General features: G+C 41.1%; 2 protein-coding genes across 15 annotated transcripts in view; both read left to right on the top strand.

Moving 5' to 3' along the window:
* The first annotated feature begins 5,794 nt into the window (after positions 1 to 5,794).
* Positions 5,795 to 38,744, top strand: LOC102299751 (phospholipid-transporting ATPase IH). Of its 5 annotated transcripts, none has more exons than XM_042228581.1 (31): positions 5,795 to 6,303; positions 14,804 to 14,926; positions 15,166 to 15,255; positions 16,291 to 16,371; positions 17,037 to 17,144; positions 19,132 to 19,260; positions 21,824 to 21,927; positions 22,037 to 22,087; positions 22,188 to 22,252; positions 22,362 to 22,443; positions 22,556 to 22,706; positions 22,809 to 23,006; positions 23,100 to 23,273; positions 23,819 to 23,985; positions 25,638 to 25,709; positions 26,541 to 26,614; positions 26,699 to 26,802; positions 27,497 to 27,678; positions 28,134 to 28,367; positions 28,508 to 28,685; positions 28,775 to 28,877; positions 29,159 to 29,304; positions 29,732 to 29,791; positions 30,718 to 30,845; positions 30,940 to 31,075; positions 31,583 to 31,606; positions 32,446 to 32,511; positions 32,641 to 32,744; positions 32,861 to 33,026; positions 34,798 to 35,016; positions 35,787 to 35,890. In XM_042228581.1, the coding sequence occupies exons 1-30, from the start codon at positions 6,265 to 6,267 to the stop codon at positions 34,981 to 34,983; spliced, it is 3,525 nt and encodes a 1,174-aa protein (XP_042084515.1). In that variant the 5' UTR covers positions 5,795 to 6,264; the 3' UTR covers positions 34,984 to 35,016; positions 35,787 to 35,890. The 5 variants fall into 5 exon arrangements, with proteins under 5 accessions (XP_042084515.1, XP_005942249.1, XP_042084517.1 ...); XM_005942187.3 differs by lacking the exon at positions 34,798 to 35,016 and having other exon boundaries at positions 5,796 to 5,981; positions 6,075 to 6,303; positions 35,787 to 38,744; XM_042228582.1 differs by lacking the exon at positions 34,798 to 35,016 and adding an exon at positions 33,654 to 33,768 and having other exon boundaries at positions 5,797 to 6,303; positions 35,787 to 35,909.
* Positions 38,745 to 43,457: 4,713 nt separating this feature from the next.
* mcf2lb (mcf.2 cell line derived transforming sequence-like b) overlaps positions 43,458 to 65,335 on the top strand; it is a 40,439-nt gene continuing 18,561 nt past the window's right edge. For 2 of the 10 annotated variants that reach the window (XM_042228590.1, XM_042228586.1), the window contains exons 1-3: positions 48,813 to 50,008; positions 63,071 to 63,154; positions 64,258 to 64,372. In XM_042228590.1, the coding sequence (XP_042084524.1) occupies positions 49,852 to 50,008; positions 63,071 to 63,154; positions 64,258 to 64,372 (356 nt within the window). In that variant the 5' untranslated portion in view covers positions 48,813 to 49,851. Of the gene's footprint in view, positions 43,984 to 48,809; positions 50,009 to 50,066; positions 50,562 to 50,602; positions 51,973 to 63,070; positions 63,155 to 64,257; positions 64,373 to 65,335 lie in introns of those variants that run through there. The other 8 variants (XM_042228587.1, XM_042228584.1, XM_005942184.3 and 5 more) reach the window with 8 other exon arrangements.

Here is a 65,335-nt window from a genome sequence, read left to right as displayed (position 1 = left end):
TTTCCATTCACAACCCCCTCTTTCTGCTCTTCATATATCCACGTGTGTGTGTGTGTGTGTGTGTGTGTGTGTGTGTGTGTGTGTGTGTGTGTGTGTGCGCGCGCGAGTGCGCGCGCGCGCAAACTGAATGTGTTTAAGGGGTGAGGAGGGGGGCACCAATTCCGTAGAGAGGACTTGGCAGTGGCTTTTCTCCCTCTCGCTTCATTGCTTCGGTCCTTCCCAAATCCTATTTCACGGTGCCAAGCATCCGTTCCCTGGGATCTCACAGCTCCCATCTCCAGACGCAGGTTTAAGCCCCTCTCTTGGCACCCAGACCGGGCATGGAGAGAAGGCATGTGACGCGCATCAGCACCGCCAGAGACACAAACACACCTATTATTTTGTTTTGCTCAGAGGGGCACTGGCGTCCTGCGGCGCGCACCGTGCGCACTGACACGATCTCAGTGTCGCAAGCCGCATTAACCACATTCATTAACCTCTGACACGAGTCGAGAGGTCACACAGAAACCCGAAAGCTGATTCACTTGTTCATTTACCGACTCACCCGAGCAATCACTCGCACACCAAACACACTCTAAAACTCATTCAGTCAAGTCACAGCACATCAGCCTGATGTTGCTGACACCGTGGAAGCTTCATGAATGAACGAACGGCTGACAAAAGACTATAGACCTAATTGTTACCTTCTGTTAATTTGCTCTCCCATGATACAGGGTTAACTCGTGCTTCAACGGCCCTCCAATTACAGCTAATCAAAGCAATTAATTAGCTACCAAATTACCTGAATCTGCACCAGCAGCGCCGTGGGGCAGATATAAGCGTGTTGCACGTTGAGGCATCTAATGTGCTTTTGCACGGCGACCCCTAGATGGCACCATATACCAGCGTTTCCTGAGTGCTCATGCTGAAGCTCTCCAGCTAACCTTCACCAGCCAATCTATTAAGCTTTTGATTTTCCCAAATAACCATAGTGGATCTGTGGTAAACATTCACTGTCAAAGCTCATAATGCACCGACATAAACTGATCTTAATCCAGTCTTCATTCCCTTATGAATGTCATATTTTGTGTTGAAAACAAATTAGATACTTACAACTGAAGCTTTACAAACACTTTTTATATTTATTTAAACGAATCACAGAATTGCAATCAACATTATAAGTTTAAGGCCTGCATACCTAAAATAATGTATTATTGTTGTTCTAATTAAAATACTTATCCTTGCACCGCTTTTGAGAAGAGACTTATGTCTCAGACAAAGATCCAGCCATTTCTCACAGATTGTTTAATGTCCAGTGTCAGCAAACCAATAGAACAAATTCACATCTACAGCATAATAGTATCCAGTGCTGACAACAGTGCATTGTCAGCTGCTTGTAATGTAACAAGAGCACCAATGATCAAACAACACACATAAAAAAGTTATGTAAAAATGTTTTCTATAAATATTTTAGTAGTTTGGCTACCCTACTGCATGTCAGCATATGGAAACTCGATGACTTACAGTATTTTTTGAATATTTAGCCAGCTATCTTCAGTTAGAAGCACTTATGAAACACCTTTAAACCACAAAGCCTTTAATCACACCCATCTTAGTGTTTTCATAGCATTTATCAACTTTGTAAATGATGCACTACGTGTACAAAAGTACTGGGCCACATTTCTTTATCTTTGAATTCAGGTGTTTGCACTCCCAATGCCACGTGTGTAAAATCAAGCACTTGCATTTAACATTTACAAATATTTGTGAAAAAATCGGTTGCACTAAAGAGCTCACCAAATTTTGGCTTGATTTAGACTTCTTACTGTAATACGATAAAATATTTTCCTTCTTACATACTACACGATCAACTGGAAGCAGTTTTAATGCAAGGTGAATGTAAGGAAACCACAGCAACTCAGTCACAAAGTGGTAGATCACACAAAGTGTGTAAAAGTCGCCTTAATGACTCCAGCACTCCAAACCTCCTATTGCATTAACATCAGCACACAAACAGTGTACTGGGAGCTTCTGGCATGGTTTCAGTGGCTGAGCAGCTCATAGGTGTATAATGTAGGCTGCCAGTAATTTTGTCCATATGTCAATACATAATAACTTTGTTATTATGGCGATTAAAAACACGAAAGTACACAGTGAAACTTTGTAATGAGATCAGACAACAAGAATTCGACCAGAGCTCGTGTACTGGAATAATTAGATCCTCTGTAATTTGAAAACAGTAAACAGTTATCACTTCATGAACTACTGATACTGATACTAGAACCTTCTGCTAGAAGGACTCACAAGATTAGCTGCTATTACAAGACCAACAAATATTTTTACTTTAGCAGAAAAAGATTCCTGGCAAACCTGCTGTAATTCAAATGAATCAATCAACGTGACTATGGATCATATCATCATACTTCATGATTAATTAGTATTAAAACATGATAAAAAGATACTGACATGGCAACTACTGAATGTACTATAGTGTAAAGATTGCTATATGATACAAGCATGCCTTATACTGAGCAATCTGAGCTCTTGAGCCTGTAGGAAAAGTTAATTGTTAAAGAGTTTCTGCCCACAACAGCCTGATGGCAACAGAGAAGTAACCCACTGCCCCATATGCTGCTGTCTTTCACCCACACAGAAGACAGAAGGAAGAAATGAACAATGACCTAGTTCTTCCTCTCAGAGGGAACAGTTACAGCCAGTGAACTATGTGATGATATCAGCAACAACAGCAGAAATATTATCATATGCTGCTAATTTTGGTACATTTTTTGGCCCATTTACTTTAGAAATTAAGGCCAGTTACAAACAAAAACAACAGATCCAGCCAGATGTGCTATTCGGAGAATGATTTTTGGTTTTCATTCATTCCTCCTGTTATAATAAGGGTATAGTGTGTGAACATGAAAACATTGTTTTATCAGTCAGGAATCCCTCTGTTAGCCTTATAGCACACATTACAGTGCATACACTACAGTATTTTATACCTCCCGTGGGGACATTCATAAGCTAGCTTAAACCCTTGTTATCAATGAGGTTTTTGTGGGAAAACAAAGGTGAAAAGAGGCAAGAAGGAATACTTCAATCACATAACAATGGCGTTACACATGCATATAATTGTCACAGCCGATAAAGACAGAAGACTGTGTAATTTGCATGCCGAGGTGGGCTCGTCATCAGCCATTAAGTGCCCTGAGGGATGTAAACAGCCACATTAAACATTAGCAGGTCAGACATGAAAGTGCTGGATCCCTGCATTATTAATAGCGTCACTGCTAATTGAAAGTCATAATTCCACAAATAAAAGCATCTGGGGAAGACATCATGTGTTTCTGCCCTGCTGCCAGATTTATGCCCTCAGATGGATGTGGAGCTAATTTTAGATTTTAGGTTTCTACTTCATCATATTATTTCTGCATACACCTGTAGGTTTGTGTGCTTTAGAGCTGGCTGATTTCTGCTGGGTTGTCTGCAGATTTTGTATTTGTGTGTGTTCTAGTGTACTTCTGATTTATTTGTTATTGAGCTATTAAAAACATGAAGTAAGAACACTGTTCCCTCTGGCACATTTGAGCAATTATTTCTGGAAAGTTAGGTCAGGGTTGCTGACATCCTTTTAGATCACAGGCCACGTGTGGCTCAGACCACCGGCTCGACCAGTAAAACCATTGCATAAACATAACAAGGTTGTTCTCCCATCGAGTCGTTTCCTGATTTATTTTGTTATCGCTGGTCTTTGGGCATTCCTGTGAGTTTTATTTGCTGTTTTTGTTCATTTTCCTTGTGTGATTGTTCAGATCACCCTTGCTAGTGTCGCTTGTGTTTTGTCTGCCACAGCAGTCATCAGCCTCGTCTGTATACCTGCAGTTTTCTTACCTGCTTTCCAGGGTTCCTCTCGTTTGTTCTTGTGTGTGGCCTCTGGACTGATTTGTGGACTTGTTTTGTGTTGTTTGCCTACTCCTCAATTAGATTGTTTGCCCCACTGAATGGTATCCTTCTGGAGGAAAGATTTGGATTCTGGACAACATTTGGGTCTTCTTCCTTCATGACTCATTTTTCTGAAGATTTTCTGTCCATACATATAAACACATCCTCTTGTGAACAGATAAAATAGTAAGTGGTCACAACTCCACTTACAACTCATCCATCTTACCTTTGTGTGGAATGGCTGGTCAATGAGCAATGTCTTACTGTTGTCAATAAGAGGATGGTAAAAGTGACGATACTGGGTGAAATTGAGCTTGTATGACATGATCCATTCGCAAAGAAAAACAGTGAAAAAAAATGCTTCTCTGAAACGTTTAATTTCTGTATCCAGTGTTCAGGACTGGATAATTTCGCAGACCTGGCTTTGCTGTATGTTTGGCACATCTGAATTAAATGGTCTTTTTCTGAACTTAAGCTTAATTGCTGTACTTGAAATAGCTGTAAATCTGAGATAATTGCAGATTCAAATTTTAAAAGCAATAGTCAGCCAACTTTTTCTATGGGCATTGGCTGCTTTTTCATTCATTTTCTGTCTAGTCCTTGTACCTGAGCATTTTCAGATGAATGCTCTACACATAACAGACAACCTAGCAAAGAACCAATTTTAAATGGTATGTTTACGAACTTTGTTACCAGCAGCCTATTGCAAAAACACATAATTGTTCCCATTTTTTGATGAATCTAAAGTTAACATAGTTTGAGAGGCATAAAATACTGCAGCAACAAGGTGATTCCCAAAAAGCTATCATCTGACAACCTGGCATATCTATCGTTTAAAAAAGCTGTGGAATGGAGATATGCTGACAGTGGCAACAGGTCTTATGGAGTGATGTATCCAAATTTTTAATTCAAATCATTGTAAATATGTGCGGAGGAGGTCTGGAGAGGTACAGCTGTGACCATCTACACCCATCTGTAGAACACAGTGGAGGCTCTGTCCTGGTTTGGAGAGGCGTTGCAGCCATTAGTGTTGGGTATCTTGTCAAGCCTGATGGAAAAGTACCACCAGATTTTGATCCACTGTGATATAACATCTGGAAAGTGTATGCTGCCAGTGCAGTAAAAGCATACCCAGACAGACAAATCATACAATGCAACACTATCAGTCACTGATTATGCTCCCCAGAGCCTGCACTTTAACAGTATTGAAGAATTTTGTTCTCTTGACAGAGAACAGAACAAAAGGCAGTGTCCAAAGAAGGGCTTTGAATGTCGTTCATGTCAACTATTCCAGAAGACTACTTTGAGAAATTACAAGAAAGCCTGTCTAAGATTTCAGGCTGTGTTAAAGAATTACGATGGTGATACAAAATACTGACCTTCAAGCTCATTACATTTGTGCAAAATCTGTTATTGCCTTATATACTACATTTCCATTAATGTTTGCACATTTGTGCATGTCAAAAAGTTTGCACAGCACTCTGTAATAAGCACTTGAAATATGCCATAAGTAAATTCCATTTTCCTGCATAACAGTCTACTAATGGAGAGGAGCAGCTGCTTATTTTATATGTACATTTTTACGTGATTGCAGTTTGAATGTATGAATTTTAGTAGAGTATTTTCTAATTTTGATTATGCCTATTTACTTATTTATTTAAGTAAGCATTTCTTTCCACCTGAATGGTCCATCTTTAAAACAGACTGACCTAAAGTTGTCCAGGTCTAACAGGCTTAATCGTGCTGTGATCTCAGGACGTGGGGTTTATGATGTTGGACCTGTGCTCGTTTTCTTCCCTCTCGTGCTTCTGCATGTGGATGTCGCTCGTTCGGTGCAGCATTCAATATAACATCCCGGGAGACGCCAGACATGCCATTGCGCACGCGCAGCGTAGTCATCTGACAGATGAGCGCTTTGGACGTTTCGCAGCACCGCTACATCGAGGGCCACCGCTGGGAACACAGAGCAGGACACAGACTCCACGAGGGACCGTCTCCTGCAAGAATAAAAGAACTCGTCACACGGAGAGCACCCTGCAAGAACACCCGCGGGTTTGGAGGTTTGCAAGCGCTGAAAATTCAGTGTAAAATGTAGCCAGCAGCGCTGGTGAGGGGTCGTTGTAATTTCTCGGGGGCTGCATGGCTCTTCCCAGGGATGCCATGAAAATCAGAGCAGCCGAGTGACTGAGAGACCGCTGCTCCTCGTTATCGCAGACACGCGGCGGCGACGGTGGAGGAGGTGAGCGATGGATCCTCGTGGAAAGATCTACACGAGGTAGCGCTTACGAAGATCCATCCAGGGAGAGCTGAACGTCTCTGTCGCGCAGTGTAGCCGTGTAAAGGATGGATTTCAGCCTGCTCCGGAATATCATCAGCAGATACGTAAGGCCCCCAGTGTGTCTGTCAACACTGTCACACAAGTGTAGCTCGGTGACTGGAAGTGCTCTGATACACGTTTTCATGGCTTTGGTTTTTGCACCTAAAACCGTGTTGCGTGTACATTTGCTCAGAGGGTTTGTGTGAGAGTGATAAATAACTTCCTGCAATAATACACATTTGACTCTAGCTGTTTTATTTTGTTTTGTTTTTTTGGCACAGGCCGGTGGCTGTGGGCTTTGCGATGTTTTTGTGGAGCTGAATGGAGAATGTTCCAGTAGCTACAGATGCAGTGATGACTGGTGAATGTGTAGAATTAAAGAAAAAATGCATGCATGCATACTAAACTTCCTCGTGGCTGGGACTCAAAAGAAGTGAGAGGCCGTGCCTTACACCTCTAGCTTGATAGAAGTTGCTCAGGTTAAGTTAATGAGGTTCTAAGAAAGGCGAGGCCATCAAAGCTTCAACATTTATCTCTAATGAGCAATCAGGTCTGCTTGTGAGCAGGAAATATCCACACAGTAATGATTGCAAGCTGTAATAATATTACTGGTTAGTCTGGTCTCAGTCTCTGTCATCAACAGCCACTGATTATCTATCCGGACATGAGGCAGCTGGTCGGTGGGAGCCTGAATTAGAGGAGAAAAAAAAATGACTATTAGGAACCTGCTTTGACAGGCCCAGTGATGCTCATCAGACTGTGTACCTATAGAGCATTGGTAAATCTGCTACCGTCTGTGGCCCTTTCCCGTGACCTTAAATCTGGCTCAGGTGCAGTGACGTGTATCGAGTTATCTTTCTCATCATTCAAGCCTGTTTCGTACCCCTTGGTGTCTATGTGTGTGCACATGTGCGCGAAGCAGGCCAGCGACAGTGTGCGTGGAGCTTGACTGATGTTTCAGCAGGGCTAATATCAGGGGAAATCAGATCTGGGAGGGAGGTCATCATCATTACGATCCCTCGCTCTTTTTTCCAATTGCATCCTGCAATATTAAATAGACACGCAATTAATCACAAATTAAATCCTCTGCATATTGATTTGCAACTGGAGGGATGGATGATGACTGCCTTGGCACCTATTAGTTGTGTATCACCTTCTATTAACCCTGCCGTATTATAACAGATGCTCGGGTAATGAGGGTGCGTAGTAGAACAAACCTTACATCCTTACATGAGATGAGGACAGGGTCCAAACCTTTTTTATTTAGTCCAGATGGAGCCAAGTACACCCAAGTTGAGGTTGCTGCCCAAATGTAGCCGGCCCTCTAATTATTTATCAGTGTTGTTTAAAAAAAGACTGTGCATGTTCTTTGGCCGTTAGAGGATGCAAATTTGATTTAGCCCACTTTAATCCACAGGGCAGGTTTTTGAGCCATTGCTTTTGCAACTAGTTTCCTTATTTTTACTGTCATCAATTCAGGATTTCTTGCTTGAAGCATTTCTGCTACTCTGCTCTTTGAGCTTCCTGGTTTTTCTGGACAGCATTGCAATGCCATATATGTGTAACCTAGTTTTGTTAGAGATTAAAAAAAAAAATACAAATTTTCATTGTTGTTTCAGGTGTCTTTGTTTCAACAGAGAGTCATTAAAAACTATAAAATCACTGAAACATGTTGGCAGTTGGTCAGTGACGCTACAAAGTATTGTAGATGCCTCAAAACAATATTGCTCATTGCTTTAATAGTTCAGATCTGTTGCATACGCCTTTATAATTAGATGAAAACTCGGAATGCACTGCATTCAGCCATGCTCGTTCACCTCTTCCCTGGCTGAAAAATTGCGGATGAATTGAGCCTGTGCACCATGGCAAACAATATCGGGAAAGAAAACTGTGGTGTCATGAGATTTTGTGGTGCGTGACGTTTAAATGGGACATTTTTGTTGTGTAACAACTTAAGTCTGTTAAAACTTTTTTATTTTTATTTTTTGCGTAAAAGAATGGCTGAGCCCTCATGCATTGAGATATAGAGGCTGATAGGTGCATGAGTGTGCACACAGACTTCTTCTGGTATGTTAGCAGTCGTTGCAGGAAGAGATTTTATTATAATTAAATTTATCTGTAAAAGGACCACCTGTGCTCTGAGTGTGTGTGTTATGTGTGTTCTCGATCTCTGCTCCCCTTCCTCTTCAGCGCCCTTTTCTCATCTGGTAATAATAGAGATGGAGTGATGCCTTAGACTGTTGCAAACTGTGAGAACTGCATGAGGTCATAATCTGTATAAGATAGTGCTTGTGTGTATGGGGCTGGACTTATTAGAAATAGCTGATGCCATGTAATAGCATAATTATGTCCTCCTGCTTTTAACTTCCACAACAGTCTCTCAGGGTCTCAATATTTGAAACCGTATCTGCTTTATTGCTACTGCACTGTGCTGTATATAGCTGTAATTTACCCTTGCCCCCCTGCTATCCTAACCCTCTTCTATCTTATCTCTAAATGTAAACTGTTATTCATGCTGAGACCTCTCACAAAATCAGCAGATAAAAAGAGAAAGGCCAGCGATGTTTCCCTTTTGATTAAAAAGGTGCCAGCAGCACCTTGCGCGCTGAAGGGCTTAAGAAGGGTTTCAAGCAACTTTACAGCCCTTTGAGTCCTGACTGGTGTTGAAAGGCAGAACACAGCCTGCTAGATTACTGTTTGCCACATCACTGCTACAAACAGTTAAGGGCAGTCTATTCCTGTCTGCTGCACCCTTTGGAGACGGGGCACTGGTGGAGCAATGGCAGCTGTAGGTGACAAAAACACACAGGATTTGTGTTTGGGGTTGAGCTTTGCCCGCTGATCTGTGTGCATATCAGAGGAAGCAGTCACACATCTTTTGTGCTGGCAAATAAGACTGATTTTTTTAATTATTATTTTTTTTGATTCTCGCAGCATGACCCGAAGACAACGTTTTCTTTATGACACACCATTTCCAGCCTGTATTATCGTCTCAGTGTTAAACGCAGACAAAATGAGAGGGTTTTTTTTTTTTTGGATGCAGATTAGGGTGGCAGGAGGAAAAGGAGAGAGGAGAGGGAGAGGAGAAGTAGCACAGCTGGATTAAAGACTTATGTAACTGTTGGATCACAGCGAGCTGAAGTGGGAGAGGAAGCTGGGACAACAGCGGAATACAAATGTTGTCATGTTAAAGTAATCAGCTCATATTTATCCTTTGATAATGTTGCCGGTGTTTGTGTTATGAGGTATCCGGTGGCTCTTTAATGCTTTTGAAATACTGTGCGCGGGCTGAAGGGTCACCATTCCCTTTTTTGCTTGTTTGTTTGCGCCTGTATAATTATTTGTCCCAAACACAATTTTTAATGAATGATTAGAATCCCTAAATGCCCATATTGTCCTTAGGAGCCATGTTCTCTCCCTATTTTACCACTTCCTTTTTCATTTCACTTTATACCCCCCAAAAATAAATTTGATAAACAACAGAGTCTAATAAGTCTCATTAAACCAAATTAAAAAACACCAAGAGGATACTGTGGATATTTTCTGGGACACTAATCCAGTCTCATAATCACTTGACTAATGTTGTATCAGAGCATTAAATTGAGGAAAAAATCTTACATGTTCGATCTGCAGCCATTATAATGAAGCCTCTGTGATCTGTCTCTTTGCCTAATGAACCTGCAGACATGCTGTAGAAGTCTCTGCGTACTGTATTGCTGTGGCGATCAGTGACTAATGAGTGTCTTTTTTTTTTTATCAAGATCCTCAGGCTCCTTTTTCTTATCCGTGTTCAGTGCGACAACAGACTTCAAAGCCTCTGTTAATAGGTTATTGCATTTGTTTTAGTGTTACCACCCCAAATTTACACAGAATTACTTGCTTTGCTCATTAGAGTGCAACAGAGTCCATTAGATGGCTAATATCGATGGGTTACAGCAGCAGTAAAATTAAAAGTTGAATCGTGCCAATTAAACTAAAGAAATGCACCAGGTGATGAGAGACAGTTATGCATGGAGTCACTGTAGCATCCACATAATACTCAAAGATAACATTTCTGAGGCTCTGTAGCAATATATATTTTAAAATGAGCTAAAATTGCTTAATAATATGGTCGCTAGCTTCTGTTTTGAATAAAGCTAAACAGCATCACGTCCTGCTCTGGAGTTGTGTACGTTGTCCATTCTATGTTAGCATGAGGAGTTCATTAAGGTAAGGCTTGCTCAGAGGAATTTGATCTGTCGGTTAATGAAGGATCACTGCTAAACATGCTGCGTGCAGCACAGCATGACTCGGCAGTGGAGGAAGTATGAGACATGACCATATAATCAAGCCAGTTAATGGCGTATGTCTTTTATTGCCCCTCTCTAGTAGAAAGGCACCGCATCACAGAGGTGGCATAGATGGCACTGCTGGGGTCGAGTTGGCGTTTTCGTAATGAAAATGTATGCATTCATGGTGCCATTAAGTGCTTATGGAGCAAAGCCTGTGTGAATGGTAGGCACATTATTACACAATGCTAGATCTGGAAATACTCTCATGGCTTTCTAAAGCAGCATTTCGAATTATAAACAAATGGCAAAGCACCTACCTAATAGGAGTGCTTCACACAGTGCAGAAACATAAAAGGGAAAGTTGTAGTGGTGGTTTCTTTAATTTAATTTTTTATTCTTTGCTGTAATAAAGTATATCCTGTCATTGTTGATGATTGATGGTGATGTAAGACCCGTCGCTCTGCTGGTTGGGGTTGTTAATAAAGACAAAGCCTCCATGTCCTGCTACCAGCCACCAAGCCACTTTGTCTGTTGGAGCAGCAGAGTGAAGAGGGAGCTGTGGGACGCGGGTTGATACGGATCAGTGAGGATTAATGATCAGATAACTGCACACCACAATGCAATCTCTCTGCGTCTTCCTCCATCCCTCTCCCACAGTCACGCTGTCATAATGTGACACTCGCTGCCAGGAGATGATGGGAACAAAGGGAGAAAACACTGCAGATAGAAATATGGGGGAGATGGATGGTGAATTCAGAGAGCTGTGGATTTGAAGAATGGTTGAACTAATGTAGAAATAGACAAAGTAAATATTTAGAATGTTTAAGATGTAAGCGAGCAATTTCATTGAAATAGCAATGACCGTTTTCCACATTTGTCCTGATTACAGTGCAAAACTTTAACCTGAACTCCCACTAATGCATAACGAATCTGAGGCTAGATTATTATAATTCCTTATAGTCGTGTTTTCCTGATAGCTTTATGGAAAGTCTCCAGTTGAACCAAAATGCTGCTGCAAGAGCACTAACAGGAAGACAGATCACATTTCTCTCTTACTGACTTCTCTTCGCTGGTTCTTTGTTAAATCCAGAATTGAATTTAAAGTCCTTCTCCTCACATTTAAAGGCCTGAGCGATCAGGGTCAGTCACGTCGTAAAGATTTCATATCACCATATTATCCACAACTGAGCACTTTGTGAGTTACCAAAAGTAGAAGGGGAGCCAGAACCTTCAACTATCAGCCTCCTCTCATGTGTGTTATCAGCTCTCAGTTTAGATTTGGAAGATAACCACCCTCATACATGATTAGACTTCCTTTTCGATCAAACCTATAGTTGGGGCTGGATCAGGTGACCCAGGCTCAGACTTTTATCTACTCCTGTAGTTTGTGTTTTGTCCTGCTTGGTGTCTTTATTGCTGTCAATTAAGGTGAAAAATACATATGGTTTATGCATTTACTTGGCCACTGAAAGGTCACTGGTTCAAAAAGCCAAACTCTGTCAAATCAAATATGTGGAACTACCCCATGTGACAAGGGACCAGCTGAAAGTAGCTTCCTCTTGTCAAATAAAGTGAACCTCCCACCAAAGGCCCTTTCTATAGCAGGAAAAACCTGCAATGCCAAATTAGAAGTATTTGGAATTTGCCCTTTTAGTTGACAGTGCTTTCTATTCTCCAGCCTCCCATTTAGATCCCCGGTTTGTCCTTTGAATGGATCACATCCTTAGCTTGATTTGATGCAAGCACTATAACAAATTGTACAAAGCCGTCCTTGGTCCAATACACTGCTCTTAATATTAAACCATCAAATGTACTGTATGGTCAGAGAGTTTGATTGTAACCAAGTTTTTTTTGTTGTTGTTGTTGTTGTTGTTGTTGTTGTTTTGGTATTAACATGAACATGAAATTCCTTTGCACATCGTGGTTATGTCGGGTATTTATAAGACGTTTAAAGTAAACAACTAAGGCTCAAGGTTAGGTGGCTTAATATTACCAGGACAGCTGTTTGATTTGGTCAGTTCCCTTTACAAAAAAAATAAATAAATGAAAGATTACTCGCACATGCTGCATCATGTCAGTGACAACTGCTTCTATTTTTGCCCTCAGCCCCACCTTCTCTCCCCGTTACTCTCCCCATACATCCTTTTCTTTGTCCTTGTTACCCTTTTTCTTCTGTAGAAATCTGTTGTTGCTGATTTCTTCCTGTTCTCTGCTTTTGCTGCTTTCGGTTTCTGCCTTACTTTGAGTTTCTTTCGGTTTCTTTCCATTTTCAGTGTTCGTCTGGGTCATGCTGCTCCCCCACCCCGTAATAGTTTGGAGGGGTCTCCAGTCGGCTGACACTGTTGGATCTGTGTCTATTTTTATCTCACTGCCAAGCGTCTGATGCCAGGATCTGGGTCTCTTTGCTTTTAAGTTTTGCAGTTAGCTATTTGGGTGTCTCATCTTGCGTTGAATTCACTGTGATGCTGCATTAACCTTCATTTGATCTTAAACTTGTTAAAACTTGTGGATTAAGTTGACAGGAAACACATTTGGGACATGTACGTGCTGTGGACTGAGCACAAATGTATTAGAAGTTGGGGGGGGGGGTTTCTCACTGACAATAATGAGCTACGTCTCTGCCAAAATGTTGAGGACGTTTGAAGCAGTGAAGCGCTACTTCCTCTAAAGTGCTTGTTCCAGAACTTTTCTGCTAATGGTCAACACTTCTGCTTTGAGCTGTGTCAGGTCGGCCGCTTTGCCAAAGTCTACGCTAACGGTGCCCACTCAGGCCAAAACATTAGGACTCGTGTAGACACAAACAGCCAAATCCTGGTCTCGTGATTCTTGTTTTGTCTCGGAGAGCTCTGTTACTGCAGTAGCTTTTAATGTGGGACATCTCTGAGAAAAAATGTGCTGCGGTGAAGTCCCACAGTGCATTCTGTTAAGCCCTGGGGATGGTTTGCATGCACGGGAACTGATGTGTATTTAATTTTTTTAAAGTCAAGCCACTGAATCAGTTGAAAATTGTAAGAGCAACAACATAGCTGTGTTTTGGACCTGTGCAGATGGAAGAGAGCAGAGGGCTGACTGCAGAATATCCTGACTGTTCTGCAGGAAGAAAAAGATAAATGACAAATCCACTCTACCGTGACTCAGAGCCGAACCCACCTACACGCATCACAAACATTAACACATCCTTCAATTTGGCTTGTCTTGTCTGAAAAGTTGTTTGTTAAAAGAAGTCACAGAAGTCGTGTAACACAGTCTTGTTTAACATTCTGTTGCAGTTTTTCATCTAGGACTCTGTTTTTCTTGATTCTAATCAAAAAAATGTATAAATACTGTTTGCAAGTATTTTTTGATTAGTTGTATATTATCTACAATAATGTATACTGGCTGCTCATATACCGGTAAACTATGCTTCCACGCTGTGAAGTCATGTTTTAAGGAGGTGCCGGTAAAATGTTGGTGTTATTCAGCTGCATCGTTTCAATTGATGTAAGCCAGATAATAGCAAGGAGGTCATTAATTGTAATCGGACACTTTGTGATATAACCCAGTAGGGCTGTTCGATATAACGATATATATTGGATGAAGATATAAAAGCATCTATTGTTTCATTTTACGCTATCGTTTGCTTCGTGGTGTTGCAAAATAAACTGTTTACGGCAATATTTTTTTCATTATTTTGATGGTCACTGTAGTGCCTATATTAATTTCTTAAAGTTCTCACTTTCTCTTATATTTAATAGAACCACACTACAGACAGACAAGCGTTTGTTTTTATGTGTTGTCGTTAGCAACAACGACGGTAAAACCACCGTGTCCGCTTGTTCCACATAAACCTTTCACAATAAAGCTCAAGATCCTGTTGAGACTTTTCAAAATAAACTGAATCGCGTAAAAGATGCAGAGTGTTTACGGATGAGAATTAAAAAAGAGCCGCCAGGTGCTAAAAAAAATAGACTTTAGACTCAAACGTTAGAACAGGCTTTTCCCCGCAGCACGCCGTGTAATAAATACTCACAAAGAAAACGGCGCCGTTACAACTTATGTCTAAAAATGTATAGTTTCATGCATCGGTTAAAACACTCAACTCCAGGTACACGAACACTTCACGCAAGTCGAGCTGCCCGAGATTTACAGAATTTATAGAAAATGTTAAATTTTTGTGATTTATATTGTTATCGGACATAGATGTCTTAATATCGGGATATGAGATTTTGGTCATATCGCACAGCCCTATAACCCAGTTTCTTGTCCCTACCTTCTATTGCTATTTATATCTGCATGTTATTTCTTTCTTCTGCAGTGTGTCGGGGAGGAGATCTGGGTGGACAGTCGGACGGTGTATATCGGGCATAAAGAACCCCCTCCAGGAGCTGAGGCGTACATCCCTCAGCGTTATCCCGACAACCGCATTGTGTCCTCCAAGGTGAGCGGTCCGCAGCCCACAAGTCACTGCTATAACACTTTTTATCATTACGCTATGTTAGTTTTATACTCAGGCAACCAAGTAATCCTGTTTTGTAGCTGTGTTTCTTTTATTTTTAAAGGATGCTTTACTTTTTTTTGTCTTTATCATTGTTTTTTGGCACAGGAACTGTTATGATGTTTGCTTTTCTTTTCTTCTAAATGCCTTGATAGTAAGTTTGCTGTTACTCTCTTCCGCAGTACACCTTCTGGAACTTCATTCCCAAGAACCTGTTTGAGCAGTTCAGAAGAATCGCTAACTTTTACTTTTTGGTCATATTTTTGGTTCAGGTGAGATTTCGGCTTTATTAATGACAATTATTTTTCTCTTTAATCTGCCTACTGTGCGAGCACTGCAGGCACTGCATGTTTGTGCACTCTCTGTAGAAGATACTGTATGTTTATGCCAGATTTCTGTCCTTGTAGAATTAGCAAATCATTTTTTTCCAAATTTTTTTGGGGGGGTTGGTTTCTTTCTTTTAAACACAGCTTCACAAGTTCTTTGGAAACAGTAATAGTGTTCTGTGTCACTCTGTGATTTCCACCCTTAATATGGATCTCTGGTTGTTTTAGAATCTGCTGATTTTACATTTGTCTGGAATTGATTCATAATTGCCAGAAGTCACAGTGGTGCTGTCTCATTATGTGGCTGTGTGCACTGTTTAATCATATGAGTGCTGAAAGCTGTTTAGACACTCCCTTATCGTTCACATATTTCAAAATAAGAGCACTCACTCATCTGAGGCTAATGCAAATTTGCAAAGTCAACGTTCTCGAATGGATTGTTGTAGTGCTCTCTCTGTACCTCAGAAGCTTTTCTTCGTCTTCTGAACTGCCACATTGTATCAAATATAGTGGCTGAATAACAATGCAAGGATGGACTAGTGATAATAGTCAGATAGTTAATAGTTCCGGTCTATTAAGGCAATTTCTCTTCCAGCAGTTGCCTTGATAGAGGAGTTTGAAACATGGCCACAGACTGGGTGCATGCATTTATTGATGATGGGGCGTGCTGAGGATGTGTTTGTAATTTATAACATTTTTTAAACTGAAATAATGACATTGCTTGCTGCATTTAATGTGTCTCTGAAACTGTAGGGGTGTATACGCCTAAATATACTGATCATAACTATCCCAGGAGGTTAATCCTAAAGGAAAAGATCAAATTTGATCCCAAGCTTGAAGTTTTAAAAGCTCTTCACTGATGCACATTGAACAGTGCTGTTTACTTGACATCCTATCTTCTATTTGTGGCCACTTCTTCACCCCCAACCCCCCCCCCCCCCCCACTCTACGTCTTCCTCCTCCTGTTTCTTTCCCTTGCAGCTCATCATCGACACCCCCACCAGCCCAGTCACTAGTGGCCTGCCCCTCTTCTTTGTTATCACGGTCACCGCCATCAAACAGGTAGGATGCACACAAATATGCTTATATGTCCAAGAAAAATTGCCCGTGATTATCCTCTATACGCATCAACTGCTGGCCTCAAATACCCACGCACTCTCCGTTCTCCGTTGCTCTATTATCTGTATATACACATTCCACTCCCAGCAAAGGGGCATGCCATTGAATCTGTCTGCTGATGTGAGAAATATGATCATGAATGGTCTCCTCTGTTAATCACTCGAGCTGAGGATCCCGTGACTCTGGGCGATGCATCCTCTCCGTTCCGTCCCAGTACTGAGGGATGGGGTACTATCAGTGATAGATAGAGCTATTCTCGCTCAGGAAGCCAGAGCTTTACTAGGACATAAATCTAAAACATGACACATTGGCTACAAATCCAGGAAACGGGTCACCAAGCTCAGAAAGTGCGATGCTAATTAATTACTATGTATGACTTTGACCTCGTGCTCTCCTCTCTCTTGATCTGGTGCTGGCCCCGATTCTGCTTGTACAACAGTCTATATTCTTTGTTTCCCCACTGCCAACACACACACACACACACACACACACACACACACACACACACACACACACACACATATTTATTTCCTCCTTTTTTTTTCCGCCTCCCCTTACAATCTCGTTTTCTATCCCTTGCTGCAACCCACTTGCTGCATCTCTCTCAGGGCTACGAGGATTGGCTCAGACACAAAGCTGACTGCTCTATAAACGAGTGTCCGGTGGACGTGGTGCAGCAGGGGAAGGTGGTGAGGACACAGAGTCACAAGCTACGGGTAAGAATGGCCTCATTAGAGCAGCATAGCACCTGAGGCCACAAAGCAACACTGCTGTTCTGCTGCATAGCTCACTTTTTTTCCCCTGTAACTGTCGCTCTCACCAGCCCACCCCTTTCTCTTCCTCTCTGCAGTCCTCTCGAACTTTCTTTACTGCTGCTTTTGCTCTCTCTTCACTTTCCCACCAATTAATTTCCCCGAAGCTGTGATAGATTGTCCCCCGGTGTAGCACGCGAGTCCCTCGGAGGACGAAGACGACTGATGTATTTCATGATTTAGGATATTCCTGTCATCATCCTCTGATGTTCTCTTCTGTCATTCTGATGCAACAGTAAATCTCTGTTTGGTGGTGTAATTCAGTTTGCCGTGATTGCAAATGATTTTCATAATTTCACATCCCATCTTTGATCGAACTGGTAGTTTGTTGTTTTTTTTTGTTTTTTTTAATGTTTCCATCTTTTCCATCTCAGCTCACGTAGGATTTCACGTTATTCCAGTATTATCTTCTCAGCCCACTATCCGATTCTGTTCACTTTAATGCACAAATGAACTCTTCTTCTTTTTATAGAGCCATTACACCTTTTTCTGTATGAAAACACACTGGAAATAAGGCTCATTAATTTGCATTTATTAGTGTGGCTTTATTTACAGCAGTGCTGCTCGTGGTACCAAATGCAGGGGCGAATGCCAATATTTCTGTGAAAAATATAAACTAGTGTCACTCAGCTGGCATGCTGCTCTGCAGTAATCTGTCCTGTATCATCCAAGTATGAATGAAAAGATCAGACTGCTTAATACTAGCCCATCACCTAAAATGTAGATGCATAGAATAGAGCCTGACCGATATTATGTGTGTGCTAATATCAGTCTACTGATGAATCTGCATTGGCAGTTATAGCAGCCGATAAATTTTTAATTTATCTGCTAGAAAAAAAGGAAAGAAGAGAGCGGAGAAACACGCTTCAACCGTGTAATGGGTGTTACAACTCTAAAACTTACCTGTTGGTGACACAGGAGTGCCTGTAGGTCACGAGGTAGGCAGGCTGCTCCAGTCTCCATCAGTGAGATGCTGAACCACCAGTTGCTCTCTAAAGCGTTCATCAGAATATAGAAAACACTTAGAAGAAGCATAAAAACAGTGTTTGTATGAATGGGTGAATGTGGCATGTTGTATAAAGTGCTTTGCCTGCTCAAGTAGAAAATCCCTGTATAAGAACCAGTCCTTTTTCCATTACTGTTTATGTGTTTGGACCGCCACATACACAGCAACCAGCTGATCTGAGTAGGGTAGAGCATAAATGAGCAATCGACAACTTGTTGAAACAATAAAATGAGATCATTTTTAAACTGCATTGCGAATTTATTATGGACTCATAAATAACGACACATTCATTCTCGTTTTGAAGCATTGTTTTTTCATAATATGTAATCGGTGCTGGTTACATGTCGTGTCTGCTGCTCTTAAAGTAGAGTTAATGCAGACTATGTGGGAACCTCAGTATATAGTTTGCACAAATCTACCAAGTGAAAGCCCAAATGCACAAATATACTTTTTTTTCTCTTTTCTTTTTTTTTTATGTTTCCTGCCTGGCTTTATCTGTCACTGTCTCTTTCCTGTCTTTCTGCCTCTCTCTAGCTGTCTGTGTCTGTCTTCTGGGATTGTTTTTTCTTTAGTGCTAAGGTTTCTTCCTTCCATAGATCAGAGAGGATTAAAGTGTGAATTGGGAGCAGGAATAATGATGAATACATTAATCATGCAAAATCAGAGAGCGTGTGTCATGTGTATGGTCACCGTGGAGATGGGATTTATCAGAGTTTAAGCTGCTCTGCTCGCATAATCCGTTATGCAATTTCTGATTTTATTTTTTTAATTTTTTTAAAGAGAGATGGTAAAGGATTTCTAACAGGTTTGTCAGTCCCTGTCACTAATTCTGTGTTTATGTATTTATTATTAATGATATCGAAACCACTGTTTGTCCTCTTCCAGGTGGGGGACATCGTTGTGGTGAAGGAAGATGAGACGTTCCCCTGTGACCTCATTCTTCTCTCCTCTAGTCGCTCTGATGGGACCTGCTACGTCACCACCACCAGCTTGGACGGGGAGTCTAGTCACAAGGTGCCACAACTAGTGAAACTGTTTGAATCAGTCTGTTCTCAACTTGTCTTTATATCCATCCATCCATCTTCATCCGCTTTATCCGGGGCCGGGTCGCGGGGGCAGCAGCTTAAGCAGAGAAGCCCAGACCTCCCTCTCCCCAGCCACCTCCTCCAGCTTATCCGGGGGAACACCAAGGCGTTCCCAGGCCAGCCGAGAGATGTAATCTCTCCAGCGTGTCCTGGGTCTGCCCCGGGGCCTCCTCCCAGTGGGACATGCCCGGAACACCAACCCCAGGAGGCGCCCAGGAGGCATCCTTGTCAGATGCCCGAACCACCTCAGCTGGCTCCTTTCGATGTGGAGGAGCAGCGGCTCTACTCTGAGCCCCTCCCTGATGGCCGAATTTCTCACCCTATCTCTAAGGGAGAGGCCAGCCACCCTTCGGAGGAAGCTCATTTCTGCCGCTTGTATCCGCAATCACGTTCTTTCAGTCACTACCCACAGCTCGTGGCCATAGGTGAGGGTAGGGACGTAGATCGACCGGTAAATTGAGAGCTTCACTTTTACACTCAGCTCCCTCTTCACCACGACGGACCGGTGCAGCGTCCGCATCACTGCAGCCGCCGCACCAATCCGTCTGTCGATCTCGCTTCTCCCATCACTCGTGAACAAGACCCCGAGATACTTGAACTCCTCCACTTGGGGCAGGAGCTCATCCCCGACCCGGAGTGGGCACTCCACCCTTTTCCGGCTGATTGTCTTTATATTTCCTGTCAAAAAAGAAGTTTACATAGGTCCTTAAATTAATCAGAGTTAAGGCCTTCTGAAGCACCAAATCACCACAAATATAAGTCTTTTATGAAATCAAACAATGCCTGTCTGCTCACAAAGAACAACAGTTGTTATGTAACAGTGTAGTATTATCCAATGCTATTATTCTCTCCCTAAACTGTTTTAGTCTCCCTAACAAAAAATGAAAGCATCATTGTTTCCAGGCATACGGAGAAAAGATTATTGTATGTATTATGAAAAAAAAATCTCACATCCATGAGTTTGCATTGTCAGGACTATTGATTATTATAATATTGATTAAAAAAAAATGCAGGAAGCTAACGCAACCATGTTCATCATTCTAGTAAATATGTAATCTCAACACTATTCTGCAGTGTTTTACTGTAAACCTATAAACCTTATGGTTTATAATTTGGGAGTTTTTAATTACCTGGAGTATGAAAAGTCTTATGTGTTACAGATTTTAAATTGTGTGAGTATTGCCTGTAATTATTACTAGTTATCTGCTGCAGTGCACTATTTAAGCTGCTTTACCCTGCTCACAGTTGCTGGGCTCGTGCAAGCTGCTTTACAACCCTGCTTTTCGGCTGTTTGACTAAAGGTTAATTTATTACATATTTATTACGCTATTTTCCAGCTCCCTGACTCTGCCAGTATTTAAAAGATTCATTTATTTTAAACTGTGCCAATCATTTGGCTCCCTTCTCTTAACTTAGGGGGAGTTAAACTTTTAACTTTCCTCTGACCCCACAAATGGAAGATTTGAACAACAGGTGGGCGGGCCTGCTATGCTCACAGGCAGAACTGTGTGGCCGAGAGGAACCATATTAAGGATATCTTATCTTTTTGACATCATGAAGATCTAAACGTTTAAAAAAGAAAATGTTGAAGTGTTTGGAGCAGTCCCAAGTCTGAGGTTTTGGCTCACAGGGATAAAATTATGCCCGTGTTTATTATGAACGCCAGTGTAAACGAAGGAAAGACAGAAATGCCATAATGACCTTTCATTGGATGACACTGCCACTGGAACACAGCAGCGAACATTCAGATGAATGAAGTATGATTGTATTAATGATTTATTGTCATTTCATACATTCTGCAAGTAGCGACCATGTAACGATGAATTTAATTGATTCACGTGCCACTTTAGGGTAAAAATCCAGTTGTCTAATGTACATATTTGTTGCTAATAATAGCAACGAATAATAATAGGACAAATATCTTTTTGGTTGGTCTGAAAAACGGAGCAGTTTAAGAAGGCACCCTTAAGGTTTAGCGGGAGTGTGAGGTTTCCATTTATTCTACTTTCTCATGTTTTCTGTCAGTGATTATTCACAAAAGATAATCAGCAGATTTACTCAATAATCAGAACATTAACTGGCTGCAGCCCTGCACTTTTCAGGCAGCATGCACCTACTCATAAATTCATAATGATCGAGGTGACACACTGGCCCACCTGCATAGGTGATCACTGGTGTCACTCACATGATCTTATGCATGGATGATCATATGCATACACAAACACACACACACGTATTACCCACAGTATAGAACAGACTACTGAACTCATCTTCCTCATACATGCCCTCGGGGCAGCCCTCTGATGTGTTCACCATCCCAGCATGCTGTCCCCTGGTGACCCCAAGAGCCCCTGACTCATCTTGCTGCCTTTTTTTTTTCCCCCCTCAGTCATTTAGTGAACCGGCTGAGGCTCTTCTCATTAGCGACTGTGGGTGACATTTTCCTCTTGCTGTCTTCTTCATCCCCCTCTCCGGCACCTTTTCTGTCTCAGACCTATTATGCTATACCAGATACCATGGCCTTTAGAACAGAGCAGGAGGTGGATTTGCTACATGCCACTATTGAATGTGAACAACCGCAGCCTGACCTCTACAAGTGAGTGGGAAGCATGCTCACTGATGTATCTTTATATGCAAACCTGTTACAAGATACGTCCTCGTCACTGTGTGGGTCTTGTTTTGACATCGCACTGACTTCTTTACAGATTTGTGGGACGTATCAATATTTACAAGGACAAAGAAGAGCCTGTGGCGAGGTTTGTGTTCACTGTGTGAGTGTGTTTCAAGGGTTTAATGCCAACGGCCTTCAATTGTTTTCTCTGTAATAACACCAGCATCTTAATTGTATTGTTTCAGACCACTTGGAGCTGAGAATTTGCTCCTTAGAGGAGCCACGCTGAAGAACACACAGCATATTTACGGTATTGATGTGGATTCACTTTGCTTAATGACTCCTGAATGTTTTACAACAGTTGAAGAAATGCTGGTATCATTTCTGCATTTGTAACTCACTGTTGTCTGTGCCTTCAGCTGTTGCAGTCTACACTGGCATGGAGACCAAGATGGCACTTAATTACCAGTCTAAATCTCAGAAGCGCTCTGCTGTGGAAAAGTATGATGAATCTCCCAGCTCATTTCACTGCATGATTGAAAGTCGTTCTTTGAACTGGTTAATTGAAATGCACCCTTCTTTATGCATACTCTCTCTCCTTCTCCTTCTGCAGGTCGATGAATGCCTTCCTCATAGTGTACTTGTGCATCTTGATCAGTAAAGCGGTGATCAACACTGTTCTGAAGTACGCTTGGCAGTGGTCGCCCGATCGGGATGAGCCCTGGTACAACCACAGGACTGAGCACGAGCGTCAGCGCCATGTGGTCCGTTCATAAGTCCTCTACGTTTTTAAAAGTAACCACTTAAACCAAGCGTTTGGTGTCACTTAAAACTTCATAGCTGTTTGTCTCCCTCCCCCGACTCAGGTGATCCGAGCCTTCACAGACTTCCTGGCCTTCATGGTTTTGTTTAATTACATCATCCCCGTGTCCATGTATGTAACGGTGGAGATGCAGAAATTTCTTGGCTCCTATTTCATCAGCTGGGACGAGGAGATGTTTGACGAGGAGCTGGGAGAAGGCGCTCAGGTGAACACCTCGGACCTGAATGAAGAGCTGGGACAGGTACACGCGCACGCCCAGATGCGGACTGTCGGATGCAATCTAAACTCTGTTGAGGCATGCCTCTACTGTACCCTTCTCCTTTCTCCCTCCTAGGTGGAATATGTGTTTACTGATAAGACGGGCACTCTAACTGAGAACAACATGGAGTTTATCGAATGCTGCGTTGATGGGAACGTCTATATCCCACACGCGATCTGCAACGGCCAAATCCTCAGCGCTGCGTCAAGTATAGACATGATTGATTCCTCACCTGGTGGCTACAGGAGAGTAAGTGTGTTTTGCTAAACAAACAAGGGGAAGCTAATCTCAGTTATAAGGCTGGAGGATTTTGATATATCCTATACCCAATACATATAAATTTTAACACTTTCGTTGTATAGTGTATACTTTGTCTTATATTGGGGGTGAAAAAAAAGTCCTCTGGTACACGGAAAAGTGATGAGCATTGCACTTATGGTAGTGGCAACAAAGATTAGTTTAGATTTAATAAAAGAAAACTTGTGTAGTCAGCATGAGCAGCAGTAGCTGCCACAGATGACTAGAGCGCGCGAGAGAGAGGACGAAGGGTGCTCACTGCCAAAAAGTGCTGAAAAGATTTCCTGCTTTATTGCTGGGGGGAGGGGGGGGTTGTTTTTTTTTTTATATATAGCACAGAAATGTCACGCTATCGACTAAACAGAATCGATTGTGTAAAAAACAAAAAGAGGATTCGTTCTTCACTCTTGTTTTAATTATGCTCCTTCTAACTCGGCCTGTTGCCTCCATAAGAAATGATTACGATATGTAGCTGTGCCTTTTGTCTGTCGCTGCAGGAATACGAGGATTTGTTTTTTCGGGCGCTGTGTCTGTGCCACACGGTGCAGGTGAAGGAGGAGGAGACGGTGGATGGCATCAAGAGGGGCATCCACCAGGGCAGGCCCACCTCCTTCTACATCTCTTCCTCACCAGATGAGGTAGCTTTGGTCGAGGGAATGAAAAGGTAAATGCGCTAAAACCACACAAAGTCCCCTAAAATCTTTATAGGTTCAAGTTACATTAAACTTTATTAGTGCGTATTTTATATTTTGGTTGAAAATGTATTTCGGTCAATTACCGTCCAGAACTTTTACTTTTGCCTTCAGGCTGTTCTTCCAACACGGACTCAGCCAGTAAACAGGAATCTGCTGTTTATTTCACAACGGATTAGGGGTTTGGCCGATTCATCAGTTTTATCTAGAAAGGCTTCAGTAAGGGAAACCTGACCTGGAAGTGTCTGTGTGGTAGCCATAACAAGAGCTGGTTAAATTCTCTAAATACTAAAGGGAAAGTGCTTCCTTGGTTCCTTTGTTACCTCCTGTAGCAGAGGATACACAGGATAAAATAAGATATTACAGTTTGTTTTATTTTATAGGCTGTTTGTATTATTTAAAATCTCAACCTTTTAATGAATATGTTGCACCAGTATTTTATTTTTATTTAATCTGGCCTGTATGAAATGACATGGTGAGAACACATTGGTGCATTTTGGAATCCATCCTCTGGATTTTGTAGTTTCAGTATGGCAGACAGTTACTAGTCTAATGTAAGTATAATCAGTCTTTGGAAATTCTCCTTCACACCTTTTTAGTCATCTTTTCTTTCATTACTGTGTTTCACTGAAGTAAAGTAAAGGAGATCAATGTTCTTTTTTTTAAATATTTGACCTTCTTTGTACCGCAAGTACCAAAAACTGCAGTTCCACAAATGACCACTTGAGGCTGTCTCCATGTTAGAGCCCAAATAAACAGTTTAGGTTTTCATGGTGAATTGCCTCCTTCATGATAGCTGCTTAGGTGTGAATGCTTATTAAACTGACCCATTTAATTTGTATTATAATTTAAAGTAATGTGTGACAGGTAGGTGCTGATACAGTCTGCTCGCTGTCCCTTCTGTTAAGTTATGACTCTGAGCTCCTCTAGGTTATGTTTGTGGCAGATTTTGGGACACTTTAATAAAATTGTCTGAAAAATATTATAACTGTGATAACTTCCTGTACAGTTGATTGTAGTAACAGCTTGTTTTCAACGACATATCCTCCTCACCACTTGCAGTGAGTCCACTATGTTGGCAGAGGGAGGGTGCAGGGTCACCCTCTCCAACAAAATGGTCTTGGCTCAATTTTTCCTGAAGTACTATCTGGCAGTGCAAATTGTTGGTCGGTCAAGAACAATTTAAAGCCTTGATGGCACAGAGGATGATGCAGACAGGCTGCTGTGAAGTTTTCAGACTTGTATTATCCTTGATTAACTTGTGCTGTGTTTTACTGTCTGATTACTGTTGAATTACTCAAACTGGACCACCTACAGTGTTTATAATCTTTATACCAAGAAGCACCAAGTCCACGCCAACACAGAGAACCTTTTCATTTTTTTTGTGTGTGCTATTTTAATAGTATAGTGTAGGACACGTCAACCATGCACCATCAGGGAATGCTGCTGTCTTATATAGCTTTCACAGATGTGCTCTGTCTTCGGCGTATGTGTGAGCTCAGGTTACGCAGAAGGCGTCAGAGCACCTTTAGCCTTTCCAAGTGGGGCATAAGCGAGTATTGGTGTACATGGTTGCTTTTTGTTGGGCTTTAATGCATCTTTTTCCTTTCACTCTTGTTGCTAGGCTCGGTTACACATATCTAAGACTGAAGGACAACTACATGGAGATCCTCAACAAAGATGACGAGATTGAAAGGTCGGTGTGCTAAGAGACTGGTGCGGTTACTCCACAGGAGATAAAATGAGATTAATTCACTTGATGGAGTTGCGGTCACACATAAGCCGACATACAACAGCCCTCAGCTTGTGTCTCATGTTCACCCGAGGTTACAAAAAAACTACAACCACCAAAGAGCAGGCAGAGGGTTGCTTTTTACGGAACTACTCAATCGAATCAAAACGTTCCAGCTGATCAGAAAAAACAGAAGCCGAACGAGTTTCCATTAGAGAGTGGTTTTGTGGCAAGTGTTTAATGTTTTGATCCGTGGGATGTGTTTGTGTAACCGCTTTCCCTCGCTATCACTCTCTGCAGTGGCCTGTCAATAGTGAGCTATTTTAAGGAAGCAGGGGAGCTCAGGAAGGGAGGGTGGTGCAGTGGGCAGCGGTGAAGACTTTAGCGGCAATGTGAAAGCAAAAGGTTTTACAGCTTTCTTGCATTTTGTGCTTTTACCCTTTTTAAGGGATCCAAGACCACTCGAGCCAAAAATAGAATTAATTTAAGCCTCGGCCATCAATCTGCATTGTGGTCTGTTTTACAGCTTGCTAATCAGGAAGTTAAAGGATGTAATGAAACTGTAAGAGGGGATAATGTGAGTTGTTTATCTTACAAATTATTGGAAACCTAAATTGAATGGAGGAAAAAAATGCAAAAATGAGTGTGTGCACTTATCAGAACTGTTGAGTGTTGGACAATTTGTAGATGATATGCAGCACTCTGGGGGGGAAAAAGCCACAAACAAATATCTTTGCAAATAAGAAAATTAACAAAACAATAACTGCGTCTTTGCCAATGCCGTCTCTCCATCAGGTTTGAATTGCTCCATGTGCTGAACTTTGACTCTGTCAGGAGGCGAATGAGCGTTATAGTCAAGTCGAGCTCAGGTAAGATATCGTCTAACACGGGGCTGTTTATCGGATGCAGTTCTTGCAGTTGGCTTTACGGATATTTGTTTTGCGTGCTCCCAGGAGACTACCTGCTGTTCTGTAAGGGTGCTGACTCATCCATTTTTCCACGGGTGGTCTCGGGAAAGGTGGAACAAGTTAAAGCCCGGGTGGAACAAAATGCAGTGGTAAGTGGACAGTTTGACCAGCACTGGTTATATAAGGGGATTGATGATACACTGCATCAGGTCAGTTTTAGATATCATTCAGAAATCTTTCATAGCTTCATGCTATAAACTTAAATTTTAATGTTACATTTGAACAAGAGGTTTAAAGAAAATTAATATTTCCTTTAAAAACATGAAAAGAGTACCTCTGTGTGGCATTTTTATTTTTTCATCTTTTAGCATACTGGTTTTTTGTGTGTGTGTTTTTTGTTGTTGTTGTTGTTGTTTTTTTACTGCCCTTCTTTGACGCCTTGCACCTTAATGAGTCTTACTTTTAGCTAAAGCAGTCCACTGTTCCAGCCAACAAAAAAATCTCTAAATGGTACCGATCCAGCACTCAAATTATTAGAAGACAAAGTTAGCAACTACTTAGACAGGATAGTTGAGTGTGTAGCAGTTAAAGAGCCATATATTTCCCTCAGGGGGGGGGTTTTTGGAGCCCAGCTAAAAAGTGAAGATTGCACCTACCTTGAAATGACAGATACAAATGTAACTACAAATAAATGCTAGTGCACTTATAACTCTGCTAGATGTGAATGAAAACACATTTTATTCTAAAGCACGTATGGCTCTAATGTGGATGAGATTGGAACACTTGCGATCAGCATTTGAATTTGTTCATTTTTCTCCATCGCTCACTTCGCTGTAACACCAGGAAGGGCTGCGAACTCTGTGCGTCGCCTATCGAAGGCTCTCACAGTCTGAATACCAGGAGGCGTGTCATCACCTGATGGAAGCCAAACTTGCCCTGCAGGACAGGGAGCAGAGGCTGGCTCAGGCCTATGACATCATCGAGAGAGACTTTGTTCTTCTGGGCGCCACAGCAGTGGAGGACAGGTTGGTCAGAAAGAGGGGAACGGAGAGATTTAAAAACAGTGCAGCAGCAGGGGGACAGAAGGACAGAAGGGAAGATTAATGAATCATTAAGCCGCCCTTAAAGGATTGTCTTCAGAGCGTTCTCATGACTCATGAGTGCAAGAAGAATATTGTGTCAGAGCTCTGATAGGTGACTTACTATTAATACTGCTGTTTCTTTTCCACTGAGAGAATAAATATGCAAGATGTTTTTACGCTCGGAAATAGCAGACCACAGCATTGACCCCAACTTGATTGATCGCAAGCACGACAGTTTAATTTCCTAACAGATAAGCTGCTGATGGGCAGGGACAGGGGTGGCCATGCATTGATAAGTTATCGCCAGTCTGTAATGGATTGATTGAAGCTTTGATGAATGCTTTAGTTCTGCATAGCTGAGTGGAGGCTGCATCACTTATTGACTTATCGATGCGCAGGCTCCAGGAGAAAGCAGCAGACACTATTGAGTCACTGCACAAGGCTGGGATGAAAGTTTGGGTCCTGACCGGGGACAAGATGGAGACGGCGGCGGCTACTTGCTACGCCAGCAAGCTGTTCCGTCGCACCACCCAAATCCTGGAGCTCACCAAGAAACGCACGGAAGAGCAGAGCCTTCACGATGTGTTGTTTGAACTCAACAGGACTGTTCTCAGACAGCGCTCCATCTCTGGGTATATGCTCATGTGGGCAATCTGCGTTATGTGTGCAACTGCCTCTTGGTCAAATCAGTAGATCTTTTAGTCCTTCTGATGTGTGCATGGATTTCCCTGTTGATTAGTCTGTGACGCATTGTTTTTTTTATTTTTCCCAGCTTGTCCGTAGACTGCCTCGACTTTGGCCTCATTATCGACGGGGCCACTCTTTCTGCAGTATTGAAGCCCAACCAGGAGGGTGCAGGCCACGGCAACTACAGAGAGATCTTTCTAGAGATCTGTCGTAACTGTAGCGCCGTACTCTGCTGTCGCATGGCACCTCTGCAAAAAGCACAGGTAAAGGAAGTATGCGTGAAGTAAATAAGCCACCTCCAAAGTGGCACATTCACAGTGGTACTGATTGGAATGGGATGGGCTTTTTGCAGATTGTGAAGCTGATTAAAGCCTCCAAGGAGCACCCCATAACCCTCGCTATTGGCGATGGAGCCAACGATGTCAGCATGATCTTGGAAGCACATGTGGGAATTGGTGAGTGCATTTAAGCACCATAATTATCAGCTAATTTGCTAAATCATCCATTTAATATTTAACCCAATGCTGATCATGATATTTGATAGCAGAGCTTTAGGTTAACCTAAAGTAAACCTTTGTTTTTGACAATAATCTATCAATTTAGGTGATCACATGTGGCATAATTGTAGTAATTGCAGGATATTTGCAAGTAAAATGCTAAAGGCAGTAACTGCAGCAATAAACATGCGATTAGACTCGTGATCAGGCTGCATTTAACCCTCTTTTCATTTCTTTAGGCATCATGGGTAAAGAAGGTAGACAAGCAGCAAGAAATAGTGACTACGCCATCCCGAAGTTCAAACACCTGAAGAAGATGCTTCTGGTCCATGGCCATTACTACTACATCCGAATTGCTGAGCTCGTTCAGTACTTCTTCTACAAGGTACTAGACGGGCGCCTCATGCGCTCAAGTGGCTCATACGTTTTAATCACTTTATCGTAATTCCCAGTGAAACACAGTCACAATGAACCAGATTTTGCAGCTACTCTGACAGATTACTGGATTCATGAATCCGTGGTGCAACCTATTCCCGGATTCATGCCCATGATGATCAGTGTGGGCGGCTTCCACAGCAAACAGTGCCCTGCCAACTGATTCATTTTTTTTTTCCCTTTTTGGCAGGCCAGCTGCTTACGGCCCACTCAGTGAGCTTATAGCACACAATTTCTGCATAAACAGAAATGTGTAGATAGTAGCATTTTTAGAGTCTTTAATTTTTTTCATTCGTACTTGTCACAAGCTTATCACTTTCTTTGCTTGTTGTGTTTTTTTTTTTTCTTCTCCCCCCCCCCTTCTTAAATCTTTCCAGAATGTATGCTTCATCTTCCCTCAGTTCCTCTATCAATTCTTCTGTGGATTCTCCCAGCAGGTAAGTACTTTATACGGTGTCAGAGTTATCATTGAGAAGCACGCAGTCATATTTGCATTGGTCACATATTCTCACAGGAGCTTCAAATAGTAACTATTTCTGTATCTATCACTGATGATGAGAGAGGTTTTGCTCAAGCCGTGTGCTGGCATGTCATCCTTCTTCCCTCACTTGTATCTCTTCTTTGATTCTTAACTCCTCCCACTGATGTAGGAGAGAGGGGCAAGAGAGGAGACATGACCTAATCCTTATCCAAAAGGCTCTCTTGAGGTGTCTTGAAGTGAATTTAAGTGATTATAAGAACTTCAGCAATGCTGGACAAGGAATAATTTATAGATGGAGGGGAGAGGAAGTGATAGTTCACAAGTTCTTATAATGAAAAGCACCCATAGACGCCACATTTTCTCTCAGTGCTGTGTTCTCTCCAGCTCTGGGGATCTATCAACCATAGTAACAGAAAACAACATTACATGCACAACAGTATTTATATGGCAGATGAAGTCACTAATCGTCTGGCAAACTTAGCGAAGCATATAGCAGTTGAGACCAATTTAAAACCGATAGAATAAATTAGACATACACTCACAGGCCAGTTCATTAGGTACACATGTTTAACAGCTTGTTAATGCAGTTAACATGGCAGCAGCCCAGTTCGTTGAGGCATGTAGGCGTATTCAAGATGACTTGTAAGAACTCAAACTGAGCATCAGAGTGAGGAGGGAAGGGGTTGTTTCATGTCGCTTCATCAAAAGCCATCACACATTAGCCATTGTGCTTGTTTTGTTGGTGTAAAAGTTGTTTGTACACCTAAAGGGTTTCAACGGACACCGTTAAGAGAACCACAGTAACGTTCCTAGCTCTAATAAGTCAAATATGTCAGTATGTAAATGGTTTCAGATCACTGATGCCGTCTGTTTCCTCTGCAGCCTCTGTACGACACGGCGTATTTGACGCTTTACAACATCAGCTTCACCTCCCTCCCCATTCTGCTGTACAGCCTGGTTGAGCAGCACGTCAGCATGGACACATTGAAGAGAGAGCCCTCCTTGTACAGGTGAGCTCAGAAGAAATCCGATCCCCAAATATTCTCTTTGTGCATGTAATAGCTGTTGTTCCTAATGTACGTTGTCACTCTGTGTTTTTCTCAGGGACATTGCGAAGAACTCCCTCCTCCGCTGGCCTGTCTTTCTCTACTGGACATGCCTGGGTGTGTTTGATGCTGTTGTCTTCTTCTTCGGTGCCTACTTCCTGTTTGACAACACCACCTTCACCAGCAACGGCCAGGTAAGCCTCTGTCTCCCTGTCGGCAAAAGGCGGTGATAACGGCCAGTACGCGAACAGAGCGGAAACTGAAGACTTAAGGGGTGTTTGTGGTGTTTGAGGCATCTTTTAGGGGATTAGAGGGAATAAATGGATGTAAAGTAAGTGCTCTCATTATAAACGCTCACTCGATGGGGTCTCGTTAAAGAGGAGCTTAGGTGTAGCGGTTTGACTTTGCGGTCCTGGCATTGTGGATCTGTAGTAGTAACGTGTCTGTCCTGGGTCCCCATAGGTCAGCTACATTGGATCTCCATTCATATTGACAATAGCATCTTTCTCTGTATTGTTAATTTGTATCATGTCAACTGTTTTTGATCGGTCCTGTTTTTTAAGTTGAGACATCCTGAAATTCATTTTGCCCTTTGTCCTGATTCTATTCTCTTTTCTCCCCTCCCCCTCCTTCTCCCTGCTTCCTCTCTCTTTATTTTGCTCCTCTTTCTTCTTCTTCTTCTTCTCCCTCTCCTCCTTCAGCTTATGACCACCAACACACAGATGGTAAGCCTGTCTCCCTCCCTGTCAGCTCTCTCTGTCTCTCATACCCTTTTTCGTTCCTGTCGTATTGTTTACGCCTTCAGTTTGACCGTCTCATACCGCTCCATCCTTTCTCACGTCACCGCCATCCATGCACTTCCGTTTGAATGTGTAGTTTTCTAGCGCTCCATTATTCCCCTAATCTATGTAAAGCCCTGAATCCTTGCACAGTATCCTGATCTTAACTGACATGGTAGAAATCTTAGATGCTTCCTCACATTATCCTTGTGTTTCCTTCTGGTAGTAAACAAATGAATACTAGTATCGCTGTGGCTCGAGATCCAACATCTGTTTGTTTTGTTTGTTTTCTGTCGACCTTGTTTGTGCATTTGTGTGTATTTGTACGTCCATGTAATTTCACTGATGTGGGAGGTTTATAAAGGGGGGGGACCGTACTATTTCTGCAGTTTATAAAGGAAAGAAGTAATGGACACTGGTATCAACAGACAGCTGGTTTCTTTGCCTTGATCTTCCTATCCTGTCACGATCCTCCCTCTTTCATCTTCTCATCCCATCTGTTCACCCCCGATGTCTCCTTAAACCTTTCTAGGATTTCATCAGGTAGAAATATTTGCACACTGAGATATGAAGTGAAAAAGCCTCCAGTTCAGTGCCCACAATATCCCTTTCTCTCACCTTTTATCACAGCAGATATGATGTAAGAGTGTCTGTTCCCTCCTCGTTTTACTTGCTGGAGGGGCGGGCGGGTATCGTAGGGTGTTAAGTAATCCGTGGATGCAGGGAGAACAGCTTGTGTGATTGATGTTGCCTCTAACTCTCTTCTTCCTCTCTTATCCCTGCAGATGTTTGGGAACTGGACGTTTGGGACTCTCATCTTTACTGTTCTGGTGTTCACTGTAACACTAAAGGTGTGTTTGGAAATCCACTGAGGGGAAAATATTTAAGTAAAGCTAATATCAACTACCTTTACATAAATGATATCTTAGTTTGTACCCAGCTAGCTCCTTTTCACTATGTCCATGTTCTGTTTGTTTCAGCTTGCCTTGGACACGCACCACTGGACCTGGATTAATCACTTTGTCATCTGGGGGTCGCTACTTTTCTATGTTATTTTCTCTCTTCTCTGGGGTGGGATCATTTGGTAAGATGTGCTATGATTTTACTTGAATCAGTAAAGTTTATGCTGATCAGTGTATTTCAGGAAAGTCATTGATTTTTTTTTTCTTTCTGCCTTCTGCCTTTTATTTTGCTGCTCAGGCCCTTCCTGAACTACCAGAGGATGTACTACGTGTTCATGCAGATGCTGTCCAGCGGTCCGGCCTGGCTCAGCATCATCCTCCTCATTACAGTCAGCTTGCTGCCAGATGTCATCAAGAAGGTCCTCTGCAGGGCCATGTGTCCCACAGCCACTGAACGCGCACAGGTACAATGTTGGCACCACCTCCACATGAAGCTGGAGGTTTGAATTGTCTCGTGTCTGAAATTAGGCTGTAGATATTTTTTCACTGTAGTGATTTCTGATAGTGTTCACTAAATGCTAACCAGTGACTAATTAACGCTTTCCCCCTTTTCACTACTCAAAATCTGAGCTCATACTACACATCTCAGTACCCTAGTGGTGTGCCATAAATCTGTTGACTGTATTATGAAAGGAGGCCATTCAGATCCTTAGTTTATTTGAATATCAGCTGGATTTACTGACTTCCCGTTCCCTGTGGCTTAGCCTTACGTTGCCGTGAAACAAGCTTCACCGTGAGTGGAAAAGCGAGTGAAAGGTCTGACAGATTTCTTCCTCTTGTGCTTTTTTTCCCCCTCCTCTTCTCTTCTTTCTCACTGCACCCTAATGGATCACCGTAATCAAAATCCACACCACCTCTCATTGAGCCTTTCTCTCCTTTCCTTTCTTTTTGCCTTGTTATGCCTTATCTTCACTACTTCCATCCTCCTCTTTATTCTTTTTTTCTTCCTCCCTCCTCATTACTGTCTCCTCTCTCGCCCTCCTTTGTTTTGTCCCCCCACTCACTCACGCGCTCTTTCATGGTAACTACAGTCCACCCGCCCGTGCCTTACTGTGGAACCGTCCACCATCTTCATGCTTTCACAGTCCTCCAGCAGAATGAGTTTCTGATTGGGCCAGAGAGACGAGAGAGGAGCGGGAAGAGGAGGTGACCCTCTCTTTTAAGCCCTCATCTCTGTTTGCATGGTGGCATGCCCCTGTATAAACCACATAGCACCATCTCTACTAATGTGAAACTAACTACTAGCTGCTAATGACGACACAGCACCCGGTTTGTAAGGTTGCATTTGTAGTATCCTTTTGCTGCCATTTTCATTACATATTTCATTGCGTTTAGTTTCCCTTGGTATGTTTGACATGTATTTTGTTGTCACCGTTCCAGCCAGTCTCATCTATATGTTGTTAAAATGGTGTGTCGTTTTGTCATATTAGGTTTTACCTGAAACAGTTGAATTTTACAGAAATTTGCACACTGTTTCCTCTAGAAAATACCAGTTTAGCTTTCCTTATTTATTTGTAGCTGGTTTATTAGTCAAAAAGTGAATCAATTATTAGCTGTTCGGTTTAAAAATTCAAAACGACCTTTGGTTCTAGTTGCTCCAGTATGAGTAACTTTCATGTCACTTTAAGCAAGTATTCTTGGGGTTTTTTAATTGTTTTTGATCCATTTTTAGATGTTTGTTGCCTTGGCCAACAATTCTAAAATTGAATTTAATGACAAATAGTGTAGCAGTTTATACATTTGCCTAACAAGCTAAAAATCCCCAGGTCAATCCCAGGAGGAGACACAAATCCACAAATCCGTTTGGGTGTAGGGGGGCATGCAGTGTAAAAATCTGCATATCAAATATGCAAAGCCATCCACTGTGGTTCACCCCTTGTGAATAAGGGAGCAGCCAAGAGTAGCTGTATATTTAATGACAAATAGTCCTGGAGTTTTTCAAACATCACCAAACCATAGCAGCCTTACATGATAGCACAAATCTGATTTATGGAAAAGATTTGCAATCCCAGACCACGTCTGGGAATTAGACAGCTGTTAAAGGGACCGTTCACCCCAAAATTAAATATCCATATTTCTTTTAAATCAGCTTAAAGTATTGAAGCATTACTAGACAAAAGACAAAAGGTTGAGCAGATTCCTTCATCAACCCCTGTCCTTTAACATCATCCACAGAGGGTAAGTTCTGTGCAGGTTCTGGAGGACAGCCTGGCTCCTGGCTCTGGTGGTGGAGGTGGAGGCCGTGAAAGGGACCCACTCCACCCTGATAGGACCTGTGAAGGAGACAGTGGAAAAAAAGCTGCTAGAAGCTCTGACTCCTTGGTACCACATAGTCACAGCACCCTACTCAGCAAACCCTAGAGTACCCACAACAAGGGGGCTAGGGTCACCATGGTAACGGCACACAAAGGGCGTGGATAGTGGGGTGTTGGGCTCTTAATGCTGATGCCATGATGCTTCCTGCTGCTTTGCACTGCATGCGGCATGCAATTGTGCTGTGGCTCAGAGTGACGGGGGTGCAGTGCTGCTTCATGAAGAATTTCCTTCTGCCAAAGCTACTTTCAGGAATCACAATCTCCAATTAAGTCAGCAGCGCTAGTTTCACCCAGAGAGGCTACAGGTTTAATACAGATTTGATAAGTGGAGTCTGTAACTAAGGTTATATTTTATTAGGAAAGGCCCCAAGTAGGTTACTTCCAGCACTCATGTTAACAAATTAAACTCAGGGGTGACATTTAGTTTGTCTCTGGCAATTTGGCAAACCAGGTTGTGCATCAGTGTCTGTAATAAGTGTACACTGGCGCCATCTGGTGCTGAAACATAGAATTGCAAGTGAGTTTTGTCTTCATTACACAAGCATGCTTAATCGAACATGATTGCTAATCATGATGGGTTGTTTTCAGAAGGTTTATTGTTATTGAGTATGTTCTTTTCAGCATTTAAAGTAGAGTCAAGGTTACTTTTCACATTTAAAAAAGAAATAAATAAATATGCAGACCACCAAATAAGTATATTAAACCTTCTGAAAATAATTCTGCCTTTCGTGTGCATGTGTCAGATTTTCTCGCAAATTCTATAATTTCACCTGCATGTTTCTTTTCCTCCAGTTTCCTCTTCTATCGCTTGAAATGTCTTATGACTGTGGATTCTCTGTTTTTGTGCAGGATCATCAGAAGCTGTTGCCGGGTAGCGTGGCGGCCGTGACTCCACTGTCCTTCTGTCGATCCTGCAAAGGCACGAGCGCGGACTCCTCTCACCTCCACCTTGGCACCGCAGAGTCACTGTCGCTCTGCAGGTCTGACCCTCTACCCCAGAAACTCCTGGCCCATTTGGCAGAGAGCGGAGGGACAGAATTGTGTCCTCTCAGCCCTTACATGCTCCGTCTCTCTGGGGCAGGGTTCGCCTACTACGCTCCTGGGCCGGAAACCTCAGTGTGAACACAGATGCAGACTCTGAAGCTTCTGCATCTTAGAGATCCGCGAATTACACAACGCAGACATGTTCAAACACATCTGAAGCATGGACACTCCATGCTAAGTTCACCATGTGCATTTTTGGGCTACACCTGAGTGAAAAACCCTTTAGATAGTATTGCCCTTACTCCTAATTCACATACTTGTCTCATTTTTTTTTCTTTTTTTTTTTTTGGTTTGATTCAGCAAATTCCCTGCTCAGACTCTTACTTGAAAAAGTTTATGAGCAAAAGGAGAACCATGTGCGAAAATGCTTCTCGCACTGTGGAGCTGTGCCGTTTGAACTGTTGAACCTTTTTGTATTTCCTCGTCTCATTTTCAGTCTGACACTCTTGCCTGGTCCTCCACTTTTGCGTCCCCTTTTTTCGCTTCTTTGTAAATGTTTGTCGGAAACATTTATGTACATTTTGTGGTCTGGCCAAGTAAGGGGGATAGCCTTCAAGCTCAGCCCTTTAGGTGTGCGTGCGTGTGCATGAGCGTGAGTACGCATGAATTTTGCCTGTTTATTGTATGTTTGTATGTGACACACCTTTGCCTTACAGGTAACAACACAGCAGCAGGCTAGGAGCCAAAGGAGAAAGGTGTTTAGATTTAGAAAAACTGGAAAAAAAGAAGCATAAGTGATGTTTTTACAAAGCCTTACACACAACCATCAGCTGAAGGAGAGAGGCGGGGGAAATCTGAAGAGGGATGTGCAGTATTTTAGCCACCCTGCCTTAATTCATAGATGCCCTTTTTTTCCCCTTTAAACTGATTATATTTGGTCACTTTAAACACATTTGTGAGAGTACAAGGAGGTTCAAAGAGCATAGATATAAATATATACAGTACAATGAGTCTATTATTCCTCCTACTTTCTTTTACCCTCACAATTGTGTCGAGCTTTGTTTCCCTTATCTGTCAGCGTAGCATGTCAGATCTCTCTCTGCATGCTGATTTATTCTTCTCTCAGTTGTTCCACATCCCTCTTTGTCCCAGACATCATTCATCACCAAACCTTTCATGGCACTTGTGGGTTTTTTTTTTTCCTTTTCCCTGAACAGTTAGCAAAACTGCACCCTCTCCTGCCACCATGTGGTTGTGCAGGGTAACAGCAGCAGCCTGGGACTTGTTTGCGTGTTTGTTTGTGGATGTCCTAAATTACTTGCTACTCCTCCCTGTTGCATTGTGCTCGTGTGTTTGCTGCTGTGCTCCGTGTTATGCAAAAGTTAACGTAAGAATGCTAATGTTGTCACGTTATAAGGGGTTGTCTCTGTGTCACATAATTCCATGAGGCTTTTTTTTTTTTGTTTTTGTACTGTTCGAAAATTATTGATGTCAGTCACTATTGATGTGTGGATGTAAATTTAAAAAAACAATGTTGATCTATATTGTGGTGAGAAGGGGTGTTGGATAGATTTCATTTCTTGTAAGAAGGTGGGAGACTTGAATCGGCGATGTCACAATCAAATCAATGAGAATGTTGAAGTGATTTGTCCATCACGTCCTCCAGCTGAAGATTGTAGCTCATTTTCGGTGAACCTCTTTTTCTGCATTTCTAAAAATCTGAATTTTGTTGGGTTACATAGCAAGTTACTGACTCTGGAAGTCATGAATGTGAGATTTTCTTCTTCTTCTTTTTTTTTTTTTTATACATTTATACAGTTTCATACACATCACCATTTGCCAATATGTATAAAATCATTAATCTGGACTCTTCCCTTCAGTTTTCACTCCACAAGCCTCCACAGGTGTGGAGGGGCTCAACATCCCGACCTCAGCGATAAAAGGAACGTACTTGGTGCTTGTAACACAGTGTCCCACCTCACTGTGCCGTTGCCATACCGTATCGAGACATAGTCTAAATGTCATATTCTACAATAATAATGTAACTTTTGTGATATGACGGGGAAGCATTTGTTGTAATTCAGGCATGTTTAGTAGCAAATTCCTCCACATTTCAAATTTTCACCACTTAGTCAATTTTTGTGTTGTCCATTGTGTATATTTTTTTTGCTACTTTTGTATCTCAGAGAGAAGACTATATTTTAACTCTATGCTAGAGTATGTGGTCGAGTTTGTAACCAAAACGAGAGGAAAAAACTAAGATTCATTAGATTTACCAATAGTTATACACAGTGCACTTTGTTTTACAACAGATCTGTTTGACCATTCAAAACCAGGTCTTGTCTTGTCAGCTGGGGTTTATGGTTCACTCTTCCTCACAAGTTATTTTTCTAAGAAGATTGTATTGGGTGAGAAGGGGAGGGGAAAAAAAGAAGTGACCAAATAACTTGACTAGGAATGAACTGTCTGTATGTGTCAGCTCTGTCGCAATGGATTTATCACACCAGCCTTCTACTGCTGATCAGAATGTCAAACTGCTTTTTTCTAAGTCCATCAGCACAACAGCAGGTGCTCATCTTGTCACTCCTGAGCTTGGCAAAGGTCTGATATGTCGACTTCTGTGCTCTGAGCAGCACACTTCATATCATACCTTTTTAGTACGGCACTGTTTGTATTACTAAACAGGTTTTGAGAATTACTTTTTTTCCGTTTTGGATAAAAGATTTTAAAAGTTCACCTGTTGACTTTTTGCCAGCCTGTCTGTAGCAAATGAGGGCAAAGCACTGTATTGTCATTCTGCTTGGAATAAAGAGTGAAAACACTTGTCCTGCCATGGTTTGTGTTATAAACTATATTGCCAAAAGTATTTGCTCATCTGCCATCACACGTAGATGCAACTGAGTAACATTTCATTCTTGATCGATAGGCTTGAACATGTCGGCCCAGCCTTTGTAGCTACAACAGCGTCAACTCATCTGGGAAGGCTTTCTGCAAGAGCCGAGCCCGACTCCTGAAAAACAGCCCTGTAGCATAATTCCCCCTCCACCTAACTTTTGGGGGGGAGGAGTTGTCCCAACTTACACTTGGTACAATGCAGTCACACAAGCACCGTTCTGGGAATTGCCGGACAGAGAAGTGTGATTCATCACTCCAAAGGACATGTTTCCACTCCTCTAGAGTCCAGTAGTGGTGTGCTTTACACCACTGCATTCAGTGCGTTGCACTTGCTGATGTAAGGCTTGGATGGCAGCTGCTTTGTAGAGGAAGCAAAAGTACAGAAATTTTATGAAAGTTAAAGTATTGATTCAACTTCATTACTTAAGTAAAAGTGGAAAAAGTACGGGCTCTGAAACTTACTCAAAGTAGCTCTTTTGAAGATGTTTCTACCAGCTATTTCTGTGGAAAGCTAGTTGAACCTTATGTTATATTCATGTAATTAAAATCACATTAACATAGTGTGGGAATACAAATGGGAATGCAAACTTTATTTCAGTCTAATGAGTCCTTATGAATCTACACTGCTTGAATCAGTTATGGAAAAAAGGGGAGTGTTAAACTGAAACTTGGCAGGTGGGGGAACCCTAAAATTGGTCGTAGTAGCACAGCATTGGGTAAAGAATCACAGCTGAAAAATTTTATTGTGAGCTCCAGTGGGGTTTCTTAGTGTATAGGCTGTGACCAGCTGATCTGGCCTACTGCTGCTACTATTAGGTTTACTGCTCTGTGTGGATTTGCACGACTGAATTCAACTAGATGTAAGCAGATGTTTCATGAATGGTCTTGGCTGATTTCCATCTTATACACTGACAATATTTTGTTTATACTAGATGGTATAAAGTAGCTATGAAGGTTAATTTCAGTGAATGCCACTCAGCTAAATTCATTTTTATCTCTGCTATCCTTTATGTAATCCAGCTCCACCCAGCACACTGTCCATCACACTTCAGCAAACTAACAAACTAACTAGTAAGAATTCTGAATTTAATCTCAGAATTCTTTTTTTCCCCCAGTGGCCCTATTGTATCTCAGAATCCAGTATTCTGAGAATAAAGTCGGAATCCTGAGAAAAATGTCAGAATTCTGACTTTTTTCTCAGAATTCTGAGATTAAAGTTAGAATTCTGAGATTATAGCCAGAATTGAGAAAAAAGTCAGAATTCTGACTCAAAATTCCGAGATTAAAGTTAGAATTCAGACTCAGTATTCTCAGATTAAAGTTATAATTCTGAAGGAAAAAAAAGTCAGAATTCTGACTCAGAATTCTGAGATTAAAATTAGAATTCTGAGATTATAGTCAGATTTCTGAGAAAAAAGTCAGAATTCTCACTCAGACTTCTGACTCAGAATTCTGAGATTAAGGTCAGAATTCCGACTCAGAATTCTAAAAAAAAAAAAACAAGTCAGAATCCAGAGTCAGAATTCTGAGACTAAAGTCAGAATTCTCACGTTTTTCTCAGAGTTCTGAGATTATAGTAAGAATTCTGACATTTTTCTCAGAATCCTGAGTTAGATTTCTCACTCAGAATTCTGAAATTACACTCAGACTTCTGACTCAGAATTCTGAGATTAAAGTCAGAATTCTCACGTTTTTCTCAGAATTCTGAGATTATAGTAAGAATTCTGACATTTTTCTCAGAATCCTGAGATTAAAGTCAGCATTCTGACTCAGAATTCCGAGATTAAAGTTAGAATTCTGAGATTAAAGTTAGAATTCTGAGATTATAGCCAGAATTGAGAAAAAGTCAGAATTCTGACTCAAAATTCCGAGATTAAAGTTAGAATTCAGACTCAGTATTCTCAGATTAAAGTTAGAATTCTGAAGAAAAAAAAAGTCAGAATTCTGACTCAGAATTCTGAGATTAAAATTAGAATTCACACTCAGAATTCTGAGATTAAAATAAGCATTCTGACTTTTTTCTCAGAATTCTGAGATTAAAGTTAGAATTCTGATTCAGAATTCTGAGATTAAAGTTAGAATTTTGAGAAAGAGAATTCTGAAAAAGTGTTTAGAAATCTGACTCAGAATTCTGAGAAAATGTCAAAATGCTTATTTTAATCTCAGAATTTTGACTTTTCTCTCAGAATTCTAACTAGTCAGAATTCTAACTAGTTAGAATTCTGACTAGTTAGAATTCTGACATCAATCTCAGAATCCTTTTTCCCCCCCAGTGGCCCTAATCCCCTCCCGTAGAGTTAGCACACTGTAGTTTGTTTTACAGGATTTCTCTCAATTTAGAATAACATAAATTCACATCAAATACATATCCAAAATCAGATTTAACAATTGAGAACTTGCATATATTTCCAGTTTATTAAATACCACTGACCAGTCCTTACCTTTAACTAGGTATTCCTGTCCTGACCTGTCTTTCTTTCTCCATCTCTGAGTGAAGTTAGCTGGACATTAGCTAGCTAGCAGACAAGTAGCACACATAGCCATGGAAGTGATTAAATTCAATGACTTGACTTCAATGGGTGAGTGAATATTTTCAGCAATATAGTATGTCACAGTTCATCAAAACGTCACCAAAATGCTCCACCCACAAGTTGGCGCTAGCTCTACGCAGTCACTGGGCTGCATCTCCATCCTGCCTGTAGAACTTTGTATTTGGCCACACACATAGCAACTCAAGAACAGATGAGAAACAAAGTCATCTACCAGTCTGGAAATGGTTAAAAACCATTTCCCAGGCTTTGGGACTCCAGTGAATCACAGTGAGAGCCATTATTCACTAATAGAGACAATTTGGAACAGTGGTGAACCTTCCCAAGAGTGGCCAGCTTGCCAAAATCACTCCAGAAGTACACTCACAAGTCATCCAGGAGGCCACAAAAGAAACCAGAAAAACATCAAAAGAACTGCAGGCCTCACTTATTTCAGTTAAAGTCGGAGTTCATGATTCAACAATAAGAAAGCAACTGGGCAAAAATGGCATCCATTGGAGACTTGGCGAAAACCACTCCTGACCAAAAAAAAACACACAGAGTCTTTTAGGTAAATATTCTGTGGACTACAAGACTAAAGTTGGACTTTTTGGAAAGTTTAAGTTCTGTTACATTTTACATAAAACTAACACAGCATTTCATAGAAAGAGCATCAAAGCAACAATCAAACATGTTGGTGATAGTGTGATGGTCAGAGGCTGCTTTGCCACTTCAGGACCTGGACAATTTGCCGTAATTGATGAATGTTCTGTTTTCTACCAGAAAATCCTAAAAGAGGATTTCCACCAGTTTGTATCCTAAAGCTCAAGCTCACTTGGTTTATGCAGTGGGACAATGATCCGAAACATACAGGCAAGTCCATCTCTGAATGGCTCACAAAACAAACGGTAGGTTTTGGAGTGAAAAAAGTCTGAACTGAGTCCAATTGACATGTTTTGGCATGAAGTTAAACAAGCCATTTATGCTTGAAAACTGCAATGCAATTTGCAAATTCTGTAAAGAAGAGTGGGGCAAAATTCTTCCACAACAATTTGAAAGACTCGCCAGACTTGCCAGTTATCATAAATGTTTGCAGTTCTGGGTTAGGGCAGTTAGGGTTAGTCCTCATGATCTAAACGAGAAGAAAGTTCATCATGCAATGTCACAGATTTCTCTCTGGACTAACTGACAATACCACTTCTATCTTGAGGTGTCAACCAGTCAAGCCAGAATGTGCCCTTCTTATTGTCAATAAGTAAGGCTGGAGTTATTCGACTGTTTAATGAATTCATGCATACCAGTGACATCGCGTCACCCCCGTCAATGAACACCTCAGTGGCTTCAGCCTCTACAGATGGCAAGAACATCCCTGCCGTACAACTATGGCAGTGTAAGAAAATGAGTGAACATCTGACATAACTGGAGTAGAGCAATGACAGATAAACAACAATAAACCTCTTGTTTTACATTAGTGCTAAAAATATAAGGTCACTGGGGTCAGAGTCCCCAGAAGAGACCTAGTGTCACCTGAATGGAAAAGTACACAATAATGATGGTCCTCACTTAAGAGGTCTGTCTGCTAACTTATGGATTAAATGCTGTATTGCTATTGTCTGAGTGACATTTTCTTTGAATTTCCCTGGATTATCTTGTATTTTCAGCTTTTGAGTCTACACAAGACATCGCTAAAACATTAGAAACTAGATAAGCAGCAACCAGCACCCACAATGAATACAGATTTATGAAATTCATCCCTCATTTTATTGAGCGTCTTACCTAGCTGTGTCAAGGATGCATGTAATTAAAGCTCTTATATATGCAGTCTGTGAAGTTTGTTTACACATGGAATTTGCAAAGAGGGTTACCGAAGATGATCCTACTGTATTTTGTCATAACCATGTGCCGTCACATGGTGGCAATGCAGCATAATCAATGATGCATGGCCGGCAATGGTACCATTGCCGTCTCTGTTTCTGCAGATAAGAATGTTTCATGACAAAGCTGTTGTCCCTTTCCTTTACGCTGGATGTCACTATTGGATCAGCTGTTTGTGCAAAACTGTTATGCTGACCTTCACATCCCCTCCCCCAATCTGCCTGCCAGGTCTGCACCATCATGTGTGCTGAGGCAGAAGCATGCATGTGTGAATGAGGCTGTCTGCTGCTCCACCTCCTCCCCGTCTCCCTCCTTCACCATCCTTTGCGCTGCATTTTCCTGCAGGAGACTCGTCACTGTGGCTGAGGCTGTCACAGCCATAACAGCTTCAGCATCAGCATCATTTCCTCATCTGTCTCAGCAGCATCCACTCCATCCTGGAGAGCATTCATTTTTCACAAGCGCACACCCCCTTTTACCTCTCTTTCCTCTAGATTTTTAACTCACATCCTAGGTTCGTTTACCCTGTCGCATCTCCCTCTTCCCTTCTGCTCAACTCAACAGTCTCCCTCACCACCATCCACTCTTCCATAGCACCGCTCAGCAAAAAGCAGGCAAGCTGTCTCTTCTTCCTACAAAAGCGTCTCTTAGCTGGACAGCTGGTCTTCCACTGTCCCTCTGGAGGATGATCCTGTGGATGAAGACAGAGGAGATGGCCCTCGGTGAGCTGCTAGTGAGACTGAGGACCGTCACCCAAAGCATAGGTGGGTGGCAACGACACAATCGGAAGCAGCTCTTGTCTCTGGTCATTGTATTTTTTGCTTGCTGAGGATGTTGCATGTTGATCTTAAACATAGACATAGGTGAAAATACTATTACTAAAATGCAGGCACAGTAAGAGACATATTATTCCTTTGCCTTGATGGAATCAAGTCCAAATGGACATCAAAACAAAAGCAGTTTACAAAGCCAATGCAGGATCACAATGTCGAAGCGTGTTGTACAGGAAACCACACAAGCTTGAATGTGCTGCTGTTCATGATCATTCTGCCTCAAGACATGCAGGTGCTTAGCCGGAATACGATTTTATCCTCTGAAATAAAATCTGGTTCATGCTGACATTAAAGAGATATTAAAGTATTTACAATGCGGATAAACAGAAATACTATTGCATGAAAAGCTGTCTCATTTTTTTACAGAAACGCAGGCTGTACACAGGGTGGTTTGTGTTGTGATACACTACCTCACTAACCCCAATTGTAGTACTCCACCCTAGAAAACTATAGTGTGTGGAATATGTCTGATTAGCAAAAGTGTTTTTAAAAAATGAGACACAATGACCTTCCTCTGTAACCGTAGAATGATTATTTAACATAACCTTTTCATTTCCGAATATTCGCACGGTTTCTTTTACTGATTTTGCTGTTAGGTCTGCCTTCCTGAGCTCCCCTCATGGTGTTTTTGTGGTTAGACGGCTTTTTTTCTACTCTATATATGACGTTCTCCTGCTTTTGCAGCTTCTTGATTTATCGCCACCAAATCAAGGACAGACGTTTCTCCTGTGCTAAACTAATGCCACTGATGTGATTTGTGATCTTTGCTTCTGGTCCCTTTTGATCCATTTATAGAGATCTCCCCTAATCCACTCACTGCCAGCACACAACCACTCTAATAAGCATGAACGCACACATGCACAGCCTGCACAGCCTGCACAGACAACCTGCCAAACACTTGGGTGTGTTAATATTTTATTTAATGTTTGTAAAACCTTACTTAGAAAAGCCTACCCTAAAGAGTTATAGCTTTCAGACCCTCATTTCATTTTGCACCTGTACATGTCAAGCTAAAGTGAGAGGAAATAATGTTTTACTAAGTGCATTTACTGGTTTCCCCTTTGCATGGTTTCATTTTTAAGATGGTGAAAGCATGGCAGTAGTGAGTGGGTGGACTTGACTAAGGAGGGGGGACTTGGCTATGCCCAAGCTAGAGGAATGAAAATGCAAAGACTCTAAAGGCAAATCAAGAATTGCATCACTCTACTTAGCTAAAATCAAAATGAAAATAAGGTCATATTGTTCCTGGGGTTTTTTAAGTCTGCAATACTATCCTAAAACTGTACATTAATCCAGTCCCTGGTAGCTGTTTATAAAGAAGTGTGACAGGAATTCGCTGTGGCAGGAGAATGAGAGCAGTAATCGGCTCAGAGAGGAGAGTAACGCTGATCACAGAAGACAGCAGAGAGGAAGGGAGAGTGAGGAAAAGGGAGATTCGGGGAATTGAGTCAGCTAAGGATGCATAGGATTTAGCATCATCTAACTTGAAGAACTGTTTTTTTCTTCTTGTTTTTCTCTGATCCATTCTCTGATGGATGTTGCATTGTACACTGTAGAAAGCTGAAGTATTAATTGCTTCTTTTTTTTTTTTGTCCCTTGGGGAATACTGCACTCCTGTCTGTTTCAACTTCTGGCTGCTGGCTGTCTTTGCAGCGCCATTAGCATGAGTGCAACACAACGTGATATAAACCAAAAACATCTATTTGGATCATAACCTGTAGCTGAGTGCATTTTCCTTTTTTGGTAAAGATGATGGGTGATCCAGTTCATCCGTCAATGTAGTAACCTGTGGGTGGACAAGAGTCGTTTTTTACAGCTTATTCAAGGGAGAGAGAAAATAAAATATTGGGTAAATGGTAGCTTTTCCTAAATGCAATTAAATAAAGCTAATGGATTTTGATCAGATTGTTGCAAATTACACTTATACAGGTAATAAACCAAAATATTAGACACATTAAAACTTTGACCTGACGATGGTGCTAGAATACAGGTTAAAGGATCACCACGGTAATCATTCTAAGGGACGTGTGCGTGGGTCTTTGTGTAGGTGTGTGAGCCTTTATGGCAGTTTATCAAATATTTAGATGTTCACTCACAAAATCACAATTAAAGACACCTGTTGTTTTCGTACAGGAAGTCATGGGATCACTAGAATCAGAATCAGAATCAGAAAGGGTTTTATTGCCAAATGTTGAGCAGGTTTACAACATTAGGAAATTGCTGCGGTGCTTCAGTGCAAACATACTGTCATAAAAATATAAAAATAAGAATAAGAATTAAAAGTGCTAAGTGGATAGATATATACATGATATATACATGATATATACATGAGTGCAGGTGGTGATCAGCTTTACACATCACTAGCGTCATGTGTAAACCATGAAATTTCATGGCAGTCCTTTTAACAATTGTGGAGGTTTTCTAGTACAATAACACTGATGAACCAATCCACAGCACCATGCTCAGTAATTTAATTGGCAGAACCATTAGTCAGTTAACTGAAAGGAAAACAGTAGGTTAACTACGAATATAATACTTAGAGCCATAATCACTGGAAGCCTCTTTCTGACTTTCTAACTGGGCATTTGACCTACTTCCAGCTGATTTAAAAGGACACATCTAGTTCACTGAGTCACAGGTGTCGGCTTTTCCAGCAGGAATGTGTTATTCTGCAGCTGGTGAAGCTTAGGGGGGCTGTTTCTTTATTTTTTATTTATCGTGCAGCACACGCATGCAAGCCAAGTGGAAGAGGCTTATTATATATCGCGTGGGGGAGTTTATGGCTTGGAAGGAGCTGACTCTCATGAACCTTTGCTTGAAAGCAGTCCATCTCTCCCATGAGTATGGTTACATTTTGATAATGGTCATTTGTAACTGAGCAGATTTTTCACTATTTCATTGATGGAACATTAACTCAACAAGGAGGTGTATAAATCAAATACTATATTGTGTCAGGTTCCCTTTTAAGCTAAAGGTCAATGGTTCATTCTGCCCTAAGTGGGCTATGCTGTTCATCCTTAAAGGCAGAGCAGGTGTATAACCAGATGGATCCAGCAGGCAACTATCAGCTTCCAGCTAGCCAGCCATGCTCAGAGAGATATAGTACCTAGGGATAGCAAGAGTGGTAGTAAAAGCATTCTAAAGTTGTCTTTTGCTAGTTACAATTACTGTTTCATGTAAAACAAAATCTAATGTATCACTATATATATCCACCACTTTGGGATACACTGAAACATTTACTAAATGAGACCATTTTGAACAAAAGTTTCAGTCTGGACCCCTGTAGTGTAGAGAAGCTTTCAATCTGCAGTGGTTTATATTTAGCAGTGTGGCTGTGTCCTGTGACCTTCCTCTAATGTACATGAAACCCCAGAGGCAGGGACAGAAGCAGTAAGACCTTGACAAAGAATAGAGCATCAGTATAACTTTGATTAAATAGAGAAGAAATCATGAAAGGTGGACCTGAGGTGAAGATGGTGATATGCTGCAACTGCAGTCAGACTTAAAAAGTAGGCCCTATATAGGATTTGTCATTTGTGTAGAAGGGTATCAGCTAAGCCATCAGCTGATCAGCTTGGACTGCAGCTGAGCTTGACTTTGAGAAAATGCAATGCTCGATTTGAGGTCCCCAGACGATGAATCCTAATGGCTTTGGTGATCCCCGGTCAAAGTGTGTGGAGCACAAAAGAAAGCACTATTATTAATAAGTGTGCATTTGTGGTTTTTAGTTAAATGCCCTGACAACTTTTGGAGTTTTTTTCATGACTGTAGACTCTTTACTTATTTGTGCTCTTTGCAGGTTTTACCACATTGGGTTATTGCTTTGGTCTGTATGAAGGAGAGGAAATTTAAGTTGTCAGTTCATCAGTTCATTCCCTGAAGCTCAAGCACACTTGGGTTATCTTTGTCTGATATTAAAATGTATTTAATCTAAAATATGTTAACTGTGAGAAATAAAAAAATAAAAAATAAAAAAACAGGAAGAGAGAGAGAATAGGTTTTCACAGCACTGTATGTAAGTATGTGCCCAAACACCAAAAGGGTAATAGAAAATTAAGTATAGGAGGTGGAATATGTCATAAATGGGGGATAAGACATGATTAACAAGAAGACAGGGATGGAGGGATGAGGTGGAGATTAGGGCTGAATGTCTGTGATGGCCAAACCCATGTCCACACTTTGAAGTCAGTAACTCTTGTATTTTCATTTCTTCATTTGAACATAGTAACACACTTTAGTTTCCAATAACTTTATTGATTGGTTTGGATACATCTGTTCTATTTGTGAGCGCGCACATTTAGTTTACTTATGTATTCATATCACTTCATTACTTTGATTTTTGACTAACCTTTTTCTTTTTATTTCTTACCTGCCATCATCCCTGGGAGTTCCTGGACAAAAGATGGTAGCCAGGGTTTGAAACCACTAAATGCAAAAAGGGATAATTGGACCACACCGCCACTTCCTACTGAAGGGGAGAATGTGTGTTTTCTTTCATTTAAAAACAAAGTATTTGTATTAAATTAAATATTTGAGTTTAGGGTTTAATGGTTTTGATTTTCTTCTTTAGTGTTTAGTTTATTAACAAACTAGATTGTACTGCATTGTGTTGTGATTTATGATTGTGTTTGTTTGTTACCCCCTCAGTCATTTGGTTTGTTGTTTGCATTCGTTGCCTGAGTTCAGTTTTGTTTCTTTGACCTCTTTTATGAACTCAGCATTTATTACTTTTGTAAATATAATTTTGGGGGGTTAAATAAATGAAAACCATATTTTTTTAATAATCCCTGGGACGACTCCTGTTTTTCAACTCGGTCCATCACAATGTCACTGAATAGCAAGCTGAAGTTGTGTGTCCCATCCGCTGTAGGTGCCTCATTGGTATGTGAGCGAGTGCATCTCCCCTCTCATCTCTATTCTAAGCCTATAAAGTGCAAGCTGCCTTTTTGCTTGCCAGCCAAACATTCACACAAAACCCACAAATAAACCCAAGCCTGCCAATAAGCAACCTCCTCTCCACTGGGTTTGCTCCTCCTCGGTTTCAGGCAACATAGTAACAAGAAACTTTTTAACTGTTGCCATAAAGTTTATGGGGTTTTTTCTTGGTTTTTTTGCTGGGTTTTTTGTTTTTTAAGTCTTACAGGTGATTGGCTTTAGCGCAGTAGTTTTTTGCACTGTGAATTTAATGCATGGAGGAATCCTGTGAGATAGAGGGAAAGAAAGGGTAGATTAGTTCAGGAGCAGAGGAGTATAATTAGCCTAAACAGCAGAAGGGGATTTATGCTCTGCCGGCTGCCCTCTGCTTCTGCTGCCTTCCACCCTCCTCCCCTCTTGTCCTTCCTTGGAAAGCATTGCTTCTCTCAGTTGTCAATAGTTCCACTGACGATGTGTGTGTGTACTAGGGGTCTGTGTGCGAATGTGTGTGAAGGGACCTGGGCTTGTTCTCACCTCTAGTGTGAGCAGTGTTTGTTTCAGAGTTTATGCAGACAGTGACTCAGCTGTTTGTGATTCTGCAAGCTTTGCACTGTGCGCTTGCCTTGAGTCCTCAATGTGGCTCTGCAGAGGACAGTAGGCTTATCTTATATGTAGCCACTGCATACATCTCCGCACAGGAACACGTGTGAGAGCATCTCTTTGTAATCCTGAGTAACCTGGCACATTAAAAGAAGGATCCTTCCTATGTCAGCATTTGGGAATTATGCTTTGGAGTCTGTCAAAGCTTTAAAAAGTGCAGCGAGGGGTCTCTCTCTCTGGATGACAAAGTTTGTTTTAGAGGGGTGAGACCAGCAGCCAGCTCTAATGTCTCTCCATGAGTTTCTTCGGGAGGGCGGTGAGGCATCGTTCCGGATCATGAACCGCCTCAGTCATCTTATGCAGAACTTGGAATTCTCTGGACTGGGCTCGGCTTTCCCTTTCAGCCCTGCCAGCCGCAAGAACTCCTGGAGAGCCTGGGATGGTAGGACTGAGAAAAAAGGAGTGTATTCTGTGTGAGAGTGAGTGTGCATGTGTGCACGTATACTCGCAACTTTTTGTGCCTGTGTGTGTATTTGCGCATAATATATTTTTCATTGAAGCTCTGGCTAGAGTATGTAGGGCATCGCACCCAGAGACTCACATACAGTGTTTCCTGTGGGCTTCCCTTGCCCCCACCCCCTCTGCTGGGCTGTTTCTGTGTCTTGATGTGTATAACATTTTGTGTGTGAGTGCATGACTGCGCAGCTTAATCAGCTGCTTCAGTATCCAACATGCACATCTCGGCAGCTGCACTGACATTTTTCCATAGAAGCAGTGAAAAATTCTTCAGCAGATGCAGAAACTGCAGCACAGAGCAGAAGAAGAGCTGGTGCAAAGGAATGCTGATTAAAGCTGCTGAGCTAACAGTTTGGTGTCGTCTCAGCCAGATTGTTGCCACTTTTACTAACACACAGCAAGAAAAGAAATGGTGAAGAAAACCAAGAAGAGTGTTTCTCAGTGGGATAGTGGGATGCCAATGGTCCCGCTTAAGCCATGTGAGTCAGGGGTCTTTTTTCAGCGTTTTTCTTTATCTGGGACATATAGAAAGCAGCTGTTTTCAGCGATTCTCCTGCTGACTGTCTATATAAATATTTTAAAACCTTTTGTAGTCTTCATATTCTTGTTTCTCATGTTTCTCTTTGTGATTTTGTTAGATATTCATGCAGTGCTTGCTGTAGGTTTTACTTCTACATATACAATTTGTGCATATACTTTATGCACAATGTGCATGATCTGAACACACAGTATGTGCATTTTTGTCTGTACCTGAAGCTATGAGATTTCGGAGGAAGGTTTTCATTTCCTGTCCTCCCAGCTCTGTTTAAGTCATTAGCCATGAGGAGAATTTGAGAGAGGGATTTCTGTTTTTTAGATGTTATGTTTTGTAGACTGAGACTATTAACTCTGACACCATGGAAAATTCTCAGGAGAAAAGATTAGCAAATATTTTGGTGTAGTAGTTTTGTGTGATTTCTTGCATTTGCAAGTAACTCATAGTCTTCCAGTTCTTTGCTCTTCTTGTTGATCAAAGTGATTTTTGCACAGTTGTTGCAGCCTTTATAATAACATTTGTAGACAGTGAAACTGTATACAGAAGTATGCTAATCGGCCACTTTATAAGAACTGCTCATTGATGCAAATATTTAATCTATGTGCCTACATGTGCAGAGTTGGCAGCATTTAGACATGTAGACTTGGTCAAGATGACCTGCTAAAATTCAAACTGAGCATTAGAATACATACACCAGTTAGTTTACATCAGAATGAAATTTCAATGCATTTACTCGCCATCACATTGCACAATCTCAATAATAAATTAATCTAAAGGTATAAAATATAAAAATATAATCTAGGATATGTGCACATAATAATATAAGAGAAATGAGTCCATATACATTATTATTGGTAAAACTTTACAGAATATTAACAATGGAGCAGAAAACCAGAGTAAATCATTATTCCAGGCTGTCATGATCCAAGCAGCCAGGAACACACAGGCACAAATATAATCTTCAAAAAATGGGTTTATTATACCCCCAAAAAGGACAAGATGATTACAAAAATTCAAAATAACAAAAAATAAAGTTTTTAAGAACCAAGTGGGCCCATAAAAGAGGTTAACTTAACAGACCGCTACTCAAAAATCACTTTAAAAAACATAACTCAACAAACTGACCTGCCCAAATGAGAAACAGCTCCAGTTATATAGCAAATGAATAAACCATTATATACACCAAAGGTGAAAACTAAAGAGATAACAGATAACCATCATTCAAGAAGAACCCCATTCCCCCTGCATGATCACAATAGATGGTCCAGTCCACTTTATTGGCTTCTGCATTTAAACCAGCTCCACCCTCAGCCTCCTCTTTCAGCCAAACCAGGAAGGACTGGAGCAGAGGTCAGGTAACTCAGAAAGAGTAGAAATATAATCAATATAACATACCTATATAAAATAACAAACAATGCAAAGCAAAGTCTATTCCACCATTTGGGCTATAGCTTAGTGCTGTCATGCATTACAGGTAAACTCAAAATATCAAATTAGTTAACTTATGATCACAGAAACTTTAGAGCATAACGTAAACATAAGACAAAAGACCAAATGAATATTACCTAAGTATCTCAGTTGTGTGGTTGCATGCATCCATCACACAGGCATTAAATTGCCCTGTGTGATGTGAAACGTTTAAAGAAATTTGCCTTGTGCAAAAAATAAGGAAGAAAGTAGCCAAAAAGGCTGGTCCAAGTGTTTCAGAAACTACTGATTTACTGGGATTCTTACATAAAATCATCTCTAGGGAATGATCCAAAAGAAAGGAAATATGCAGAGAGCAGCAGTTCTCTGTGTGAAAATGCTGTGTTGATCTCAGAAGAGCATCTCTGAACATGTCAAACCTTAATGCAGATGGACTACAACAGAAGACCACGCTAGGGGCTATTCCTCTCAGCTAAGAACAGGAAGCCGAGGTTACAGTCTGCATGGGCTCACAAAAAGTTGAGCCTTTTTTCGAGCAGAAAGGAGGGGAGAGAGAGCAAGGAAGGACATGCAAAGGGCCACAGTTTGCACTCAAACCCCGCCTGCTGCGTTTTAGTCAAAAGGCATGTGGCTTCCACCACTGAGCTAAGCTGGCACGCTGACTTTCAGTTTATGATGCAACATTTGATTGGTTGATTCAGAAGTTTGTGTAAATAACATAAAAGTATAACTCCATCCTGCACTGTACCATTCAGGGGGTTTGTTGGGTTATATTGATATTGAAGATGTTTTCATGGCCCACTTTGCACCTTAGTACTGACAGAGCATTGTTTAAATATCACAGTCTGAGTATTGTTGTTAACCATGTGTCAGTATAGCCATCTTCTGATGGCTGCTCCCAGAAGGTTAACCTACTATCTCACAAATCATCTCAAACTGCTTCCTTGAACATGACAGTGAGTTCAGTTTACTCAAGGGGTATCCACAGTCACCAGATCTCAGCCCAGTAGAACACCTGTGTGATGTGGTGGAAACAAAGATTTACCCAAAATGGGGGTTGTGTGTGTGTTAACAGTTTTATGCAGCGTGTTTTCATTTATTCGACTGACTCTGTGAGCTGATTTGATGGACTGTGCCTTGTTTGACTATCTTGCTCACTTTAAGCTGCATAGTTTTCCAGTCTAGTGGCTTTAGCTTTGAACTTATAAAGTTTATGGCACTGATAACCTGCATGCCCTTGGTCATAAAGCAAATGCCCACGTTAAACACACAAACACACCGATGCAGAGGCAAGCTGCACACACTTTACACAGGTATATGTTCCCCAAGCCATTTAGCACCACTGCATCTTCGTTTAATAGATATTGGCTGAATTAGGAGACAAAGAATCAAGTCTATTAGCCTTTTTTTAACTGAAATGTATCTTTTGAACAACTCACTGTAATGGAATCTAAATTGCCACTTTGTATTAAGAGACAGCGTCTCTCTTTGAGAGGTCTCCTTAGAATTAAGTCTTTCAGTAAGTTTGTAAGAATGGGGTCTTTTGAGCGGAGTAAACAAGAATAGAGGCTTTGAATGGATCGAGTCAGTGAATGGTTAAATGGGGATGTCTTTGAATGGGTTGGTCAGAATGGAGGCTTTGTATTTTTAGTCCACATTTCCTGAGATAAGGCAGACGCGGATCGCGAGTTTTGTTGCCATAGGTAAATGAGCAGTGGAAGCTGCAGTACCTTTAATAACCAAAGTGACGCACAGCAGCTTAATGTAGAACCTATTTCCCTATTCTTGATTAGTCATGAAGAGGCATGACTACTTCCTTTTTATTGGTCAGACTGTCAGCTATGTAAAGTTGGAGGCTTTTTAGCTAGTTAGATAACTGTCCTCTTAGGGGAGGTATAAAGGTAGTTGGACCAGGAGAGAGGGTGGGGTCTAGCAGTACACTGTAGCTTTTGTATACAGGGAAGGTAACCTGAGGTTGCAATAGGAAGTCCTCAGTTACTGCGTCTGCGGGCTGTAGAGCACCTGCAGCCTGACCAAGAGGTTAAATGTAGTGTCTGGCGAAAGGTAGAGTCAGGATGAGAGGGAAATTGTTGTTGTGATATTGTTTGTGAAGCTACATGGAAGAAATGCTGGAGAAAAGAAGTGAAGGAGACATAGACTGGGACAGGAAGATGGGAAGAGAGGAGATAGCAGATTTGGGCTCCTTGATGGATGCAGACATCGAGGTTGAGCTAGATCCTGGGTTTTGCTTGGAAATGGACTCAGAGGTGACTCTAGCTGGACAGGTGAGTCCAGGCTCACAGGAGTGCTCTGACAGTGAGGAAGTGGACTGGTGTGTAATTAAAGGACACACAGATTCTCTGGTTGTGGTTGAAGACATGAAAGAGGGAAGGGCAGCTGAGATTGAGGCGTATTACACGTCAAAGGAGATTGGAGAGACTGATGAAAATGCAAACATAGATATGGAAGATCAGAGGAGCAAAGAGGAAATGGTAGAGGAAGTATTGGATGCATTTTTGGGGCCAAGGGAGGAAATTGGGGTTCATGTCCGGCTCACTATTGAGGAGGTGGAAAGTTACTACAGATTTTCTTGCCGTTGCAACTGGTTATGTGGTAAGTTATACCTATTCATTCTTCATCCTCTCTTTCTTTTTTATTGTTCTATTACATTAACAGCAGTTTAAGTAATGGCTCTCATATCTTCAAGGGGGTATCTTGTAATCATTAAGACATGATATTTTCATTCTTGAACTTTCAAATAATTCTTATTTTTCTTATACTGTGTGTTTGTGCAGGCCTCAGTTCATCCATGGTCTGAGAAAGTAGTTCCTCTCCCTTCTTTTTCTTCTGGAGTGTCACCTTTGATAAGAAAAGAAAGGCTAATATTTAGTTCTCTCTCAAGCAATACCAGAGGTTCAGAGAGCATGACAGCACTGAATTTGGACAAGGGCCAGAAATGACTGACATCACAATGTAAACCCAGTAAATCATTTGACCAAAGAAATCGCGATTAGGTGCTGAGCCACCACAAGCAGCAACAGTGCAAGCTGACAGAGATATTTGAAGATTCTGTAAATCTTCTGAAGGGATTGAACCATACTACTATTCAATTTTCTATGCATCCAGCTTTCTGCCATTTATGTCCAGACACCACTTCAAACTAACCAGTTTGCATATGCCCACAAAAAAACATCACTCAGGAGTAAACAGGAGCCCAAATCACATCACCTGGCTGCTTTTGAAGTGGAGGAACGACAGCTTTTCATCCTTTTTCTAAGACCTTCAGCTGAAGCTCTGTTGCTACTATCATTTTCTTTTGTTCACTACCTACATAGCCAAGGGCGAGGGTAGGAACATAGATCGACCAGTAGATTGACAGCGTAGCTTTCACATTCAGGTCTCTCTTCTCCACATCAGACCGGTGCAGCTTCTGCATCACTGCAGACGCTGCACCAATCCATCTGTCAGTCTCCTGTTCCACTCTTTCCTTGCTTATGAACAAAATCCGATATACTCAAAGAGCAATTTATTTGCTTTTTTATACTAATAAACTTAGTGACCTCTTGTATCTTATTAATGGGAATGCTGTATAGGAACCCGAACCCAGTAGGATAGAAATGCTTCATTCTAACATGAAGTCTCAGTTTGCAGTGAATTGCAGCAAACATTTCTCCAGTGGGGACAAGTGAGCCTATATCAGCAAAACTATAACTATAACAGCAAAATGTTCCAAAAAACTATCAAGTCCCTTCACTGTAAGTCACAATGAGATAAGATAGGGTTTTTTTGTGTTGTTCTTTTTCCAGGGGTAAATATCACCCCTTGCATTCCTCCAACCATTTGCTTTATCTCTGCTACTCCTCCTCCTTCATGACCCCTTAAGCACCTTATTCCCTCTTGTTGCCCACCCAGACCCCCACTGCTCCGCTTCCTGCCCCTTCCTGATCCCAACTGTTAATTATTTGAATGTTATATTTTTTGAGTACATTACTATAAGATCACATAGAGGGAGTGGATCAAGTAAACAGCTCTGGTGAATGAAGCAATTTCTTAACCATATAAATTAACAAGAAAATAGGCAGTTTGTTTTGTTGCATGTGCGTGTGTGTGTCAGTCACGTGGGCCTGTCAATCCAGGATTTCTTTCCTCTCGTCTACTCCTGCTTAATCTGTGTCAGTAGTGGCAGGCAGTCCAGGTGTGTCACTGTGACCCACTAAAGTTTGACCAGTTGCCCACAAACGTGTACGTGAGTGGTCGCTAATCCCAGTCGTTAAGCTTTCTAAAGAACATTAGCGCCTCACCCAGCAGGTGGTATGTGATTGTGTGTCTGTATGCGAGTATACAGGGAATGTTGAAATTGCTTGAAAATTATTTAGAGGGAATATTTTTTGTAACAGACATAGTTGCTGTATCACTAAAGAGCAGAATGCTCTAATAATAGCATCTCAGTCATCTTAATGTAAAGAGTGCTCTTTTACACGTACATCCTTGTCTCGCTTTAGGTTGTTTTGACACCACAGATACTCTGAGGAGATAAAATACAAAGAAAGACAGACTGGAAAAAAAACTTCATAGTTTCAGTGTCTTGTAGTATCTGATACTGTTTCAATTCACAGCCAGAGGGGCTTTTAGCATTGTGCATGTGGCAATAGTTTATGCAAGCATGTGAGAAAATTATGATTTGTAGAGTAAGGGCTATAGGAGATACAATTGGTGTGAAGACTCTAATAAAAATAATGTGTAATAATAATAATGCATAATAGAAAGTAACCATGCATAAGGTTATGTTAACAAATCAAAACAAAAAAAGCTGTTAAAAAGGAGCCAGATCGGATATTCAGGGGGAGACTTTTCGGTAACCGAATAGCCCTTTTCTCTAAACAGTGCAGCTATTGCTGGCCTGGGTCGGGGCCGGAGTTTGATTTGATCTGCGTGGGAGACTCTGGGTGCAAGGTGTGGTTGGGCAGGTCAGAAAGTGGAAACTCTTGGAGGTTTCTGTGTGAACTTGAGCACATTAGAAGCTTGCGAGCACCTGTGAGAGCTTTCCAGATGGCTAGCCTCATGCAGCTTTGTGTCCAATGACCTCAGGCACTGCTGGCCATTATCGACGTAACAACACTGCTTTACCAAGTTACGAACATCAGATATGGTGATTTATCTGAGCCTATATCCACTTGCTTGGTTTCTTTTATTAAAAAGCCATTTGTGGGCGACACCCTTGCTTGAGGTTAATTTGAGAGAAAAGAGGAAAAGAGAGTTTTTGTTCTGATTAACATCTGTAGGGGTCAGTCAGTAGAGAACCTTTATTATCGCTTGGCCTTAAAAGCGTTCAAGGGACAAAACTAAGTCAGTTCAAAGAAAAGAGGATTTTTACTAAAACAAACTGAGGTTCAATCAGTCAGTATGTGATCAGTATGGTCTGCACACCTACATTTAGGAGGGTAATGTACAATAAATTTGTCCAAGCTTAGTGCTACAGAAACATGTAGTGAAGGAGATTATGAGTCCGATTATTTGACTGATGATGGGGACTGGGTCAGGTTTTTGCTTTTGAAATGTACACTTTACTGAACTTCGGACACATGCGTCAGTCTGGATGTGGCAGATTAGTGTAATCTTGGAGTCCACCTCAGAGGTCTCCGGCTGTCATGCAAGATTTAAAACCACCTGCTACAGTAAACAGAGGCTGTACAGGACCACGTGTGATAGGCTTCACAGAGGTCATGCCATTGAGGTGCACTCCCTTTATTGCTAATTTGGTTTCTTACACATAAGATGGCTATAAAAACAATGCTGAAAGCCTATTTTCTTGGCCGCTTTGTTACTGATTGATTTCTTAAATGACTTTTTTTCGAGTTTGTTTAATGCTGCTTTCTCCTAACTCTTAACAGCTTGGAAGAAGGCCAGTGTGTATCAAAAAATCTTAACATCTGAAAATTACTGACGGCATTGATTTGTTTACTTTTTGCTAGATCACAGTTATAGTCAAACACAATATGATTAAGCCAATATCACTCTATGCAATCATTCATAGTACAAAACATTTTGAAAATCTGGTGAAGAGCAGTTCTTGGTGTTTGAAATGTCACATTATCTTTCATTGTTGGGCTGTTTTAAACTGACCACGTGTTCTTTTCTTGGCTTGCATGTGCCTTGCATTTTTAGTTTATACACAGAACTTTAAAAAGATGCATGCACTGTGACCCTTTAGTGGGTCACAGTGACACATCAGTTCTATCCCTGTGTTAAAAATTTACATCAACAGCCCATTATAACATAGGTGTTCGTAACTAGAACCCAGGATTTTAATGTACTGTTGTGGCTGTGTCTGTGACCCAGAATTTTGTGTTTATTTTTGCATTTGTGATTTATTATGTTATATTGAAAGGATGTTAAGATCTAGGATTATCATGTGTTTGCCTTGAGTTTCGTTTCGTTTATGTTTCTCCTACGTCTTCTGTGTTACACTCATGAATTTCTTGTCTGTGTGCTTCATGTTGTCTAGCCGGTGTTATGTCACATGTTTCACGTTTTTTTTCCTGTTTGTCTTGTGTTTCTTTGTTCAGTGTGTTTAATTTTACTCCTCCCTGTAAGTCACTATGTTCATTTGTGTCAGCTGTTTCCCCATGTGTTTCCACTTCCCCTGATCACCTCCTGGATGTATTTAAGTCCACTGTCTTTCTTTGTTCAGCGTCAAGTCGTCGGTGTTAATTCCTTCTGCGTCACGTCAGGTTAAGAGTTTTTCATGATTCTGCTCGGTTCATGTTTTTTTCCATCATAGTTATTTGCATGTTCCTGCTCAGAGTCATGTTCCTGTCTGTAGTCATAGTTATTATAGTTTAATCATAATAACCACAATGTAGTTTCCCGAGTTTAGGTTTTAGTTCAGTTTTTGCCCTTATTTGCCTTTTGTATTCAGGTTTAATCAGCCTGAATAAACAGCTCGCTTTTTGTTTGAAATGCAGTTTCGGTCTTTTTCACGCCACACGCCGTCTGCTCCCCCTGGCTGTGACAATCTATTGGGGGCAATTGTAACAGTTTATTGTTATTATTGTTTTCTTTAAAAGGACATATTCCACTACACTATGAAAAAGCATATTTTGTGTAAAATAGTGGGGGGGTTTTAATGTGTTAAAACAATATTAGCTTACATATGGACAGGAGAAAAAGAAAGCAACAGTTTGCAGGTATATGCATGACATATACAGGTGAAGCATGTGAGAAATAAATAAATGCATGTCATCCATTTATTTCGGGTGCTTTTAAATTAATATATCAACATGTTTACATGATTTTATTTTATCAAGATCTGTTATGCCATCTGCCATATCTGTTGTCAATACTAACATGAAATGCGTTAGAAACTTGTTTCATCAAAGCATTATCATACATTTAAGTCACCTGTACTTGTATTTAGTATGTAGACTTAAAATCGAATTACCACTAGAATAGCTTCCAGGTTTTTCAAGTCTTTGTAGGCTTTGGCACATCCTGCAGTACCCAACATTTAAACAAATTTTAAAGTATTTAAGCTATATCATTAGATACAATTGCAGCAATGTGATTACCTGAAAGATTGCTTCTTTTTGAGATATAGTGGCGTGATGACTTTTTATATAATAATAATGGATTGCATTTATATAGCGCTTTACAATTCCACTATTCATTCACACACTGGTGGAGGCAAGCTACAGCTGCCCTGGGGCAGACTGACAGAAGCGAGGTTGCCATATCGCGCCATCGGCCCCTCTGGCCATCACCAGTAGGTGAAGTGTCTTGCCCAGGGACACAACGACAGAGACTGTCTGAGCCGGGGCTCGAACCGGCAACCTTCCGATCACAAGATAAACTCCCAACTCTTGAGCCACGATTGCACCGATCATGTTTGTACACACCAAGGGAGCCATTTATAACAGTTTGACTTCCTGGATTAAAAAGAATATTGCAGTCTTGTCCTTATTAGTAAAAGAGGAAACACCTATTGTACTGCTAGTTAGTGTACATATATATGTTCCTTTTCTCAATAAATGTTACAATAGTCCTCGGGCTTCCCTGCCAACAGCTGGGAGCAAAACGGATTCAAAGGACAGACGAAGACTGCACATTTAAATGAGTCTTATCACTAAACAGTGTATATGTTTGTGTTGCTTTGTTTGAAAAGGGAAGAGAGTGACATGTTTTTGTTTCCCACTACACCAACTCTCTGATAATGATGGTGGTAATACCCAAAGGCCAAGTAACCTGATATGACCTGTTGTCAAACAAAGAGTGACACTAAGACTTTGGTTTGTTTAAGCTACACTAAGACACGTGTTTGCATAAAGGGAGGGTGTTAGTCACCTAAAATGCACAGCAAAGAAGGGAACACTATGGTTAACAATGAGGATTACTGTATGATGGACTGAAAGCACCAGGTCATATCTTGTCTATGCTTTGTTCTGGCGAATATCATGGACACAGGTATGGTTCTGGGGACAGACTCTTTATTCGTCTGACTTTTCTGTATATTTCTCTATACATTGGGTTTCTTCTGAATGTTTCGTGTGTGCATGTAGAGTCTAGAGTCTAATGTTTGTCAGCTTACCAAGTCTTGAGTTTGCTAGGATGAGCTTAACAAACCATTTAATTTACCGTTATGTTGTCTCTCTTAAGTTCTAATAATTTCCATGCGTTTATTTTTTAGGCACCCCCTTCCTTATGTACGTTTATGGATGGACTCTTGCTATAGATATCAAAAGAAGCATAACAGCTTGCCGTATAGCCACAACATTAAAACCAATGATCGATTGCAGATATAGCGCATCAGACCAGTGGCAGTCTCCAGTCAGGACACTGCCACATCACAAAATAAAGAAGAGCCTGGGCTTGCAGACTTTACAGATCCCAAAGCAGTCAAGCAACCAGGAGATGTGCCAGAGCAAGCCCGATCCACAGAGGCCCCACTAATGTCCTTTTCAAAGAAAAGATCATAATGATGAGGGAATAAAATAATACTTTTGATACAGTGAAACAATAACATGTGAATCCAGTGTGGATTATTTGCTTTAGGAAAATGAAGCAAACAAAGTCAGACTGATACCAAAAGTCAATATTGCTCTTCAGTCTTATCTTAAGCAGTATGTCTGTGTTCACATCCATATTTACAGGAAACTCCCCTCCTAGAAACTTGATGGCACAAATAAATGTTCTTTCTCTCTTTTGGTTCAATATAATACAGATTTCTGTTCCTGGATAGCTTGGTGAACATGAATATTTCTATAGGAACTAAATAGAGGGGTGCTTCAGATTTGCCCATGTTCTGTTTTTAAATTAAATTGTTAGGTCTCATTATGGACCTTAAATCCATGGCTCAAAAGAACCTGATGTAACAGATGCCAGAACGCTGCTGCAAGAGAAAGAAAACCCAGAAACAACCACACATCTGATTCAAGCTTCTTCCCCAAATTAATTGAACCACGACTGAAAAAAGGATTGCCACTAACTTTCTATTCAACTCATAATTAATAAATAATAAACACAACTGCAAAAGTAACACAGGAATAATGCCTGTGCTGATGGAGGTGAGGGAGCAGAAGCTCCAGCTTCTTGGGTTTTATATGAGCGAAGGTGAAACTTCTGCAGCCAATCAGCACTAGGAATAAATCTGAAGCTTAAATGTAACGGTAGAAAGTTAATGACAGGATGACAGATGTACTGGTACACTGGGGCAAGTGTAACACTTATATTATTGAGCTCGTCACATAAAACACATCTCAGCATAAATAATTAAATGCCAAACTGTAATAGCAAATGGCACAGAGTTCATTACAGCAGTGCCACATTTTCTCTGCTTGTTTTCCCTGCTCAAAACCAATAAACATTTTTAATAAAACACAACAAAGCTCACAGAGCTTGTTTAGATCTTTGATATAGAAACATGTGGATGATATGTATGGATTACAGTAGAGTACTGCTTTTTTATGGATGCTGTGGAGGTGGCTTAGTTTACATGTCTTAACAGTGGGAGTGAGTGATGTTCATTTTTTTTTATTCTATGTATATAATGTATGACTATCAGTTTCAAGTTGAGCTCTGGGCAGTTGTTATTGTATAGTTTCCATTGCATATAAAATACCAGGCAGTCATAACCCCTACAGCATTCACCGCAGTAGTCTAAATCAGCTGTGAGTGTTGCTAGAGTTTTGCCCTCTTCATCACAGCAGCCTGTGCCAACATCAGTAAGCGACCCTGCCACTTCAGCCAGAGTCTTAATTCATGATTGCCCAGTCCTAACTGGTGCACCAAAGTAAGTTTCCCTGTTGAGCCCCTTCTGCTTCAAATCATTGAGAAGTGTTGAAAAGAACACCGAAACTCTTATGTGATGCAACCAGAATAGTTCAGCAGAAAGTAACATGTTAATTTAAGAGTTGATTACTCAAACTGTAGTGAGAGGCCAACCGAGGACATAAAGTATGTTTTTAGTCCCTTTTAATACATATTCATGAGGGTTAAAAGCTCAGAAACTGGGATCTGTAAAGCTTTTTCAATATGTATTTAATCTGTTTCTCTGTGCTTTGTGGTGAAGATTATTTTGGAAAGTTGTCTGTTGCATGATTAAAATCTCCTTCCACTTCTGCATATTATGTTACAGCTTGTCTAGCCTACAAGGCTCCCTAACCTCTAGTTTGATCCCCAGTATAATTACAATCTCTATCTCCAACTGGGGGAATGACCTTTAATCTGATTAATTTAATCTGTATGAGGCGAGCACATGGGCAGATCAAGAACTGTTGACAAAGCCTGTTAACATATCAGTACTGTTTGTTTACAGCAAAAGTAACCTGCGTTTTGGTGAAATGAAGTATATATGAAAATGCACCACAATATACTGTTTTATTAATTAATTATGTGTAGAGATGGTAGACAAATTTTTAGAACCATGGCAGTCTAAACAATCCTGAAATTAATCTGTCAGACTTTGCTAAACTTTGTGTATTCGGTTCAGATGTATTGCTACTTATAATTTTGTAACTTTTTTTTCTCCAGATGAGATTATGCAGCTGGACAGCTGTCCTCTCCGCGCTGCTGACATCACTCCTGACCTTCAAAAGAAGTTTGCCTTCCTTTCAGGTCAAATTGCCATGTCTTTTTTTTTTTTTTTGTCTTCCTTTTTGTTTTGTCTGTCTGCTTCACCGGATCTGGGTTCTTTGTCATTTTGTTTGCTATTTTTCAATGATCAGCACTCCTCTTAAATTTTTCATAATTCAGCTGAACAGGACAGCTTTAATTTGCCATTCAAATTTCCCCTCTATCGGTTTCCTCTTCACGGTTTATCACGTTACGGCCCATGCTTCATTGATACTGTTACCTGGAATTTTTGGACTTACCGCCTCTGCATGTTCGGTGTTTTCACCTCCAAAAAAGTGTATTTTTAGCATCATTTTAAAGACATTTCAAGCTACAGCAAGTCCTACAGTGACAAAAATCCTGTCCAAGAGGCGACCTTGTGGCTGTGGCAGAATTGAGAAAACATTTTGCAGACAAAGATCTAAGCAGACGTTGAAACCATGACCATGCACTTGCTGTTGCTATAGTGATGAGGGAAGGAAAAGGCAGAGATTTATATTCTAGTCATGAGTGCTGACAGAGCAGCTGTTTCACACAGGGACAGGTGTGTGTGTGTGTGTGTGTGTGTGTGTGTGTGTGTGTGTGTGTGTGAGGTGAGACTGTTGTTGTCAACGTTATTCACTGTGTGCAAACACTGAAGCATCCCTCTGTCTCATATCATTTTATTATTATTACTATCCTTCCATCTTTAATTGTTATATAATCTTTTGTCATCGTCTTATTGAGAGTGAGAACACTCAAATATTTCATATTTGTCATTATTTCATGTAAATGATCTCTGAGTCTCAAAGTCTCAAACCTGATGCAACATTTAAATCATGTGCTGGAGATCAGTATTGGAGAAAACATGTATTTACATGAAACCAGTGGCTTTTTGCCGATTGTCTGTTGAAGAGAACGAGAGCCTACAAGACTATATTTTTTATGTGAATATATAGTATTTTTTTCTGTTCAGTCTCCAGTATCACAATCTAGTCTTCTCATCAGTGCCCCCTTGTGACTGCATTTTTCGTTCTATTCTTATGTCCTATTAAACAAAAAGCATTCTTACAAAACCCCCTATTTTATCTGGAAAGTTTCAGTGTATCTTGTTTTCCTTTTCTTAGGAGGAAGAGGAGATAATGGCAGCCCCATCATTGTGTTCCCAGAATTCCCTGCATTTGGGGAGATCACAGACAAGGAGTTTCACAACGTGTTGACCTACCTGACAAGCGTCCCAAGGTAAAGTCTGAACTTTTTCACCTCTAATTAAAGTCTCATCTCGCTCACCCTGTGTCACCTTTCCCTTGGTTTCTCTACGGTCATTGCAACAAAGTACTGCTGATGAACATATCCAGGTTTATGGATAAACCATGTGGCCCAGACAGTATCAAATATTATGTAATAAAATAGAAAGGCTTTGAAAGTGGCTCAAACTAGGGAAGTTTTCATGCTGATCACCTGAACTGAAACTAGAGTAAGGATAGTGATGTACTGGAAGGAGTGTATGAAGTCTGCCAGTAGATGGCAGTAGTTAACTTATTACAGTCTCACTCTGGATTTGCTCAAAGAGGAAGACTCAATTACCTCATAGCTTTGTATAAAAGAAGAGGGCCAGTTGGGATTCCTGTGGACACTTTATTTTATAAGTGTTCTTCAGTTCAGTCTTTGTCCACATGGGCAGAGCAGATGTCGAGAGAAGAGGAAAAAATGTGCAGGAGCAACCGTTTCTCCAAATTTCTTTTATAATCAACACCTGGCTCTTTAAATCATGATATTTTTTTTGTTTTTTGATTTAGCTTATCATCTTGTATGTCCTGCCTTCCCTTCATTCTGCCTGAAATTTCTCATTGTGTATAAATAGAAACCAGCAGTGATTCTAGCGGGTTGAACCTGAATAATGCATACAGCTAACCAGAGGGGGGGGTGTGTGTGTGTGTGTGTCTGTGTGTGTGTGTGTGTGTGGGAGTGGAGTGTGTGTGGTGTGTGGTGTGTGTGTGTGGTGTTGTGTGTGTGTGTGTGTGTGTGTGTCAGCATGCTTGCTCACTAGATGTCTCTGTATCCATGTGGCTGCAATGGCCTTTAGTCACAGCACAGCTTTTCTTTCTTTAACAGTGGAGCTTTAATCACTTGAAGTAAATACAGAGTTAGTTGGCCAATGTTTGGCTAACTTTATTTCAGTATGGGCTTAATTTTCCTAACTGG

The sequence above is a fragment of the Haplochromis burtoni genome, unplaced genomic scaffold, assembly GCF_018398535.1.
Source record: "Haplochromis burtoni strain Fernald_Lab_line unplaced genomic scaffold, NCSU_Asbu1 Contig_333, whole genome shotgun sequence".
Taxonomy (NCBI): domain Eukaryota; kingdom Metazoa; phylum Chordata; class Actinopteri; order Cichliformes; family Cichlidae; genus Haplochromis; species Haplochromis burtoni.
This window is presented reverse-complemented; position numbering and strand designations above follow the sequence as displayed.

Bases quoted from the DNA above. Each gene is read 5' to 3' on its own strand.
- LOC102299751 (XM_005942187.3), top strand. From the start codon at position 6,265: ATGGATTTCAGCCTGCTCCGGAATATCATCAGCAGATAC. The intron at 22,707-22,808 runs GTCCGTTCATAA...CCCCCGACTCAG, and splicing joins ACGAGCGTCAGCGCCATGTG to GTGATCCGAGCCTTCACAGA. The intron at 29,792-30,717 runs GTAAGTACTTTA...TTTCCTCTGCAG, and splicing joins TCTGTGGATTCTCCCAGCAG to CCTCTGTACGACACGGCGTA.